Here is a 72,089-nt window from a genome sequence, read left to right as displayed (position 1 = left end):
GGTTGAAAAATGTAATCAATATCAAAATCTTGAGGGATACAGTATATTGAACTATGTATCGTGGTGCCAGTGTCATTAAGCCATTTGTATGGTTGGAAAGAAAACTATTCAGTGACCAGGTGTGCCTAAACATTTGTTTTGTTCACAATTTTTTATTACAATCCAACAATGTTATAAACAAACAAATATAAATTGTTGTAAAAAGATTCGACGTACCTCTTTATCCTTTTTTAACCCCAATTGCTCTGAATCTTCAATTGAACGGTCACGATCTCTAAACAATTTGCGGAAAAAAAATTCTGCGGCTGGACTATTTTCAAATAAGCCACCATTATTATTTTCATTGGCTGAATCACCTTTACCATCCTCAGGGTGCACACGACCATCTTCAGTTCTATCATTGATATCTTTCTTGTCCTCAAATTTATCCTTAAATAATTTCCGGAAAAACCCTTCTTTTTCATCCTCTTCAGCAGGCTTTGCGCATTTCTCCTCAGAATTACCAATATCTCCATCATTTCCATCCTTCTTATCTTCAAATTTATCACGGAAAAGCTTTCGGAGAAAACCCTCCTTTTCTTCGTCTTCCATTGTTCGAGTGTGTGTGTTATCCTCGGATTCATTCTTGCTATCCCGAAACAATCTCTTAAAAAATCCCTCTGAACTTGAGGCCAGATCCTCATCCTCTCCACCTTTACTGTCCCTCAAGAGCCTTTTAAAGAAACTGTTCTTTTCAGAGTCTTCATCATCCCCTCTACTGTCCCGTAAGAGCCTTTTAAGAAAATTATTCTTTTCAGAATCTTCATCACATTTCTCAGATGACTTGCGAACAAGAAAAGCATCTCGAATTTTCGTGCCTAACTCATCATCACCTTTACTATCTCTTAAAAGCCGCTTGAAAAAACCATCTTTTTCAGAGTCACCATCATCCTTCTCAACTGACTTCCTAAAAAGCAAAGCATCTCTAACTTTCAGACCTGGCATAAATTTCCTAAACAGCTTGTTTTCTTCAAGAGACTCCAAACTACTATCCTCTTGCAAATTGTTTCCTGAAGAAGGCGAGAACGACAAAGATCTTTGTGTAGGCGATGAAGAAGTTAGTGATAACAATCGTTGTTTCGATGACAATATTTTACTCAAGACTTGGTTCTTGTCTATAGGGCTTGAAGGTGCACTTTGAGGCCGTATCAAGGGCGGCCACTCCCCCATAAAGGTAGCTGCAGTTTGACACTTCTCCTGAATGATACTAATCCCATCATTCTCATCAGATTCCTCAATCTCAGCCAACAAGAACCAATGCACCTTCAAAGCAATCTTAAGCGACTTGGAGCACACATCAATGACAAACTTATCCAAAGAGGGACTGGGTTTGTGTATCATCATGTAACACACTTGAAACAAATAACCCTCGACTCCCTGCAAGGGAAGTGTGTACATTCTATTACAGAGATAATCACGCACACCAGCATGATCATGCTTGTACAAGTAGCTAACAGCAATCCACTCACAGAAGAATGGAGAGTCAAAGAATCTGATAAGCCAGCCATTTTCACTGGACTCGCCCGTCAGATTAGACCTGGAAACGATTTCTCGAGGTTCATCACCCACCCCGCGAGTCAATCCTAAGAACCTCACCATATTGAATCTACCATCATCGACAAAACCGAGACCAATAAAACCACCTCGATTTCAATCAGATCCCTAGCTATATGCATTCTTAAACCCTACAAATCCCTAAAAACCTTCGCCAAAAACCCTATTCCTCCCCAAAATCAAAATCACCATCCTCGTTAGTATTCAAATTCGTGTGTCTGCTGCAAATTCTGATGACAGTGAGTCGAGAAGGAAAACTTCCTTGTATCAATCGTAGAAATGATACATCAAAATAATCCACGCTTCGGAATGAGAAAAACTAGGGCTCCGAAAAATGTAGCTGCAGCGGAAAGAATTGGAGGAATCGCAATGCGGGTTCAATGCAATTGGAGGAAATTGCCGGAAGGTGAAATGTGAATGGTGCTGCAACGGCTGAGCGAGGAATGTGGAATTGGATCGAACGCCGCAATGGATCTTGGCCGCGGCGTTTCGATGCGGTGATCGTGGTCGTGGCGGTTTCGTTGTTAAGATTAATTAAGAGTAAATTAAAGAGGGGTTAACTGCAACATGCCGGGGGACACGTTGCTAATCTTTTTTAGCTTTACAAATTAAAAAGACACGCTGTTTTTTAAAAATTCGGTACGTCTCTGTCTTGGTTCCGACACGCTGCTGTTTATTTCCCTCCATTTTCCAACTCAATATGAGATGTTTTTCTATTAAAAATATTGGACAAATATTATTACATAAAAAAAAAAATTATATATATATATAGAGGAGGGATCAAATTACACCCGAAGAGTTACACCAAGAGTTACACTCGTTCAATAACTACATCTCGAAATAATATTTTTTAAATTCAACCGTTGGATTGAAACATAATATCATATAGATCATACCTATAAAGTTTGAGCTTAATCTATAATGATTTACTATATCATCAAGATATCCAAAGATTAACGTCAAAATGAGCTTTCATATAACGTTAATTTTGATGTTATTCAATGACATAGTAAATCATTATAGATTAAGCTCAAACTTTATAGGAATGATCTATATGATATTATGTTTCAATCCAACGGTTGAATTTAAAAAATATTATTTTGAGATGTAGTTATTGAACGAGTGTAACTCGTGGTGTAACTCTTCGGGTGTAATTTGATCCCTCCTCATATATATATATATATATATATATATATATATATATATATATATATATATATATATATATATATATATATATATATATATATATATATATATATATATAAAATTCATATTTACAAAATTTAAAATGCAATATTGTTAAAAATAAATAACACAATCAAAACTATATTATATTAAAGATTCTTTATTTTGACATTTTTGTAAAATATATTTTCATAGCATTACAAATATTTGGTAAGAAAAAATAAAATATGCGAATTAAATTTTTGTGATGACTATATGAATTAAAATTAAAATGAGATTGAAATTAAAATTTAAAATAAATAGTTTAAACTGATACTCATTAAAATTTGATTTAAATATTTTTAATCTTTTTTCTATGCCTTTTTTTTAAATTTTAAAAAATATTAAATTTCAAACTATAGTGAATAGATTTTCATAAAATCATTATCGATAAATATTTTTTTTATAAAGATTATGTAATTTTATTTTACTAAAATATTTTATAATTAATTTTTAAAAAATATAAATATAAATATTTTATAGAAAGAAATATTTAATTTTATTCAAAAGAGATTCTTTAACTAATTTTGAGATTTGAGAAGGATCATAGTGTATAACATTTAGTCGCATATTTATTTATTTTATTTTATTGATAATGACGAGGGCCTAAGCCCAAAGAGAAAAACAACTACAACAAAGCAACAATGGGAGAAACAATCCCTAAAGTATCAGTTTCCAAGAGCGGCCACAAGAAATCTGGCGCTTTATCATAAATAAAGAAATTCCTCTCCATGCACCCGCAGTTAGCCAAGGTATCCGCACAAGCATTACCATTCATGAAAATATGCGAGATTATTACTACTTCCATCAACGAGATAATATCTATTATTCGACCAAGAATAGAAACACACTCAACATTTCCAACTTCTCCATCCTCTATAGCCTTAACAACCACCAAGGAATCAATATTAACCAGGGCCGGTGATTAGCCCGTGCAACCAGTGCTTTTGAACAGGGCCTCCAATAGTGGGGGCCTCAAAATTTTGTTTAATAGCCCAGTCCAATTAACCATTATTATATAATAGGTTAGATAGGTTAATACTATTAAGTTTATTTATCTTCCGTCTTTGGCAAATCACAATACAATACTATAATTAATTTTCAAAATCAATTTTCTCAAAGGTACAATTTAGTTCGTCCACGTTACCGCATTGAGTAGAAATTTATGTTGGTTTCAAGTGAAATTTATGTTGGTTTCAAGTTATTTTGTCAAAAAAAAAAATTCTTTGCAATTTTGGAAAGACATGAAGATGATTATTGATCTTTGACTGTATCTTTATTATACATTTAAATACAAGCTATTTTAATATAAAATAATGTGGTGAATTTGTCATTAGTTTAAAATAAAATTTAGTTAAAATAATTTGTCACTAGTTTTTAGTTGTTATTTTTTTAATTGTTTTTTATTTATTTGTTAGTTTATGATTTTATTTATAAATGTCTAATTATTAACATAAATTGCAACTTTGAAGACTTGTTGTAATTATTTTGAAGAGACATTAAAATATAATGATCAATATGATATTGATGGAAAAGAATTATACGTGGAGTTAAGATTACTAAGAGACAAATTGCCTATATAAAAAAGGACCTATTGATATATTGCAATTTTTGAAAGGCATGAATTGTTTCCCCAGTACGATTATTTCTTATAGGATTTTACTTACTATTCCTGTGACAGTTTCTTCTGCCGAAAGAAGTTTCTCAAAATTGAAGTTGTTGAAGTCTTACTTGCAGTCTTACCATGTTACAAGAAAGACTTAATGACTTATCACTAATAACAATTGAGAATGATTTGTTAGAGACAATTCAATATGAAGACTTGGATGATGAATTTGCTTCAAAAAGTATAAGAAGGATGACTCTTTTTAAATAGGTAGAATGATGATAATATATTAACTTTGAATTGTGTGCTAATGTTATTGATTATAGTTTTTTTTATGTTACTTACAAGCATAACTATTTTTGATATTATTGATTTTATGTATAATTTAAATAGAGAAATTTATTTTGAAATTTGTACTTTTTTTAGGGGCCCATTTTTATTATTATAACAGGGCCTCCAAATTATTTGAGACGGCCCTGATATTAACCTCCACCTTACTATAGCATAATGATTGAGTTATCTTTAAGCCTTCCAAAACTCCCCAAGACTCCGCCAAAAGCGCACTACACTTTTTCACATAATTAGAAAACCCTCCTTTCCACTCCTCCTTATGATCTCAAAGAATACCTCCACAACCAGCAACTTTGTCACTTTTACTAGCACCATCCGTATTCAACTTAATCATATTTATTGTTGGAGGTTTCCAACCTTTATACATGTTCTCATTTCCATCTTCTTTCAAGATCTTATACAATTGAATAAAATTCTTGTAGTCATGAATTCTATTAAGAATATGGTTGATGGGATCCATGGGTCTTGCATAATTTTCATTATATCCCTCCATATTCCTCCATGTTCAAAACGCATGACACGCAATCATCCAAGTGTTACTCCATCCATTAGAAGTACTACCTTTATAATTAAGGTTGATGTGAATCCAATTGCTAACATCCACCGTACAGAATTTCCTTAGCAAATGACTTAGCACCAAACTCTTGCAAACTTTTTGAGCAATCAAGCACGACATGGATGCTATTTTCACACACATATCTGTACATCTTGCAGCTGACATTTCTAAGCCCTATCATACTCTTGCAATCGTTTGTGAGCAGCCTGTCGTGCTTTAAAAGCCACAAAAACATTTTGCATCGCTCCGGAACGTCAGCTTTCCAAATGTTCTACCAATCTCTATCAGTCGTTTCAAATTTATTACCTTCGAGCTCATTAAACATATCCTTGACCGAGAATTTATCATAACCCATACCTGCAAAATAAAAAGTATCAGAACCTTGCCCCGCACTTGCAGGCAAGCGTGTTTTCAGCTTATCAATCCATTGCTCAGGAAGCCAATTCTCAATAATACTCACATTCCACTCACCACACTCATTTATCAAGTCACATGTTTATTTTAAATAAAATGTAATTTATACCACAAATTTCATTTAATAGAATCTAAGGGTTATAACTTATTGTTTTCATTATAACCAAGTGTTCTCACTTGAGTCGTCGTGTGTGTGTATGTGTGTGTGTGTATATATATATATATATATATATATATATATATATATATATATATATATATATATATATATATATATATATATATATATATATATATATATATATATATATATATATATATATATATATATATATAATCAATTCTCTTAAAAACTATATTCATTGTCATAGGAAACACAACATTATTATGCATGATCTTTTCAATTCTATGTAAAAAAACCAACTACTTATGATGCTATAAAATTAAAAGTGTCATAGACAAATAGTATGGAAGCATGTTTATTATCAGAGCACGTCTTCTCATATTTGACTATTTTACTTGAAAGAGTTGTATCTCCCATAGTCAAATCTTCAACCTTCAATCTCACTAGTATATTAATGAGAAAAAAGGTAAAATATCATTAATGATTAATTGGTATGATGAAAGCTTGTTTTGTGGAATAAAAAATAGAATATAATAAATGTATTATATTATGTTTCAATCTAGTATTTGATGAAACAAACACAAAAGTATAATTTTTATGATACAACACAATACGATTAATTTATCTCCATTATTTGTTTCTTTAGAGTAAATTATTATGAATATGAGGTGAGTTATAAATCACCATTATAAGATAAGAAAATAAATTATTCATTTATCTCTAAAATATAAAAAACAATTTTTTAATAAAAATATTTTATTGAATAAAAAAGAAAAATAAAAAGGATGAGGGAAGGTAAAATCTAACCCATCAAAAAAATGAGCAAAAAAAAATAGTTAACATGTCCAATTTATCTCTCAAAAAAAATTTCAAAACAACAAATAAGAAGTAAATTCCGCCAAATATCATAGTCAACAAAAAACTGCATTGGCTAATATATCTATCCATACATTTCCCTATCTAAAAATGTGAGATATTGAGTGAGTTTCAAGTTAAAGATTTCTCCAATTCTTTTTGTTAATATATTTGATATTAAGGTGCAAACTCCATTCTTAGCTAAAAAAATTATCAATATTGTTCCTAAATTATCCCTAAATATGCCATCACAATTTTTTATTCTAGGATTTTCTCTTGAAGTTTTATTTATGTTGCACTTAATCCAATTTTGACTTGAAAACGCCAATTAACTTGATGTCAAAGCATTTAATAGTTGCAAACTCGTGAATTCAAGAGTACGTGTGCCCCTTGAAAAAATTAGATGTCATATAAAATAATTATATGACATGAAGAATATCTCTATCAGAGTAGTATTGGTCAAAAAGTACAAGTGTGTGTGTTCCCCCTAGAAGGACAGGGAAACTCATAGACTCTACTAGGTTTATAACATATTTTGGTGGTGAGGGTTTGCCCGCGGCGGCAATAAGCCTTGTGCGGTGGTGTTTTGAGGTGATTTAGAAGACATTCTCACGTGAGATGAGAGGCTCTACTAATGGTCGATAATGCTTAGTAGCAAGCGTACAATCGTTGGCGGTAGTGTGTTAATATTGTAGTGAGCATTGTGCTATTTAGCGTATAAAGTATGTGTATTATTTGAGATTTGTCCATATCCCCTTGAGGGAAGATGTGTTTATAAAGGTCTCTAGAACCTAGGGTTTGAATATCCCTTCGTGACGTCTACCGATATCCTCTTCTTCGGAGAAGTTATTGACCGCCTATATTTCAAGAGTTAGTGGAGGCTCATTATTTCTTAACTCACGCGTCAGAGTTTCCTCTGGGCGGATCTTTGGGTCATCGCTTGGGAGACGCGCCTCCTGGGCGAGGGTGCCCTGGTTTAGGGCATATGCAAATATAACACTATATAGTTCCTCAAGCACGAGGGCTTTTTTAATGGTGAAGTATTTTAAACTCTTTGAGCGCTCCCCTCGCCATGTCATTAATTTCTCTAGGCGAGGATAACCATGTTTTATTGGGTGGGTCCTTCAATTTGGGGTGAGACCTCAATTAGGGGCGAGTCCATCAGCTAGGATCGAACCCCTCAGTTAAAAGTTTCTATTTATCATGTATCTCAATTGATGAGTCGACTTCTAGATGTCCCCTGTTAGCTTAGAGATGCCAGTCAGGGATGTCAATCAATCCCCTTGTGTGTGCGCTTACTCTTATTTAATGTAATAATTGATGGCCTATTTTTGTATACCTCAAACGTTAGTGGCTCATGTCAGGGACGTTTTGAAGTTTTCTAAAACCTTGTGGGAATTCAAAGAGTATTTTATGCCTTTCATTATAAAACCCTTCTCTCTTAGCATTTACTCCATTTTACCTTTTCTTTGCAAGTTTGTCCCAATTATCTTTCCACGTCTTCCCTTTGCTCTCAACTTTCTCTCAGGTATGGGTTCCTTCTTTTCTTTATTTTCTTGCAATTTATTTTGAAAAAGTGTGCTAGAGATAGGATTTTCACCCATAGGACTTTAGGTAAATAGTCACTTTCTTACGAGTACGGCGGTGGTGGTGAATTTTTTTTGTTCTACAATTTTCTCAGGAACAAAATGTCTTTACTAGAGGATGTTTCTTTACTATAATATGAGAATCGGGTCGTCTTGGAGACTTATTCGGTGTCGGAGAGGGTTACCATTATAACCTTCTTCATTGTATCTCTTCTTTTACCTCCCCTTCATCAAATACATGGGAGTTTTTTTCCCTTTTCTGTGTAGATCTTGAGGATTCTTAACATTGCTCTCTCCTAATTGTTTCCTAATAGTTAGAGTTATATTAGGGCCTTTGAGATGGTGTGTGAGAAGTTGGATATTATTCTGACCACGGAGAATGTTTTTCTCCTTTTTTACAATCAACCCATCGAAATGCAACTGGGTGTCCCTAGGTAGTTGGCCTCTGAGAAGCCTCCTCACTTCTCATTCCGACCATTATAAGTATTGAAAGGAAAATTTTGTCTATATGAGGGGCGAGACGATTCTATCAGGATGCAAGAATATGATTGCGCCCCATTCTTTCCTCTAACTTAGACGGATGAATAAGTGATAATCAAGGGATATGACTCAACGTTCCTTTCTTTTAGGGAGAAAGGAAGTTCGCTTCTTACTACGGTTAAAAATTATGGATTGTGGAGAAGTAATTCATCTATGGCGGGGATGTGACTGTCACCTTGTCGCCTATATAGGTAAATGGGAGGCCAGAGGACCAAATGACTAATACTCAATTAATCTCAAATCGACTCCACTTGATCCAATATATAAAATCAGTTCACACGCAAAGGGCAAAGTACATTTTTTGTTCTTCAATTTTCACTATACTCATATTGAATCTTAAACTGATTTGGTCATTGAAATGCAAATCATACAGGCCAAACCCTCACCACCGTAAAGGAGATCATCACCACCTTTTCAAGATCATTCATTATTCAACTGCATGCATTTCTGATTTCTATATGGAACAAAATTCTTTAATAGTATTTTATTAACAATAATTCTAATTATTCAATATCGTAATTCATTTTAATGTTTTTTTAAAAAGATATTTCATATGAAGCTTGATACTAGTTTTAAAATCTTTAAATTAAGTACAACATATGATGCATATTTTTTTTATTACTTAAAATGAAATAATTTTTTACTATAAAAAATATATATTCTTCATCTTTATTAAAAAGAATTATTTTTTATAATTGTATTAATTGTTTTAGGAGTGATAACCTTTTTATTTCTTAATGCACCTCATCATCTTTTAGTACACCACGCAAAAATACTATAATGCTCACAGATTTTGAAGATGTATCTCTGGACGCACCAAATATCTATTGAAACATCAATTATTCTGGAGACATATTTGCATAAAACATTCGGAGGTATATTTCCAAAATGTTACAAAGTATAAACAGAAAAACATAATCGAACAACAATAACTTGACAAAATGAAAATACCATTGATATCATAAAATCAACAATACATTAGAGATTTTAATATAGATAAAACATTACACTTCAATATTCAGCTCGACGTTATAACATCTTGATAATATAATCGACTTATCTCGAAACTGTCGCATCCATCTTGATCAAAACTTTTTATTCTAAACGGAAAAATGTTCTCCACATAACCTTTAAACCAGCGACAATCTTCATCTCATAGTTGCTGAACTCAAACTTCCCTTCTTTGTCAATAGATGGCGAGCGATACTCGATCTTCACAATTCTGCGATTGTCGCCATATCGTTGAAGCTCGTGCAATGTGTATTACAAATCTTTAAAAGAGGCGTACTTAGTGATCTTAAATTCTCTTGATGGTGTATCGTCGATAAAGTGAACATTTCCAACATGCCAAATGATGTTCATTTTGGTGTGTTGTGTTTTGGTATGAAACAAAATGACAAGTGATTTATATTTATAGTGGTGGGAGACTAATATGGACCTCAAAAACTCTATCTTGTGTCAGGGCACGTTCCAGAATTATATTTTTGGAACCACCCTTTATTCCATAAATGTATTTTCGGAACTTTCCCTGGCATAACAAAACAGAAACATAACAGGATAGAAACATGTAATAAATACAAATTTGTTTTGGCAAACTTCAAAATGTATATATTAGACATCATAACACAATAATACAATGTCACTTTCAAAAAGTTGATAAATAACTACTAAAATGAACTGAAACACTTGTCGCCGGCCAAATCTACAGTTATTAGTGGCACCCCCTTTGACTTTTGTTTATTTATTTCTCTTTCAATCTTTCTCAATTTGGTGAACTCTTGCATCCTTTCAACAAATTGGTACGGCCAAGTCTCGACTTTGGTTGTATAATGAGTTGTCCACTCCGGTAATGTAAGTGGTATAGGGCGTGTCGGTTTCAAATAAACTTGAACAAAATGCCGCGGATTAGAAACCCATCAAACACAAATAATACGAGCTTTTGGGTTTGGAGGTGAAGGAGTTTGCAGTAGAAAAAAGTTTCTGAGAAATCGTATCTTGTAAGATCAATACACTCTTGTAAGATCAATAAACTCATCAATTTATCCTCTGGTGCATGTCCACTAATGCAAGGAACAAGAGAGTGATCAATTGCTTCATCTTCTTCTTTATCCCCCAATAGCCATGTGTATAATTCTTTATTGCTCTTTAACTCTTTGATAAGAGTATGGTGGACAAGTGTGGATCCTCTTCTCCTTTACCGAGTTAAGCAAAAACAACTAAAAAAACCGCAGTTACTGTCACCCTTTACATTGGCGATTCGTTCAATGTAATTATGCATAAAAATTAGCATCTCTTCGATGAATGGAATTTTTGGTGGAGGCGGTGAATAAGGTGGTTTACTAATGTGAGCTTATTTGAAAACACTTTTTTATAGTTTTTAGAGTTGGTGAATTGGAAAAAACTTTGTCAAGATATTCAAAATATGATGGACTCTGCATCGTTGAATTTTCACTCGATGTAGGTTTGACCATCTTAGGTGCTCCTTTTATTTTTATCGACTTTCAAAAATCTTTCTTAAATTGCTTCCCATTTAACTAAGATAGAAATATTCGATTTACCATATTTCATGACACCATCATCGTCAGAATTAAGCCTTTTTCAATGATTACAGACTGCGTCAATTCGTATCAGGCTATCTGGTTTCACCTTCTTAGATATAACACAAGCACGAAGGTGTGAGAAACACAAGAAATGTGTGCTTGAATTGGGTTTCAAGTTTTAAAATAAATTCTTCCCAAGTCAAAAATAAATAACACAAGAACAAAAAAATGACACGATTATTTTTATCCTAGTTCACTGTTAACGAAGTTAATCCAATCCACCCGCCAAGGTGATTTTGCATTCTCAATAAGGACCTGATCCACAATAACTAGACTAATTACAAAACCACAACAAAGACCAACAGTCAGTGTTGCAAACCACAAAGACTACCCGTCAATGTCTTGTTGAGAAATTCTGACAATACCATAGTCTCTCGAGGAACTATCAACTTATAAGTTGAAATACAAAGGTTGTGTTTACAAAGTTGCTTCTTAAAATAGATTACACAAGTTTGAATACAATAAAAAATACAAAAGTGTTTAGTAAGTATATGAACAAAAGCTCACTTGCTGCAAGTTAACGAACAAAAGTCCACTTGCTTTTACAAAACTTTACAAAGAATATATCAAAGTGAATTGATCAGCGTTTCAGTGTAAGTTTTGTAGAGCGTTGTTAGCATGAATTCTTTTCATCTTCTATCTTTTAGGTCTTCCTTTTATAGCCAAAAAGAAGTTCGTTGAAGGGTAGAATTTGAATACTTAATTCCAGTTGTTTTGTACACAACGGTCAGTGAGGGAGTGGTCGATAACATAGTACTGTAGTACAGTATTTGTGCCACCCTATCCGATAGTGGAAACATACATACCTCATACTAATTCCTCATGTAAACAAAATTTAATCTTATCTTATAATCTTAAGATGCTTCTTTATAGTTGATGATGAAACATGTTTTAGAAGGACCAAACTTGAATCTTCAGAACCTACGTCTTCTTAGTCTTCCGAACTTGTTCATTCAGAACCTTATCTTCAGAGTCTTCGGCACTTGGTCTTCAGAATATTTGTTTTCAAAATCTTCAAAATTTGGACAATGGAATCATGGAGCTAAAGGAATCTCCAAAAGCTCTTCCACAAGAGTCACGATCTGAAGCTCTATCACTAACATTCATCAGAACCGTTGTTATAGAAGCATTAGAGAATATTGACTAAGTCTTTGTAAACACCATTGGTTTCTTCCAGAGTCAGAGTTTGTTTTGTCCAGAACCTGATGATGTCACACACCTTATCTTCAGAGTCATAACCTATTAGCAAAAGCTACACACTAGACATAATCCGTTAGAGTACTAAATTATTCTCTAAGATATCATGTTATCATCAAAACACAAGGCCAGACGCATAACCAAATTTTGTTCTTACAAAGCACATGGGAGACCATATGTTTTCACAACTGTGCAACCACACTTTGAGCTATCAGAATCTACATTATTAGCTCGTTTGGCTTCGTGAAAAATCTAATTCAAAGTTGATCGAGATATTTTGTCGACCAACTGAGAATATAGAGTCTTACCTTTGAACTTGTGTTCCAACACTATGATACCGTGACCAAGTGATGTTTGTATATATTGAAATATGCTTTTTCATTTTATATCAATTGTAACACAATACACATGAGGTATTTATAAAATATAAATTACAGTAGGAAATAGGGATAATTATTCTCCTTTTAATGTTAATTCTAAATAAGGCCAGAATAGAATAATACCGTTATTTACTACTAATTACAATTTATATCCAGTCATAATGAGTTGTACAACAAGATTTGTTTAAATGAGTGTTAATATTCAACACTCCTCCTCAAGCCGACATGAATATATTGTTCATAGCAAGATTGCACACCATGTTATCAAATAGTCTCTTTGGAAGACTCTTTGTGAGAACATATTCTACTTGACTTTTTGTGGGTGTGTAGGACATACAAATCTCACCATTGTCAATTTTTTCTTTGATAAAATGCTTGTCCACTTCAACATGCTTCGTTATGTCATGTAGGACATGATTATGGGCAATAAAAATAGCAGTTTTATTATCGTAGTAAACTTTAATTGGAGTTGGGCCAAAAAACTTCAATTCTTCCATGAATTTTTTTATCCATAATACTTCACAAAATCCATGGGCCACTGATCAGAATTCAGCTTTTGCACTGCTCCTGGCTACAACATTTTGTTTTTTTCTCCTTCATGTAACTAGGTTTCCACCTACCAAAGTACAATATCCTGATGTAGACCTTCTATCATTTATATTTCCTGCCCAATCAGCATCTATATAGGCTTCAATCAGTATATGCCCTCTATTTTTTAATATCGACCCCTTTCCTGGAGTACCTTTCAAATATCTAAATATTCGGAAAATAACTTCAAAGTGGGCTGCCCCTAGTGCATGCATAAATTGGCTTATTACACTCACTGCAAAGGCTATCTCTAACCTTGTATGTGACAAGTAAATTAGTCTTCCAACTAATCGTGAATAGCATTCTCTATATACTATTTCATCTCCAACAACCGACTTTAGTTTCACATTGGGATCCATTGATGTTTCTACTGCTTTACACCATGTCATCCCTGTTTCTGCGAGTAAATCAAGTATATACTTGCGTTGGTTGAGAAAAATTCCTTCTTTGGATCTTGCAAACTCCATCCCAATAAAGTATTTTAACTTTCCAAGATCCTTAATATCGAACTCAGCCTCAAGTCTTCTCTTTAAATCACTAATTGCTTTAACGTCATCTCCTGTGATAATAATGTCATTAACAAACACTATTAAGATATAAATCTGACTTTCACATGAGTGTTTAAAGAACATAGTGAGATATGCTTGACTTTGGGTGAAGCCGTGTCTCTTAACAACACTTTCAAATCTCTCAAATTAACCAGGCCCTTGGCGACTATTTCATTCCATATGTAGACTTTCTCAATCTGCAGACTTTGTTTTATCCAAGATTTTCTTTTAAAACGAAGAGGTAAACTCATATATACTTCTTCATGTAATTCACCATTTAAGAAGGCATTTTTAACATCATATTGATATAGTGTCCAATTGAAATTTATTGCAAATTCAATGTTATGTCAAAAACACATTCAATGTTATAAGTATGTTATTGGGTTGCACCAAATTCATTGTCATGTCAGAAACACATTCATTCTCTTCCAGCAAGAGACGACATGCAATTGGATGACCAACTAACTTTTCACACAGATTATTATTATGTGAACCACATATCACATTAAATCTCCATTTATTATTTGTCAACCGATAACCAAATAACTTAAATAGACACTCACATTTTTTTGAACCGACATCTTCTCGTTTGAAATTCCGAAGAAGAGGTCTATATTTCCCACTTCCTTCGCATGTCAATGCCACAAATGCACTTCTCCTATCCGAACCATTATCGGAACTTCCGATTACAACACCAAACTCTAATTTGGATGCCTATGTATGAATCCATTGCAGCATGTGATAACGAAATTCAAACTCTTGTTCGTTTTTAAATGATTTCCAATGTCTACCTCCTTCACTATTACAAGTGAAGGTTCCTGAGACACAATAGGTTTGGGGATAACATCATGATGCACCATACCTAATAAAAACAACAACATAAAATAGTAAGAAATCAGTACAAACAGTTTCCGGATGATTTCATATAGAATTCGGAGATACACATTCGGTTACAACGTAATTTTTTCAGCTTCAAAACAAGATTAATGTGAGCAATGAAGGTTGAAAAATGAACTTTACCTTAAAATTCATCTCCTTTTACTCATTTTGATTTGATAAAACACAATAATGAAAATTTTGAGTGAGAAACTTATTGAGAATGGATGAGTTTTTGGCCAGGGTTTATAAAAAAAATGAAACACATTTTATATTTTCCGGAAATGCATCTTCAGAATAATCTAACATGCAAAGATGACACATTTCTAAATTCCTACTTCAATTGTTTGGAGGTACATCTCTCGAGAACTTTTTGTAATAGTTAATTGACAATTTAATTTATCAAAATTCCAAAAATGTATTTATGAGAAAAATTATAATTTAACAGTAAAGTAAAACTATTTTGCATGTTTGTGTGATTGCAAAGGATGCATCTGAAAATATATTTTCGAAATCAAAACATTTAATGTTTTGTATAAGATTCTTTTGGAGCATATAAGGTGCAATATAGGTTTTATTTTGTTGGTATTAGTGACGTGTCTGGGAAAGAGTGATTTGATTTGAATCGCGTGAAAAAACATAGCCGCGTCGCTAGTATTCCACCGGAAGAGAGAGAACAACCCAAACAAACCCCTTGAACAAGAAACAATTATCCTTTTTTTAAATTTAAAATAAATTAAATTAACAGTACTATATATACGACCCTTTCGTGCTTCACACTCTCAAGTTCCACACAACAATCGAAAAAATCTTCTTGTTCGCGCTTCATCCTCCTTCTCTGGTAAGCTTCTTCTTCTTCTCAACTCTCATCGCCATGCATGAACCAGCTCATTCATAATCACAATTACGATAACTGCGAATCAATTCAATTTCCAATGTTAGGGTTCCACTGTGCCGATGACTTTTCTTATCACAACGGGATCATCATCGTCGTCGTTCATTGTTGGTTCCCACTCCCAGTGCCAGCATTTTCTCTTCATGAACCGTCGCAGGCTTTGGAATATCTTCTTCCGCCATTGGACTTGATCATCATCAAGTTTCTTCTTCATTATTAGGGTTATAATCAATCATCTCTATTATTAAGTTATTTTCTTATTTTGTCTTTTTTATTTAAGGTTAGTTTTAGTTATTTTTATTGTTGTTGCGCTTTTGGACTAGAGTTTTGGTTGTTTGTTTTGTTGGATTGGGGGTTTAGTTTAAGGTTGTTAGTTTCTGAAACACTTTCTGTTTGGGTTTTTGTTTTTTCTTTTTGATTTTTCGATGGCCGAAACAAAATTGATTCCAGGGTTTCGGTTTCATCCCACTGATGTTGAGCTCGTTATGTATTTTCTCAAGAGGAAGATTATCGGTAGGAAGTTCCCTTTTGATGTCATTGCTGAACTTGACATTTACAAGTATGCTCCATGGGATCTCCCAGGTGTGAATTGGACACTGAATAGTTTCTTCGATTTGTTCCGTTGGTAGAGTGTTGTAATACATTTGTGTTTCTCATGTGAGGTTTTGTTTGTTGTTTGTTGTTTGTCTTTTTCAGATAAATCTTTGCTCAAAAGTGGGGATTTGAAATGGTACTTCTTTAGCCCTGTAGGAAAGAAATATTGCACGGGAGGGAGGATGAATCGAGCGACTGAAATTGGGTACTGGAAGACTACAGGGAAGGATAGAGCAGTTGAACATAAGAATCAAGTGGTGGGGATGATTAGAACCCTGGTTTTTCACATTGGCAAAGCTCCTAAAGGAGACCGAACTGATTGGGTAATGCATGAATTCAGACTTGAAGACAAACATTTAGCTGACAAAGGCATTGCACAGGTAAACATCTTTGACTGAAGAATCATGTCTATCAGTTGGTTGTGAGCTGTTTTGTTGAAGTTAAGTCAGGTGATTCATGGTCTGTGCCTAGGAGATCATTTTTGCATGTCATGCCTAGTTCTCTTTGTAGTATTATTGCCCTTAGTTACACTAGGAAAGATACTTGACATATTTCAGTACATAAAGTTGCAGCTTTTGTTGGATATATGACATTAAAGTAGAACCGTGTCTTTTCATGTTTAACTAGCTCTGTAAATGATTCATGGCAGTAGATACTTTGTATGCGCTTCTATTGCATAGTGCCAGCATTTATCTGCCATCTTATTACTATCCCTTTTTACAAGCTGCTTTTGTCATTTTCACATATATATTACAAAGAATAAGTAGTGTATTTATTGTATCCATGTTGTGTATGAATGTTGCTAAAATACACTTGAGTATGGACGTGTCTATCTCTGACATTTTATCTCCTTAGACAAATTAGTTGAATTAATAAGGGGTATATTTAGAAAGAAAAAAAAGTATCTTGTCATTTAAATCAGACTTATATTTAGGAACAATTTTTTCCCTTCTAAATGAGACTTGTAATTAGCAATAGAGAAAAAGGGAGAGAAAAGTGGGGAGAGAGAAAGGGCTCTGTTAGAGTTTTGCTTTAAAGTTTGCTTTCTGCTTTCTATAACTGATGCTACATGTTAATGGCTGTTTTGACGCTGGAGAAATCTTCGTCTATAGAAAGCGAAATTTGTGACAAGCTGCAATAATAATAACATGGAGTTGTTCTGCGATGAATTGTTATGGGCGGCAGCGTAATGCGTTGGCATTGTTAAATCTGCAAACAGGGTGATGAATTGGCATTTATCTATTATAATTCTTTGGCAATGAACTGTTCTGCGATCTGCTGGAGTTATGCTGCATGTGTTCTTGAGCCAATTAAAACGGTTATGCAGATTGCTGGAATGAATTGTTATGTGGCATGAGCATACTGTTTGTGATGGAGTTATTGAGCCAATTCCGGCTGGTGGCAAGTCTGCCTTGAAGAATTTTACGGCTGCCTGAATACGACGCGTCGGCTCCTCTTTACCTGCTCTAGGGTTGAAACTCACAACACTCTTTAATTTAGCTTCTCCATTTTTTATTTCTTTTACTTTTCTTGGGGTTAGATTTATGCCCCTTCAGGTTTTGTTATTTTTCCTTTATTTTAATCTATTTTTAACTTATTGGTAAAATATACAGGGATAGAGATAGTACTATGCATTTAACTATGTTATCACGACTCTATATCCTTAGCCTGGGTTGCCGACTTTCTCTCCATTGCATTTTTTCCCTGGTTGTTCTCTTGAATTCATCTAAACTGTTCTGTTGATTTATTTGTATTTCAGAATTCCTACGTGATTTGTAGGGTATTTCAAAAGGAGGGTCCTGGTCCAAGGAATGGTGCTCAGTATGGTAAACCATTTGATGAGAAAGACTGGGATAGTGAAGAGGAAATTGATTGTTTGCAATCTGTCCCTGCTGCTGCTATGTCTTTACCAGCTCCAATTCTACCTAGCTCAAGCCATATTTCCGAAGAAAATGACATGCATCCCTCAACAAGTGGATGCATTGGACGGAACTCTTTATCATGTCTATCTAGATCAGTGCCCTCTGGCTTGCCACACCCTTCAGCTCCAAGCAATCAAATTGACGACGACATTTTATCCATGCTTGCTATTTTCAAAGATGATGAGGATACATTGGCAGGGAATGAAAACAACGGATCTGGGGTATGTAATCTATTTCTTTGTTGTTAGTAACTTGTGCGAGATGCTCCCCAGTTTTGTAGTCTTTGACTCTATTTTTCAAAAGTTTTTTCCTATACTTTTTATCTTGTATTTGACTTCTCACTGAACTCTCCGTCTTTTTGGTTATCTTTGAAACACGCCACTCTAGCTTCTTTTATCCATCACTTGCTGAATTGCTCTGAACATTAGCTGTGTTAGTGTTATACAAGGGCCATGGAGTTGCCATTCTTGCGGAGCCAACAATGGTGGTGGCAGATTGAGAGCCAGTAGGAAAAAAAAGAGAAATGGATATCATGGGTCACTGCTAGACGCAAAACTCACACGACCTTTAAAATAAAACTCTAAAAGACTTGTACTATTGAGCAGCAGCAGCTGGCTCACATGAGAGTCTTCAGCCTCATCCTGTCCTTTTAAACTCTTCAGCCTTAGTTGAATTAGATTGTTTGAATTGCTAGAGAGTAATACTCTCAGCCTTTTGTTAGAACATGGAAGTCTTCAGCCTCATCCTGTTCTTTTAAACTCTTCAGCCTTAGTTGAATTAGATTGTTTGAAATGCTAGAGAGTAATACTCTCAGCCTTTTGTTAGACCCAAAACCCACATGACCTATAAGTCTCAAGAATTTGGGTTGGGCCTAACTCATCCCTACAAAACCGGCTTGTAGGGTGAGGATTGCCCCCACTTATAAACACAACACAGGCCATATTAGGCCATATCTCTAAGCAATGTGGGACTAAATCCACCCCTTCAAAGCTAACACAATGAAGATGTGAGCCGCAATTAAAGCGACTAGGGGCGGACCACAATTAAGGCGGAAATTCCAACAAGCAGCAGCAGCTGGATCTCATGAAAGTCTTCAGCCTCATCCAGTCCTTTTAAACGATTTAACCTCAGTTGAATTAGATAGTTTGCATTGCTTGAGAGAAATGCTCAGCCTTTTGTTATTTATAACTAAGAGAGTTCATTCAAATCAGTAAACAAATCCCTTGATTATAGGGATGATTAAACTAAATCCTTATCTTAAAAGAGATTTACTCAACAAAATATAACTTATTTTATACATATCTTAACACCACCCCTCAAGCTGGTGCAGTTAAAACATATGCATCAAGTTCGTTACATATATAAGATATCCTCGGGCCTATGAGAGAATTGATAAAGATATCGGCCAACTGATTGAGTTCACAAAAGAAGTAACTCTCTGCCTGAAAAGAATCTTCTCGAGATGAAGTGACAAACAATCTTTGTGTTTTCTATGCTCATGGAAGACTAAATTAGATGCAATATGTAAAACTGTTAGATTATTACAAATGAGATTCATCGACTCTGTAAAACTTTAACTCATCAAGAAGTCGTTTCATCCAAATTTATTCACATGTAGTGAGAGCCCTATCTTGATATTCCGCCTCTGCACAAAGATTTAGCAACAACACTTTGCTTTTTTGATTTTCCAAGAAATAAGATTCCCTTCATTTGCTGCATCTGCATATGCAACAACATTAATGTGACCTCTGTTCTCATAAACTATAAACCATTCCTCTTCTTGGAGTTCCCTCTATATCTCAAGATTCAAACCTTTGCATCCCAATGACTATCATATGGATGATTTACAACACTAAAAACAAAGGCTACGTCGGGTCTATTCACAGTAACGTAGTTCAACTTTCCAACTAACCTTCTATATCCACACATGGGTTTGATAATGACACCCCCCGATCTGTGGCATGAGCTTGGTACTTGGATCCATATGTGTGTCAATGTGTTTGTAATCTAACATCTCGGTTTCATCTAAAATGTCAAGAACATACTTCCTTTGGGAGCAGGCAATATCTGATTTTGATTGTGCCACTTCAATTCCAAGGAAATATTTTAGTTGACCCAAGTCCTTGTATTGATAACGCTTGAGCAAATGTTGTTTGAGATTTTGAATACCACTTTGATTAGTAGATGTGTGTTTATAAAACACTGAAGGATCGACTTCATTTCGAATCCCAACAGAAGCTTGCCAGCCAATCCATATAATTTTTACCCCGAGTCTCTCTGACGTGATAGTTGGACTACCGGAAAACACAGGATAACAGAGACTTTTTTGTCATTTGTTTTTACTGCCATCTTTCATTCTTGTGCTCATGGTTCTGTTATTTTTCCCTCCACTAGTCCATTTATCAATTCTTTTTTTTTGGGTTCATGTATCTGTATTCTGTTTTATTATTACAGTGGTCACTTCTGTTTTAGTTTGCCATGCCATCGGCCTTTAGAACACGAGACATGTTTGTTATACTTTTTTATTAGTTTAAATTTTTTAGGAGAAAGAGATGGTGTCTCAGTCGAAGGCAGGGAAAGCCTCCAGATTCGTTGTTCTTGCATGGCCTAGGCTATGTTGTACATAATTTGAGCTTAGAAATATACTTTCGATGATTTAATGTAATGTTATCTGCTTTGTTGTCCTTGGTCAAATGAAAATTTGCGAATTAGTGGTTAGTACTTAGTTTTCCAAAAGAAATAAATTATGAAGCCGAGATATCATTTTCCAATCTTCCTATCTCTATTGTTTAGGGAGTGAAGGTTTATTTTTGAATAGATTTTTGTTTAGTTTTCTCTTTAATTATGTTAATTCTCGTAGACATTTGAACCTTTTAAAACTAGAAAACCAATTGCTTACAAATTTGAACCTTCTAATATGTTTTCTTTAACCTCCATCTCTTGCTCATATTTGCTAATATTTTATGTTTGACAGAAGGTTGATAATCCTGGTCAGGCAAGCAATGCGGAAGGCGAACCTTATTTAGACCCAAATGAGATTTTCGGAGACTTGGGAGATCTTGAAAGCTTGGTTGGATTGGATGATGCAGATGGCTTTTCCCATGGCCAAAAAGATGGATATACTAAAAATGTAATGCCTTCTACTGGTGGCGATGTCTCTTTGTTTTGTGACCCCCATAATGATTACTTGGAGTTGATTGACCTAGATGCGCCATTGTTGTAGCAGACTAAACACAACAAAAGTTGGGGCCAGGCTTAGAAAATTGAGGAAGTGCAGGGAGAATTTGTTAGAACTAAAGCTGCAACTACCTAATATGGATTAGAAAAAAGTTGTAGTTTCTCTTTGTATTTCCCGCTGAAAAACATTCCTTGAACATTCCTTGTGGTATGAATTTGTCAATTTGAACATTGATTTCTAGAATAAGCTAACATTATGTAAACTTATGAAGTAGTTGAAAGATAGATTGCATTAATTTGGTGGATTATCTGTTGAGTAAATTTTGCTATGCTGAAAGTTGTTCCAACTTATACATTTACTGCATTTCTTATGGTGGAGATTAGTGAAGTCAAATTAGATTCAGATTTCGCTTCTAAAATAAAATGGCAGGAACAAAGAAGGAAGGAAGTTTGGTTTCTAATCTTGAATATAGAATATGAAATTAAGCCTTAATTTTTAAATGCAATGAAAATAACATTTACTGGTTTTTATTCACTTTGTAAAAATGTTTGAATTTGGTTTCATATATTAGTATCGCTGTGAATGGTTGATCCTTAGAATTAAGTCTTGACTTAATGGGTAAATATATGTGAAATATATGTGACGTGGTTGTTCCTCTCCTTGCCTCCTTCCTTCTCCTTCATATAATTGTGGTTGTTCCTCTCCTTGCCTCCTTCCTTCTCCTTCATATAAAACAATTGTGATATGAAAGAGAGAATGAATAAAAAATTATAAATCTATCATATAATATAGCTGCATCACTTGTCAAAATCCTACCCATTATAATATAGCTGCTGCTATAGGATTAATAATAATATCGTAAGTCAAATCTCTATCCCATCATTTTTTAAAATACTTTAAATTAAAAGTGTATATATATATATATATATATATATATATATATATATATATATATATATATATATATATATATATATATATATATATATATATATATATATATATATATATATATATATATAAACTGCAAATGTGTAATAAAAAAACTAATTTTTAATGAAGGTCACATTTTTTTTATTTAGCCAAAAATAATATTTAGATACGGGAAAAAGTGACCATTGATCCAACTATTTTTTATTTATGGATAAATTATATTTATAATTCAAATATAAATAAAAATATATCTCTCTTTTAAAAATAATAAACTCTTTTGACTATGCAATTTTGTTTTTATTTATTTTCCTTCTTATTATATTGAGAAATAAATGCGCGTAACACACCAGTACTTGTGTGAATGCACATGAACATGAAGTTATTGATCAAAATATTGATTATTAACGGGACACGAAGTTACTGATCAAAATCAAAATATTTTTTAAGGAACACGGGGACATGAAGTTATTGATCAAATTAATATTTATACACGAAAACATGAAGTTATTGATCAGAATATTGATTATTAACGGGACATGAAGTTACAATCAAAATATTTTTTTTATTCATTATACATTCAATTATTATTTTTACACGGGTAACCAAATATTTTTCTATTAAAAAATATATATCTAAAATAAATGCGGGTCTCGTACGAGAACCCATGCAAACGCACAGGTTTGTTACTAGTTTTCATATAAAACAAGTGTGATATGAAACAATTGTGATATGAAAGAGAAAATGAATAAAAAATTATAAATTTTCATATAAAACAAGTGTGGTATGAAAGAGAAAATGAATAAAAAATTATAAATTAAAGAAGAGAGATGAAATATTAAGAGAGCGATAGAGAGAAATTAGTGAAAGAGAGAGTTAGAGACAAAAATATAGAAGGAGAAGATCCAAACCCGATTATTAACACTTTGATGATATATTTGATCTTTTATGTTTATTTTGGATTCTATTCTGTAAAAAAATACTCTTTCCGGATAAAGATTCGAGCGAGGATATATTCCATTCAATTCGATATATCCATGTCAGTTGAACTAAAAACTTAGAAAAAATTGTCAGATACACAATGAATGGGCATGTATTTGAATTAACTAATCTTTTCTTATTTTGTGTGTGTGTGTACGGTGCCATGAGTCAAATGGGGATATATAGAGTGCACATGGTGACCAGCATAAGTTGTGCTATCAGTACACCAATTAGCAGATACTCCCTGCAATCGAACACACCAATTTTCATCAACAAACATACCTGCCAAGTCCAGAAAGAATAAAAAGGAAAAGAAATGAAAAATATATTGAACCTGACGTGAATCGAACACGCAACCTTCTGATCTGGAGTCAGACGCGCTACCATTGCGCCACAGATCCAATTGTGATAATCACTTCAACTGTTTTACTATTATCCTTACATAACTAATCGTTGAAGGCTAGGTCGCAGTAATTTGTTGGATTATCTGTTGTTTCACTAAAAGTTTGCACATTCATTGCATTTCTTAAGTTGAAGATTATATGAAAGAATTTGGGAAAATTTAGATTCAGTTTTTTATTTCTAGAATAAAATGGTAGGGACAAGAATAGGAAAATAATTTTAATCGCCTGTAACTTTCTTTTAATTGAATTAAGAAACAAAGGCTTAATTTTATATTTGGCCCCTTGTGTTTATTTTTTATCTTATAAGTTTTAATTTTCTTCCTTACATTAGTAAAATTTACGATTAGTTGGCCCTTAAATTAATGTTGTGTTAAACATGTGATGTATTTAGCGAGAATTCAACATGACTATTAACATAAATTTTATTTTAGATTTACCTTGATCCTCTAAGTTTTAAAATTTTCAAATTAGTCTTTTACATTAGCAAATATTTGATCCTTTGAATTACCTATTGACTTAACACCGGGTAAAACATATAAAAAATGATTTAGAGAATAATTATCTTTATTTAATTTTTTTGATAACAATTACTATTTTAATATGTTTTGTTTTCATGGGTAGCATTTTGTAATTATCTTCAAAAAATAAAGACATGACCTTCTGCAAAAAAATCATCATTTACACCTAAAAGAAAAGAAATGATTATTTATATCTAAACAAAGAATGATCATCGGTCCTTAAAAAAGAGAGAATGATCATCTATAATAGAAGACAAAAATTGATCATTTGCACCATAATCAATAAAATTGACTAAGATGATCATTCACACTAAGTAAGAATAATTAATGATCATATGTCCCCAATAGAATGATCAACTCTGTTCAAGTCAACAAGATTGACCATATATTCAAGGATAATGCGACTTATTTATACCTCAAAGCAAGAATGATGATCTATACCTAGATAAAACTAGTCACCTATACACTATGCAAGTAATCATCTATGCCTTAAAGAAGAATTGATCACGTGCATTTTATTTAGAAAGATATGTTGTGATGTATCACTTTTCAAAAATATTCTCAATAGTCATATCAGGACACCTGTATAAGTACAAGAAAGAAAAGGATAAGGATCAATATAATGAATGAATGAATAAGAATTTCATATAGATAGTACGATTTCATTAACTCATTTTCTAGCGGCCAAATAATTGGAAAGAACGATACACACAACAATGCAAAATCTTCAGTCCTATATAAAGGACAACCTTAAAGCAGAAATACACACAGACACTCACACATATATTGGTATTGAATTGTATTATTGTTGTGTCACTTTGAATTTGTAAGTTTTGAAAAACACGATCATTTTAACAAAGAAAAAACACTTAGGAATAAATGCTATTTATCCATTACTATTTCTTAGAAAAGTTAAGCACTTGTAATCGAGCAATATTTAATTTACCACTGTGTGAGAGTCATTGTAAGCAAATTACTTTGTAATTTCTTCCAAAGTCCTCTACTGTGAAGCAAACAATTCTTCAAGGTTCGAGAAAATAAAATCTTCTAGTGTCGGGTGAAGAAATCTAAGACTAGTTTGTCTTAGGGATTGTCTATAATCAAGTAAAATATTTCTCAAGACCCATATTCACTATGGATTTGGCACTGTAAATAATTGGAGGAACATGAATTTAACAAAACCCTAAAGGTGAAATTATATACAAGAAACATAACTTCCAGAGCAAATATCTATTTATTATAGAGACTCAACACTCACTTGAAACCCTAAGTAACCGCCCCAACCAACGACTTAATCCGAGGACTGAATTCTAGACAAAAACATTAACACCCATTGCGGTGCTACAACAAATATTTCTAATGCCCTGGCCTCACTACCATAACCATCAATAATCATTCGTAATGGTGCCAACATTGCACAATAATAATACCAAAAATGACACCCACAATAGTACATATGACGTTGTTTATAAGCAACTTATAACTGTAGTGAGGGAATCAAAGAAGCATAACATGAAGTACCATATGACGCATGAGAAATAAGAACAAATACGACTACTAACATAAGCAAGAGAATAAGAGATACAAATTAATAGTCCCCTTGGTATCAGTTGTTTAGAGATACTCAATATATTAGGGGACTCACACCCTAATTTTATTAAAAAATACCTCTTAATGTAGAAATAAGGAGAGTTAAGAACCCCAATGGGAGAATTAAAAAATGTTTCATCTCCCTTACAATGTCGTATGGACACACGCTCGGCATCTACATATTGATGATATTATTTATCACCAATATTTTTCGAAAGGCGATTTGACCTGCCTAACCTCATTGTTCACTTTATCCTCATCATCATCCTAAAAATTCTCCTAGACTAGATTAGATGGCTCTCCCGACTGAGACTATTTCCAAGAAAGTTGAATTCTAAGTGGTCAAGTCCATCTAGTGTCAACGAAGTCTCACCAATTAGAGAAATTGATATATAATAGCCAAGTTCACATAAAAATTTCAAAGTTAATGGTCAAAAGTGAATATATATTTAGGAGGACATGTGGGCCATATATAGAGTGGCTATCATATTAACGAACTCTTGAAAAACTTTGGTGTCAAGCGAGTGACATTAAAAAAAGTTGAATGAGAGGTAACTCGTATGTCATAAAGTGGAAAAAAAATTAAATTCCAATCTTATTAGAAAAAGAAGAAGAGGAAATCAATGGATTTGCCACCACCTCATATGTGAGGTTAGTCACAATATGTGTGATGTGCTTGTTTAAACTCAAACAGTTTGGATATCATAAAATGAACAAAGAGGAATATAGCAAAATGAAGTGTAGAAGAATGAAGATTCTATTCCATCGTTAGAAAATTTTAGGACGAATAAAATAAATTCTTAATTCCGCCCAAATCGGAGTAGAAGAAATATGGTGGTAAGCAATGGAATTAAATGGAACCTATACTACTCAATTCCACCATGCTCTATCAATTTCAAATGATCCAAACATTGAAAACCACTCCATTCCATCCCATACCACTATGCTCCATATGATTCCAACAATCTAAACAAAGTCTTGGACAACATTCACTAGGAAAATAAGGCAACTTGCGAGCACATGTGCATAAATTTCAAAAAACCTATGACTATTAGTTCAAACGCGAGGAAATTTCATAGACATATAAATAGAAGTTCATTTTATTACAATTTTTCGTATTGTTCATGTCAAAAATCTCAGTGCTCTTTCTCTCCTGAAAAATTGTAGCATCCCTTATAATTTCCACTCAATTATCTTAAATCAACTAATTACCGGAGGTAACAAACAAGCAAGATCCACAAATGGTAACCATGACTCCACTACCATCACCAGCCATATACAATTATGAAAAGTTCTAAAGTGAGGCTTACCAACAGCGACACTTTCTAATTACTCACATTAACTTCAAAAATACATTGTGATACAAAATGGTTGCGATTGGGAAAGAGAGATTGTTGCCTCATTTGTGAGAGGGAGTTAAAATCTGGGTGATGGGGGAAGTGACAATAGAAACGGAATAAGGGTTTTGTGTGATACCTGAAGAACTAGCTGTTGAGTGAACAATAGCAGGGCACCGTGGTTCCTTTTGAGCGAGCAGTTTTTGAAGAGTTTTCATGATAGATTTGTGCCTAGAATCAACAATTTGTTTCTCATTATCAAATTTGGTGTGAATTTCTCCAAGTTGTTGCGTAAGATCAGCAACCGCTACATCAAATCTTTCATCCTTTTGCAATTGGATTTCTTGCATAGCGTTATTCAAATGTAGCTGAGATAAATGGACAACTTCTTCTACAAGTTTTTTAGAATAAGGGTTGGTAGGTTTTGGAGGGGTCATGAGAATAAGAAATTAAAACACCAATGATAGAGTTAAGTTCTGCAACTACTACCTTACTTGGGTTTTCACCATTAGATAAAAAGAAAAATATAAAGTAAGAAAAGTAAAAATAGATCTGAATTTTCATATCATATTTCAGTTGCCATTTACAATATAAATACTGGGTTAAACAACTACTATTGGGCCTAAACCACTTAGAGGAAAAATAAAGCTAATGGGCCTAAGCCACTTAAAGGCAACAATTCAGAAATTATACTAATATTAAAAACTATTTAGAGATATGATCTTTCATCCAAAAAGGCTTCTTCAATTTTCGTTTGGGCCTTCTATCAGCATCCATAATACACAATCATAATATACATTATTAAGTTAAAAATGAAGTTATATTTGAAAACAACCAACATTAATATAATCAATGTTTTTCAAACTTCCTACAATTCCCCATTCATCTCACGCTTTTTAACAATTGGAATCTTATGTGAATACATCTTGTATCAAGTATAGTTTTGATGAAGAGAAAGGTTATCAAAGAAAAAAAGGATCAAATAGTGTCATGCACATCATAAATGAGAATGATTAAGATTGAATGAATATAGGAATACAAGTGAAGTTTGAGACAAGAAAGCATAACTAAGGTACATATTGCAATTCATGCCATAATACTTTTAATTGCTCAAAAAACTCATCTCTCATTTCATCTAAACCCTTTTTGAATCATCACTCACAATCATTATTAAAGCCATGCATTCACAAGCCATTTAAAAAAGGAAAGTGGTAGTTGACAATCAAGAAGTGGGATTTGACTACCAGGTCAAAGAATTTCATGTTTTCAATTATGGAAATGGTTGTAGTCGATTATCATATATTGATATTTAACTACTAGTGTTTAAAATTTGAAAAATTAAATATTAGAATAAGTGGTAGTTGACTACCACATATTGGTGTTCAATTACCATATTGAAGCAATGCATATTTTCATGATCATATAATGTTTGTCACTCATTGCAATGCTACATGTTTTTATTTTAAACCTATGCATCATTTCAGAGGGATGTTTTAGAATGCATATAAGTGTATGTGCATCAGAAACACATTTTACCTCTTTCCAACAAATTTTAATTTTTTAAAGTGTTGAAACTTTTTGTATCAATTTCAAATCATTGAAGATTGTAACAAGTACCATAATTTGGATTCTAATATTGTGAAAGATCAAATTGTTAACATGGAATCAAACCAAAGCCAACATTATTCAAAATTATTCAAAGTGGTTTCTTGTAACTTATAAGATGTTGTTAAAGTAAGTTGGGTTCTTTCTTTTTACTAGTGCATTAGAAGATTATAAGAAGATCTTGTTGAAGACTTATACAAAGATCTAAACCATATTGAAAAAATTTATAAGGAATAGAGTGACTAGATCTACCCTTGATTGATAAGAGGAACTAATATAAATCTTGTGTCTTTTTTATGCTTTTAATTTTTTCTTATTTACATTCAACTTCAGGATAAACATAACCACTTATTTCCGAAAAAATTAAAAGATAAGAAACTTTTTATTAAAACAAAAAATCCATAAAATCTAATTCACTCCCTCTTAGATTGTTTCTCGTACTTACACCTTCTTCATCCTTATGACTTAACACAATAGCATCATTGAAGGCCACCTAAACAGAATTCATGAATATAATGTCTCGTATTATGTCTTGAAAATTTGTCGTAGCTAACAAGTATACATAAACCTCTGGTGAAAAATATATTTTGTATTGTAATATCTCATATAATGCTTATGAATTTTCATGATGTATGGTAAAGCAATACATTTATTGATCATGTAAATGCAACCTTCAATGATGTTATCATGTTAAGTAAGAGCGACGAATGTGACTAAGTTATTAAAGTAACTTCAACTAGAAGAAAACGAGTTGCAGGTTCTTAAGTCACTCATGCATGAAGAAAATGAGAAGAGAATCCTAAAACAACTTCAACAGAAAGAAAAAATATGGAGAGTCTTGATATTTCTATTTGAATTTGTTTGAATATTTTAATGTAGTCGAAAAAGAACTTAACAAATCAAGAAATAAACTTTTAATCAAAACAAGAGTTATACTTTGAGTAAAAGATTAATAACAAAACAAGAGTTATAATGAGAAAATTTAAAATTTTATAAACATAAAGAGTTATAAGAAACTAATAAAATAAAGTAAACAATACTCCCTCTGTCCCAAAATAAGTGTCTTTTTAGCCATAAAAAGTTGTCCCAAAATAATAGTCTCTTTACTTTCCCAATACAATATTAATTAACTTTTATCAACTTTACCCCTTATCTACACTCTTTTCAAGACATGATAATAAATAACACTCAATAGTAGTTAAGGGTAATTTTGTAAAAATGTTATCTTTATTGACTCAATCATTACTTTTCTTAATCTGTGTGTAACAACCTTAAACGACATTTATTTTGGGACGGAGGGAGTAAGTTTTTCCAACCTCTAATTCCGTACTAAAAGCTTTGATTTACTCAAAGTCATAACAAACTAATTAAACAAAGATCGACCTAAATTCCCCCACCATTTTCAATGCCTAAAGTTTCGATTTACTCAAAGTCATAAGGAGTTAAATAACTTGGTGCTAATAGCTTTGATTTAGTTTAATCTTAGACTATGTTTGAGAGTTTGGAAGGGAGGGGAGGGGAGGAGAAGGCTTCCGAAAACGAATCTACAATATAAGAAAAATAAATGTTCTAGAAAGTACCAAAATGCCCTGCTGCTCTATTACTCTTCCACGTGGATGCTTTTTGCATCCAACTTCCATTTTGTAACCAAACTCTTCTTGCTGCACATGCTATAAATACTTATAACCAAGATCTAATACTTTAATATAATAATACTATTTGTTAATATTTTTATAATATTTGCTTTCACCATTCTTATTTTTTGTGTATGAATTGCTTTCACCATTCTACTCATATAATTAACACACTTCTGACATATATCATTTTTTACTATTTATAAATTTATCTTCTTTCAAATCAACCCATGCCTATTATATGTATTGCTATTGCTTCATCCATTTCACGTGAGGTGTAATACTATATTTTTATTAGATTTTATTTAATTAGGATTATTTGATAATTGGTATTGTTTGTGTGTTTTATTTAATTATTGTTGAGTGATAAATATTTAATTGTGTGGTAATATGTTATTTAGCTAATTAATAAATGGTAGAATTATATTAGAATTAGCTATTGGGCTTAGTGGAAATAGAAATGAGAATAGTGGATGGGTTAAGCCCAATGAGATAATGAGAGTTAGAAGAGAATTTTATGAGTTAACCTAAATTAGATAGAAAGATAGAAGGAAGAGAAGAGAAGAGAAAAGAGGCATAGAGAAAAGGAGAGGAGAAAGTAAAAGAGGAAGTAGATTCTTGAAGAGGGTGGATTAAGAGCTAGAGGTAAGGGTTAAAATCCAAGTTCTTATAGTTTATATGATTGGGTAATATATGTGTTTGTGTGATTCTCTTCAATCTTTGAAATCCCATGAAAATGTATGAACCCTAACATTTTATGTGAAATCAATTGAGTTTTGGTGATTTGTTCATGTTCAATGTGTTGTATGAATGACCCATGGTTAGAAACATGTTTAGGAACCGTATATGTGTGCTAAATTTGCTTTCAATTGATGTATGGATTGTATGAGGGTTAATGGGTGTTGTACGAGGGGAATGGGAAAGAAAAATGGTGATTTTCTGAGTTTTACGCAGTGTAGGTTGACCTACCCAGAAGCATGAGTCGACCTGAGCACCCCAAAACAGCAGAAAATCCATTTTCCTTCAGTATGCGTCGACCTATGAATGATGTGAGTCGACCTATAGAATTATTTGCATCGACTCATGTGTCGACCTGAGCTAACCCGAGAGGGGTGGAAAACATCCATGCGTCTACCTATAAATCCCTCGCGTCGACCTGAAGATTTCCATTTTTAGCAGATTTTGTAAAGACCATAACTTTTGATCCGTAACTCTGTTTTATGCGTCATTCAAAGCGTTAGGAAGCTAATGAGATTGTCTATATGATAGAGTGGGGTTGGTTGGCATTTGTTTAATTTAATTATGATGGTAATTGAGAATAACATGTAATTATGTGTATATGTTATGGATGAATCTTGTATGATCAATGTTCATGGATGCATTATGTGATATTAATGTCATGAATTATGTTATTGATTGCTAAATGCTAATTGATGTTTGAGATTGGATTGAATGTCATGTTGTGTAATGTGCAAAGTTGTAAAGATGTGATTGTGTAGTTTAAGAGATAGAGAGATCGTCTTAAATGTATGAGTTTTGTTTTGTTGCACACGTACACAAGCATGAGTCTTTGAAAGTGGCAATGTTGGGTAATCTCGCGTAGGTTATTTACTTGTCCCAAATCTAACGCCGAATGAGATTTGAAAGCTTAACGCGGAATGAAGCTTTTGAGGTGGTTATCTAGTCTATAGAGGAAAGAAAATCGGCATGATCGGAAAGGATAACGGATGGGATCCACATGCATATTGCACAGAATCACACTTGAGTCGCACGTGTCGGTGTGAATTGTGTTTTGTGTGATTTTTGAATATGATTGGTATGGATTAATTATGTGATAAGTGGTGCATAATGTGGAATTTTGTGTGATAATTGTACACTTGATGACATTTCATCAGTGGATTATAATTGTTGATTTGGTAATTATATATAATTACTTGAATGATGGAACTTGGTTGTTTAATGATAAAACATGTTAACTTTGATGTATGGTTATAAAAGCATGTTTTTATGAAGAGTGATGAATTCTGAAATGTATGCTTGTTTATGTTGCATTTCCCATTATTATGTTTTCTATAATAATTTGAATTCTCATCCTTTTGTTTGAATGTTGCCCTTTGTTGGTAACGTGCAGGTTCAGACGAGTAGTAGCTAGTCCGAGGATTTAGCTGAGGAGCTTCTGAGTTTGTTATTGGATTAGGTAGCGAGTCATATGCTCTGATCATGTAACACTTGGGGGATTTTCTTTAGACTTATGCTTATGTTTTGATATTGCTATTTCCTATGTTTTGTTGGATATTCTGATGTATTTGTTTAAGATTTTGGATATGTTGTTTAAGGCTATGTGGCCAATATTGTGGATTTCAAATTAGCATGTTTGGATATAAATGTTAATTTGAATTTGATAGATGAATATAATATGAGATATATTCATTTAAACATTTAATAGCAATTCAATTGTTTTCCGCAAGCGTTTATGCATAATGTATGAAAGCATGAGATTTACATTTGTGTTACAATATGATCTTTGCATATTAAGAATGTTGGATGTTTGTTTTAGGTTTTCATTGCGATGAAAATAACATGTAACGCCCTTTTACTTATGCATGATTACTTTGTAAGATTATACATATGTATATATTTGGGGTTAGAAAGAGGGTGTTACATAAGGCTATGAATCTTTTAATGGAAATATACAAACATTATCTAACAACTCATCTAACATCCTTAATAACATATTTAATAACAAAATTATTTTTTGTATCAAAAAATCTTATTGGTCTAAATGTTTTTACGGTACCAGACATTTTTCTATATATTCAATTATTAATTTTTTTACGTGTAACGGATATTTTTCTATACATTCAATTATTATTTTTTCCACGGGTACCAGACATTTTTCTATACATTCAATTATTATTTTTTTACAAGTACCAGACATTTTTCTATACATTCAATTATTATTTTTTTCACGCGTACCAAACATTTTTTTATACATTCAATTATTATTTTTTTCATGGGTACCAGACATTTTTCTATACATTCAGTTATTATTTTTTCATGGATACCAGACATTTTTCTATTAAAAAATATACATCTAAAACAAATGCGCGTCCCGTACCAGAACCCGCGTGTACGCACAGGTTTCTTACTAGTTTTTAAAAAAAATATAGAAAAATATTTCATTTTTTGAAAAAATGATTTTGTTTAGAATGATAAAAGAGTCATTATTATCACAAAAATTTTAATTTTCAAAATAGTATAACAACCTAAAAGATATTTGAAAAATTTATATGAGTCCTCCAAAACCCTCATACAATAAGTTCTCCAATTTTATTGGGTTTTTGGTGTTAGGAATAAAATCAAACACTCCAAAACCTTCCTACCCAATTTTTTTAAATTCTTTTCACCCAATTCTTCATATTTTTCAAAGTCTTTTTCTCCCCTCCAAACTCAAAACATAATCTTAAGGAACTATAAATAAGGAACTATAACTATAAATAAGGAACTATAAATGAATATATATTCTTTAGTTCAAATTTATATATATGTTCGGTGGCTGATTTTAATAGGAGCATGAGGGAGCCATGGCACCTTCATCTTACATTTTTTTCCTTAGAAGATTCGCCATATATAATATATATATATATATATATATATATATATATATATATATATATATATATATATATATATATATATATATATATATATATATATATATATATATATATATATATATATATTTTCCATATTAAAGAGTCAATGCTTTTATGTTTTGAGAACGTAGGAATTAAAGTGAACAAATCATAATATAACATTATTTTATAGAAAAAAATTATAATTTGAACTCAAAATTAGATTGTTTTTAGAAATTCAAGATCATCAAAATCCTACTTAAATTTGCATTACAAAAACTTGTTGTCTCATCATAAAAATCATCTTAAAATACACATCGATTACTACATCCTTGAATTGACTTCGACTACAACATACACATCTCAATCGAATTATGAAACTTACCATTGTCAAGATTAGAGTTCAATCCAAATACTATAATTTTAATTTTAAGAGATTATCAATGATCATCTATGCATGAGTTCAAAGTTATAATATCTCCAGTGACAAATCTCATTATGAGCAGAGGAAGCCATGACATCCTCATGTTACATTTTTTTTCAAGATCCACCACATATAATATGTTTGTTATTTTTTTCATATTAAAGAGTCAATTACTTGTAAACGAAATAAATGAACAAATCAAAAAAATCTATACCATAACATTATTTAATAGAAAAAAAACTATATTTTGAACTCATGATTATATTGTTTTAAGAAATTTAAGCTGATGAAAATCCTACTTAGATTTGCATAACAAAACTTGCATGTCATTTTATAAAAATAAATTTAAAAATAAAATATAAATTTAAATGTATCTATATCTAATTTTAACAAATCCTAATCATATTATTTATAATATTTGTAATTTTTAAAATAGATTTACAATGCTTTTTATATAAAACAATGTAAATCCCTTAAAATATTTTTTAAATATTTATTTCTATTTAAATATCAACAACATTTTTTTTAAATGATGTTATATTTTTTTTTTGTCTTTTAATATTGCTTTCAAGTGTTGTCAAAGAGACATTGTAAAAACCCAAGCTATGTAGGCTGTGGTAATGGTAACTTTAAGAGAAAAAAATGGTTGTGAAAACTCTAATTCATACCATGTATTTAGTGTGTCTTTAATCTTTTATTAGGATATTTTTCAATTTATAGAGATTTTTAGCTGAGTTTACTTGGAATTAAAGAAAAGTTCAAAAGATTAAAAGAGTATTGTACTGTCTATTTATTTTATTGCTAGCTTTACATGTTATTTAATCTAGACACACATTATTATAGAAGTTATGGAAAGGGCAAACTCAAGCAGCAATGAACTTTTATGCAAACATTTATGCAACTGATACCTATATCTATCTAATAAGCTATTTTTACGTTTAAAGATATTCATTATTAGTTAAATTAACCATGGAAGAAAATAAAAGGAATGAACAGCAAAAACTATGTGAAAGTCTTAATTTAGAAATTTAATAAAGAAATCCAAACTTAGTACTTTACATTGGGATATCACGGATCAAGAAACAGATCAATTAAGATTTAAATTTACATCAATATATTATTTGGATAAGGGAATATAAGGTTTCTTTTCTGAGGATTAAATGTTTGGCATTTCTAATTTTAGCAAATCAGCTTAATTATTTTGTGTGGTTTATAAGTAAACGTATACGAGACACCCTTTTACCTTGTTTCCTTTTGTGTTATTACTATTTTGGGAGGTTCATTTTGAAGGCATTGAGGCCATGAAAGAATGAAAGAATTCCTCACATGAACAAGTTTTATGTTTTGGTTTTAATTTCTGGCATGACTATAACATCCTCGTGATGCATCTCTGGTTTTATGATCAAAATTTCCGGTACTAATCAAGTCGGGTTTCGGGTATGTCAAGAGTCCGCAACGTTTTGCGTGGCTTCGGTGTGAAAAACTACGTGTTCATGTTCGCCATTCTTCCGATGTTCATCTTTGGAATCTATATGCATGGACAGAAAATCACTTACTTTCTTAGACCGTTATGGGAAAAACCGCCCAAGCCTTTCAATCTCATTCGGCATTACTATAATGACAATGTTACAATGGAGAGTCTTTGTCGACTTCATGGTTGGGGAGTTCGTGACAATCCAAGACGTGTTTATGATGCGGTGTTGTTCAGTAATGAGTTAGAAATACTTACCTTGCGTTGGAAGGAATTGTACCCCTATGTAGCTGAATTTGTGATTCTTGAATCAAACTCTACATTTACTGGAATTCCCAAGCCTCTGGTTTTCAAAAGATTTAGGGAGAAATTCAATTTTATCGAGCCGAGATTAACATACGGGACGATTGGTGGAAGATTTAAGAAAAGGGAAAACCCGTTTGTTGAGGAAGCGTTTCAACGCGTGGCATTGGATCATCTTCTTAAGATTGCTGGTATAACAGATGATGATTTGTTGATTATGTCTGATGTTGATGAGATACCAAGTGCTCATACGATTAATCTCTTGAGATGGTGCGATGAAATACCGGCGATCCTGCATCTGCAACTGAAGAATTATCTCTATTCTTTCGAGTTTCACTTGGATGATAAAAGTTGGAGGGCTTCGGTTCATAGGTATGAGTCTGGTAAGACACGATATGCACATTATCGACAGTCTGATAACATGTTAGCAGATGCTGGTTGGCATTGTAGTTTTTGTTTTCGTCGAATAAGTGATTTTATTTTTAAGATGAAAGCTTATAGTCATTATGATAGAGTTAGATTCTCTCATTATTTAAATCCTGAGAGAATACAGAAAGTAATATGTGAAGGGGCTGATTTATTTGACATGTTGCCTGAAGAGTATACTTTCAGGGACATTATTGGTAAAATGGGTCCTATACGTCATTCATATTCTGCAGTTCATCTTCCTGCTTTCCTTCTGGAAAATGCAGAGAAGTATAAATTTCTCTTACCAGGAAATTGCATGAGAGAGAGATGACATGGGAAAATTATTTAAAGGATGTACATACAAATAACATTGCTTATCTTATAAGAAACATTTATGTCATTTTCTGTTTGTAAATACAAGTGTATTATTTATTAAAATCCAGTTTATACCCTTATTTTGTGAATTCTATTTTTACCAAGAAATCACCTTCCTCATGCAAGTGAATTTCATTTAATGAGTGGTAAACTGTCTTTTGACCTAACTTTCATCTTGGAATGGTATATCTAGAAGGGAGTTTGACAAGAAAATAAATGAAGACGAAAAAAATCTCCTAAAAAATTCAATACCAATTCAGGCATTAACCTGCGAATACAACATTCTATGGAGTTTTATCTATGTTATTTCAGTGTACATAGTTAAGAACCCCTTACCTAATTGCAAATCTTTACATGGTACACACAGTTAAAGTGATAAACAAATAGTAATACTCTTTTTTATCTTGATTCAATGGCATGAGTTTCAGACCCTCTTAAAAACGATCTACGCCACCAAATTTGGAATGCTTTGCTTAGATTAGGACATTCAGTGCCATGCCTTGAGAAGTGATGAAACCATTCCATGAACAAAGTGTGTTGTTGCTTTAGAGGCAAAGTAAGAAGTGTCTGACCCATAGCTTCTTGTAAAACCTTTATATCAAGCCCTTTTCTGCATCTCTGCAACCAACCAAAGTCTAACAACATAGGCGCAAACCATGCTTGGAGAAGCCCCGATCTAGCTTCCATCCAACATTGTAATTTTCTTGTGGCCATGGCAACAAACAGAGTTGCCGAAACTCTACTGAGTTCATATCTAACCATAGGGGATGCATTATCATGCATTTTGAGAAGTTCTTTCTGATTAGACCATATATCCACAAAATCCTCTGCTATTTGTCCATCAAGCATGATTTCCAACAACCAGTTGATGTTATCAACCTGTGTTGAGATGCGTTCAATCATTGGTTTATTCTTGTCTTTCTTTGTTAATCTTTCATTAGGAACGGTACTTGATGCCTCCTCAAAGAGGCTGATCAACGAGTCAATGCACGAGTGGCAAACTGAATAGAGATCGTCTTTGCTTAAGTCAAGATGATTCTTCTCGTACACCGAGCTTTTACAAAGAAGACCCTTAACTAGTGATTTCAATTCATTTCTTGCATTGGCATTGACACAAGTGGTGATTGACCAAACGAGTTGTCGGGCTACGTTCGGCTTTGATTCTTCTGAATCATGCAAGTAAAGCCTTCCTAAGATGTCCCTTGTAGTTTCATCATCGAACTTAAATCTTGTAAACAGGTTTCTTAATTTCTCTTCTTCCTCTTCTGTCCAAGGAACAGCTTCCAGGTATTGTAAACAGGACAAAACACCCTTGGTGAACATGATGCCCGCAGAAACCTAGAGACACAAAAACAGACATTCATGTAAGAAACTATAAAAAATCAATCCAACAAAAACAGTATCATCATGAAGTTCAATTGCAATTTTTGTTTTGTTTTGTTTTGTAGCTGTCTTCTTCCATGCCTCATTGTCTCCCCATACTTCCTCCAATCTAATAAAATACTTCCTTTTAATTTCATGTCAATCTTATAACTGATCCAAACAAAATACATTCATTTCCTAAAACAAAAAACAAGCAAGTCTTATCCCCTATGAAGCACAAACACCCGAACACGACCCCGATACCAGTAATAATTTGAAAAAAAATAATAAATTAAATGTAATTACTAGTGTCAGTGCATATGGCCGACACGGACACGCCTATTTTCAGAGGTGTTGTGGCTGCATAGCTTATCCCACTAAATGGGGTCGGCTACGTGGATCAATTTTCGCCATAATGTTCTATCCAGAACCATGCTTCTATAAAAAAAAACGAAAAAACACGGCAAGAAAATATTAAATTAATGCAAAGATCAAACAAGGTAAAAACAAGAGAAAACCAAATTAAAAACAGTTTTTCCCTACTATTGCATACATGGGTATAATTATAAAGCAACTATATTGGTTATATGTTCCATAATGATCTTCACTAATCATATGCATTCAATTACATTACATAAAATGGATGCATTAATATCTAGGTTAGAGGCAAAAGACACCTACATTATCATCATTCATTATAATCTATTACCATGAAAATGATTTATATAAAAAGGAAAGAAAATAGTAACCTCTAAAACATCAATGGATCGATAAACACCAATATTGAGAAGCCTTCTAGGAACATCATCTTCAAACATAAGCTCAATAGTTTCTCTAAAAACTCCCAAATTATCAACTTCAGGAACTTCAATTCTACACATTTTGTTACTCCCACTCGAAGAACTACCCTTTCTATAATCCCCAATCAACCCAGCAAAAACCTCCGAATTAGCACAAAGAATCACCGAATTCAGCTCCAGAACAACACAACCACCATTCTTCCCTCTCAAACTCATCCTCACGTCGAATCCGTCGCTGACACCGACACTAACGTCAGCGACAGAATTCATCGGAGGCGGCGGAATGGGGTTCGCGATAGGAGCACGGAAGCTTCGAGATCGTGGAGCCGAATCGAGAGCTGGAGAGGGATCGGGAAGAGCGTCTTCGATGGGGGAGACTCTTCCGGGAGATAAGATCCGGCGAGGGTCGATTCGAGCGACAATGCGGGAGCTGGATTTGGAGCTCTGAGGGGAGTTCGGTACGGAGGAGGAGAAAGCGGGCTTGGATTGGGCTTCGGGTTTGGGCCTGCGCGGTTTGAACGGCGGGTTGTCTGGGCTTGACGGCGGGACCGCGAAAGAGCAGCACCATGTTCGGTGTCGGCGGCGGTGATAGGAAGACTCCATAGAGATGGATTAGCTGCCGTTATGAATTTCTCTCTCTAGTTTCTCTCTCTAGATTGGGAATGGTGATGACGTTAGTGTGAGAGAGTTGCACATGACATGAGGGTGTAAGGAGGAGAATCGATTGTGAAAAAAGTGATTATTGGAATTTGGGGCGATTTAGTTTATGGGGAAGAGTGAGGTTTTGGTTTTGGGTGAAGAAAACGAGGAAAAGCTAAGTGGTGCTTTTTTGATTAAGCTGTTTTTTGCTTTAGCTTTATCAGTTTGTGAGAGTTTGTTGTTTGTGCTTTGCCGTTTGCATTTGAGACTGGATTTTGATGCTTTTTTTGTTGCTAATGATTTAGTTATGAGCGTCTGAAGCTCTTTAAAGAATGAGCTGTCAAGATATACTATGGTGATGCTAAGTATGTTTAAGATATTAATTTCTTTGTAATACTAGTGGTTAGTGATCTAATGATGTGAGATATAAAGGAATTAAATACACAAGGTTTGTATTGAAGACAATTTTTATATTTGTTTTTTTTAATCAATACTCCAACTGGATTCATTATTATTTTTTATTAAAAATATTCTCTTTGTTTTTGATTTCTTGTGACAAGAAATATTAAAAGAACATCTTAAATAGTCTAACTTGAAACAAACTTAGAATGAAAAAATCTAAAAAGTGTTTAGACATGATTTTTAGAAATTTGTATGCTTCTGAATAATTAAGAAATTAAATGAGCTAATATTTTATTTTTAGATATTTTAAAGGAGCACAAAAAGTACTAAAAGAATACAAAAACGAGATAAAGAATCAATCCACTTAAATCACAATTTGATTTATTTGTGCATGCACGATTTAAAATCATATTCTTTGGGTTGTCCTCTATATCTCTTGACTGTCAAGATGAAAGATATTCCTTTCCCAAATTCATTCTAAGTGCCTATCTCATTTTCCCTAAATTTCTCTAATTGTTCACTCTAAGTATGATCTTTTTTCCTATCAAAATGATCAATATTAATTTCTAAATCATTTTACAGATGATTTTTCATGTCATTCACAGAAGTTTTGTCTTGGTCATCGTTATTTTCAGTCTAATTATCAAAGGTATCCTAATCACTTCTTCAGTATCATATTCTTGATGTAAAAATTTATAATCTTAAGCATCTTCATCTGGAGGTTTGTCCTTCCCAATATTGTGTTGTAGCTCATCACTTTGCTTATATGGGACTTATTATTTGTTAGGTTTTATAGGGATAGTTTCAACAATATTCTTCTAGCTTTTTTATTTTTCTCGTACTCTCCAACATTTGTCAATATAATGATCAATGCAATTACAATGATTACAAAAGGTGGGTAGGTTTTCATAATCAAGATCCACAAAAAACGTATAACCTTCCCTCTCAACATGAATCGGGTCATGTAATTCTTCAGTAAGATTGATACTATAGCACATGCAAAATGTCCCATAATACAATTTTTTGCCTCATCTAGAGATAATTGTGTGCCTACATTTGATGCAACGGAAAACAAGGTAGTAGGCATTCAATACTCATGTGATAAATCACACATTTACATCCAATCTAAACATTGATGTCTTCTTAGGTAATCTCGTTTGAAGTCATCTGTCCATCAAAAATACAAAACAAACATTGCTTGAGATTCTATATCCATATACCCCAAACATTATTGAGGTCCCCACGACTTTGAAAGTGAAACTCTTAGAATCTTTTTCCTAGAGATGTCATCTCATATTTGTCCATATAAGCCCACACCCTGATAAGCTTCTCACGGAGTTCTAAAGTATATAAAGAGGTTTTTTCTTTCGATCATACAAACATAAATTTTTTTCTTGAATTGATCTGTATGAGTCCTCAGTATCTTGATAAATAACCTTTTCCATTTTAGGAAATGTTTTGAAAAGTTTCTTAAAGTAACATATTGTTAACCTAGAAATGTTAGTTTAGCTTTTCGACATGGAAAGTGTGATATAAAGGTATGGAAATACTAAGTGTAAAATGACAAAGTTATAATTTTGACACATTGATTACTTTGACTGAGGTGGATAGTTCGACTCGCCAGGTGTTTTGGAACTTAATATATTGCTGATTTAAAGGTATGGTTGACCTAGAGACATTTCGAAACTATACTACAAAGTTCGACAAAATAAACTCTTCGACAGGAGAAATTAGAGGATTTGAAGGAAGTTTCCAATATAATGGCGGTTTGAGGCAGTTCAAGAAAACCAAAGACATGCGGAGGTGCATTAGAAAATAGAAGCCCACGTCGTAAGATATGTGTTGAGTCCTAGAGAAGTATCTGTTATCAACGATTATTGATGTATTTAGTATATAATTTGATTTCATTCATGTAATAAAGTTTCACATTTTTCACTATTGTTCTCTACAGAATTCAAACGTCCAAGTTATAAAGAGAAGAAAATTTGTGAGAAATATATGAATATCCATATCACTTTTAATCCAAACATTTTATCTGATTGTTTTTATTGTTTTCTTTGTTTATTTTATCCTTTTAAACAAGTTTGTATGTACTTCTTGGAAGTTTTATCAAGTTTGTTCTACATTCAAAAACTAAATCTCCAAGCATAAATACACCTTCTCAGCTATTTCGGCAGCCACCCAATGGTATCTACTAGCATTGAATGACTCTAATAATTGAAGACCCTTACGGGCCAACATACAACTTTACGATGGTCAACGGAACTGATCCAGGATACGGCGTCATAGTGCCCCTAGCACTCAATTTGACGAGCAATTTCAACGTTACTAGAGTCATAACCAGTCGACTCCAATAGGTTTTGACGAAGCAACCGACATGTTCCCTCCTTTGACATGCAACCTCTATTTTCGCCTCAGTCAAGTTAAGAGGGGCATAGGCCTCTTGACAAGGTTTCCACTCTGTCGGACTCCGCAGGAAACAAAGATTCTGGAGTATTCATAGAGATAGCTTAATTTGAAAGAAATTCTCCATACGACTCTTCCATTTTTTAATCATCACTCAAAATAATGATTTCTTATTCAAAAAGACCATTGAAAAGGGGGAAGGAATGCGATTCAGACATCATTCCATGTCTCTAAGACGAAGAAACACCACCCTTTGAGTCACTCTCAACGACACTAGGGTTACCACTAATCGTAATAAAATTCGATAAATACTAAGTAAAAGCTGAGGATAAGAGAAGGTACCTTGAAATATGAGGGGGGGGGGGGAAAGCGCTGAAAAAAGGAAGAGAGTTGAATAATCGAAGCTTTAATACTTTGAAAGTATGAACGTGCAATGAAAGTTACTTTAGAAGACAAATGCTCTCAGATAAGAAGAGAAGACTTGAAGAGACAAGGGAAACCCAGTCTACCAGATGACTAGAAACTTTCTCCATGATCTCTCTCCATCTTTATATAGAAAAAGGTAATCGAACAAATAAGATCGAAAATAGGAAATAAGGGAAAATCAGTGGTCGAAATTCATCTGGGGAAGATAACCCTACTCAAGTGTACTCGAGTACACGAAAAGTTGCATCACATCACCCCATACCTTTTTAGGTCACACATCAAGGAAAAATGGTGAAACGTCTTAAAGATGGGATTGCATTTAATGCTCACACCCTAATCACGCTTTAACAAAACCAAAGCGGTGCATGATAGTTGACGCCTGGACGAACATCTTCAGAGGCCGGCCACGACTACTATAAGACTCCCCGGTATCAAATATGCCTGACGAGTCTTGGGGGAAACTATTCTGTGCCGGCCAAAGACTTGGGACCCACTATTTCGCATCGGCCAAAGGCTCAGGACTTACCGCTATGCGCCAACAAAAGGCCCAATAACATTAGGCTCATTATCCAATTCGCCCCATGAAGCCCAATGTATAAATACCTTCGTTAAGGATTTTAGGTACACAATCTCTAATCTCAACTTTCATTACCACCATCTTGAATCCTGACTGACTTGGGTGTTAGAGTGCTAATTATACAAGTACCAGACATAGGTCCACCGTATCAGAGATAGAAAACACCGATTAACAGCATCACATGAAGACCGATACCTTTAGTTCATAAAGCACCGCGATCTCAATATTCGATCCACTGTGTTGCATCATCGTAATACTCCGAAAACTTCGATTCATTGTAGTTTCACGTCAGTCAATAAATAATCGAGGTATAAATTTAGGGCGGGCACACACACACACACAAACTATTTTACCATAGTTGAAAATCACAACTAAGATGAAATGTTTAGCATTTCACGTGGTGAAAGTGACTTATTTTTTATTTAAAAATAAAATATAAAGAAAGGCGCCATTGTAAAATAAAATAAATCATTAAAATAAATATGAACTGCAATTGCTAGAAATCAAAATATGTCTTTGAGTTAGTTTTCCCCTCTGTTTCTGTAACAACATAGCAAATACGTGATATTTTTTATAAAAAATTATGTGGTGTGCCCAATATTTATATATTTATTAGCTGAAATGAAACCTTTGTCATAAAATATATTACGGAAAATACTAACAAGTGTCTCCATAATACACTTTAAGAACCTTAAATAGTAAGTTTTTATAAAAAATTGTGCAATCATGCATTAAAAATTGAAATGTTTGACTTTTTTAAAAAATAATTGTTTAATATGGAATTCTTAAAAGGATAATTTGAAATGTTTGATTTTCTTAAAAAAAATTATATTCATTAAATAATTAATGTATCTAGTCTATATTAAATATATTAATTATTTAATAAATAAAAAATAAAAATTTTCTTATAATTTATTACAAAAACAATATTATTTATAATAGTAGTTACATTCTACCTGAACTTTGGCGACCACCACAGAACAAGTTAGTTTGTGTTTGACAAAGTTTCATTTTTACATTCAATCATTGCAAATTCTTTTTTTAAAATTAAAATAAGACACATACTAGTATCTCTTAATTATAACATTGAGCATCAAATTCAATTTGATTTTGACGTTGCTTGTTGGGCAGGGAAGGCATTGACTCACAATTTAGTCATGTTTGCTTCAACTTTGAATTTGTTCTTTTCTTCCCCACCCCTTGCTTCAGCCTTAATTTAAACACCATTCGGGGATGACTTTTTTTGCAAGTGTTACTGTAACTGTCAAGGCACTGAACATAGCGTTAAATAAAAGATAAATTAATGAAGCACTAACTAAGCATGATATGGTGAGTGAATTAAAGGTAAGCATGACATATGGACAGTATTACTATAGTTGATACCATGAGTGACATAGTGGCTGCCACAATTTTTATTTTATTACTTATTCATATTTAATTTTTATTATATTATATCAAATTATATATAAAGGTATTTGTTGTGAGGGAAGAGAGTAGGGTAATTGATGGAAAAGAGAAGAAACTAATAAAATTTCAAAATACTATGTCATTTTGTTCTAAAACTTCATTTAAACAAAAAAAATAGCAAATTATTTCGATTTTTAAAGACAATTATACTTTTTTACAAAAATATTTAAATAATCAATTCTCTCAAATATTTTTTAAAAATACTCATGGTTCAAATAATTTTTTTTTCATGTGTAGCGTTTAAAATAATTGAATTGGCGTCACTATTTAGTTTTTTAGACAAATCAGATGAATGACACTTTCAATAGGACTAGTTAATTCAATTGGCGCCTACTCTTTGTTCTTTAAAAGGGGCGGCAAGTCATCTGACAATTCATCACACGACAATGACATATGAGTAAGGCATACGAAAGACTTAAAACTTTCTGTAGTCGCACTAACCTCCATGTAGTTTGATCCGGTAGTATCTCATTGGTCTCTCTTCATTGTGGTCTATTGTCTCCTAAACATTGAAAATGTGGTTATGACGGTCAATTTTTGTAACCAAATATGTGTTAGCTTTGCTAATTTCCTCCTTCATAACTTTCATGCAACTTTCACTGAACTATTGTCCTGATTCTAACACCGAACTCCATTTTTTGCCTCTGCTTACGAACGGTGGCCCTAACCTAAAATAGGTTGCTCTCACCAACGCGGTTATGGATAGGTTTCCAATGCCTTTAAAGACAAAGTTTATTAATTCCATACGGTTTGTGTCATGTGGCACAAGTTTTTTACTTATCATTGAAGCGCCAGTTGACTTGGCGTGGTTATGATGCGTGCTTGCAAAATATATAATAGCCTATAAAAGCTTTTTTGCTTCATGTATGCGTCAACCCAACTGACGTAAGCTCTAAATATTGCACATGAGTGCCAACTGACATGGCGTGTCACTTTAGCATGCATGCAAAAGCTGATTTCTGCATTAATCAAGCACAAAACACCCAACAACATGCATTCAGTGTAATTTATTTTCTCACCAACATTTTATAAATTTACCTTCCTCACTTTATTATAAATAACACCCTTGCTCACTACATTTTCATCACAAACCAATACACTATAACTTTACTCAAGTGCTCACATTCTCTCATATTTTCTCACTAGCAAAATGACTCTATTGAACATGGAAGAGAAACACATAGAGAAACCATCAACAACATTAATTTTTATGTAAGTTTTTATTTTGCTATAGTTGAATTTAAATTTTTCTAACCCATTATATTTATGAAAAACTTATTTAAGCAATTTTTTAGAATCCATCGAAATTTTGTACTCGTGTCCATGAATATATCGTACACGGAGAGTATATTCAACCTTATTTAGAACACGCCGGATTTGGTCATGTTATCAAAACATGCCCTATTCTATTTATGCTAGGTTTGTCCTCACTTTAAAAGAAATATGGAGACCCAAAACATACATTTTTCAACTTCTAACCTGTGAATGTATTGTAACACTAAAGGACGTGTACATGTCATTGGATCTACCTATTGAGGGTAAGGCGGTTAATGGAAATACCAACTTAGCCAATTCAATATGCAAGGAACTTTTGAGTTCCGACTTGTTAGATGATACTCAAAAGGGCCAAGGTATGTATTTTACTTACGCGCCTTAAAACTAATTACAAAGGTATAATATTAACCAAAAATTCTACCGAAGAACAACAAATAATTAAAACTAGATACTATATTATACTACTAATTAGTTCATTTTTATTTCACGATAGTACTGGTTATTGTGTACATATTTTGTATTTATCTTTTTAAAGAAATATAGATAAAATAGGAACATACAGGTAGGGTTCCGCTTGTTTGTTTTATCTCTATAGCTCTTTGTGTAAAAATGCAAACAAAAGTACATCTATATTTTATGGGTGCACTATTTTTCTCTAACCATATGGTTCATCGAGATTGTCGTCCCTAGCTTCTGTCAACCCCAACAACTTTACATTCCTCTCCACAACAAAGTAAATTTATAACATTAATTCCATTTACTTGCTTTAAACTATTAACTCTAACTAATTTATTTTAACTTTTAGGTATATTTGGTTCACCGGTGGGATGAGTTATTACCGATGTCCTAGACATTGCATCATGGTCTATCGAAATCTCTTGGATCACTTACGACCAGATGATGTATTACCACTAAACTATTCATTTCATAATAATTATTTTTAATGATAACCATTTTTAATAATAACCATTTACTGATCTAATTAATTTTTCCTCTATACTTTTATATGGAGGCCATATTTGGGTCTGAAACATCAACATGAAAGGAACAGAGAAGATGCAACTATTTGGACTGCAACAACACTGGTCATTAAATTCACTACTATGGAGATGTACCATAGTGACAGTGTGAAACTTGAGTTCGATATGCATCAAGAAATTCCAGATTCTCTAAGGTGCCTCGGGTAATGGCGTCAGCGAAAAGTCTAGAAACAATGGAACTTTGATGATTTGAGAGACTTTGCTAAAGATGAGTGTCGTAAATGGAAGTGTCATCATCAACAGGTCTTAACCGACACTGTCATGCCAACTGAATCTAAACCAACTCATAATTATATGTATTGGTATAGATCAGTTACGATTGGGTTTTTCAATCAAAGATAAGTATTTATGCGACCCACACCAACCTGAGTCGTCTTAAGTTTTTGGAGGTGTATAGGTTAAATCAATTCAACATTGGAAAAATAGATAGGGTCCCCCTTTTTCCTATGGTTTAACAATGACAAGTATTTTTGAGACCCTATTTTAGCATAATTTAACCGTGATAAGTTTGAGGCCCTGTGCGGTATCCTGCCTTGCACACCCTCAAAGACGACCTAGACACCAACAAACTTCAACATGTAACCTCCAACAAAATTACCAAACCACTTACACACAACGCCATACCCAACAAAAGTACCAATCCACAAACATCCAAACCCATAACTAATACATGCCACACACTCATCCGTAAAACCAATAGCATACCCCATGCCACCAAAAACCACATGATTATTATCAAAACAACCAACAAACATATACCGCCAACGAATCCTCTTACCATAGCCAAAACACCCAAGAAACATATGAAACCAACACTTCCTATCATAGTCAAAACACTCAAACATCACAGCACGAAAACACCCAACAAACATATGACTACCAAACACCACAACAATAATTTCTTCCTTTCTCCAATGAAGCTTTCACACCAATGTCGTCATTCAATCGATTAGGCAGTCCACCAATGACCCATCAACCTAAACAATACAACCATAACAACATGAATAATAAACTCAATTACAACAGCGTGATAATACAGACACAAGACTACGTAGAATCACAAAAACTTATGAGGAAGGATGGTGATGTTGATGCTCCATAGACCTCATATCAAACACCTTAGATGAATCAGAGATCTGTACGAGAAATAGTACCTTGGGGTGTGGAACCAGTGACTTGTATGATAAAGCAAATCATTATAATTAGTCTAAAAAATATTCCCGCATGTAATTCGATTTAAATTAAATAATATTAGTATTTCATAAACCTTTTTTAATTAATTAATCATTAAAATTAAAATTAAAAATTAAAAAAGTACATAAAGGGGATGCGCCATCGCCAAAAAGAAGGTGTGGAACCAGTGACTTGTATGATCAAACGGGTCGTTATAAATACAGAAAGGTCGTTATTTAAATTAAATAATATTAGTATTTAATCAACCCTTTTTAATTAAAATTAAAAATTAAAAAAATACAGAAAGGGGAGGCGCCAATTTGTTTGGTTTGCCTTTCAAAAAATTAACGCCCCCTTTGAAGATCAAACTATAGGCGCCAATTGAAATGTCTTGCCCTGTTGGAGGCGCCAATTGAAATGTCTTGCCCTGTTGGAGGCGCCAATTTGCTTGGTTTGCCTTCCAAAAAATTAAATGATGGTGTCAGAGCCGTCTTTGAGGGCGTGCAAGACGGACTACCGCACAAGACCTTAAAATTTTTAAGGTTAAACTATAGATAAATAGGGTCTCATAAATTATTTTTCAGATTAAATCATGATTAAATAGGACCTCTATTTATTTTGCTATAGATAAACTATATCTAACTTATACAAAACCTCCAAAAACTTAAGAAGACTCGGGATGACGCGCTTTGCACATGAAATTTTTATATTTAAAACATCATTATTTTGAAATTTTTGAAGAAAGTTGGTTATTTAGGTGTTTTTTTTTTTTTAGAAAAAATGATATGCATTGACAGTGTAAAATATTTTTTCATTGTCAATCAATCACAACCATGTATCCAATTAGAATATAATTTTAATTTAAAAAAATTAATATGACATGGCAAGTGTAAGAATTTTGATTGATTGTATGTGTAAACTCTTTTTTTATATTAAAAAAAAAACAATTATTTCATATTCTAAAATGAGTTTTCAATGTCAACCGTATTATACATTAATAACGCCACAATTAACGAAAGCTAATTATATTTATATATATATTTTAACAAAATTGAGATTTTTCATTGAAAAACCTTGTCTTCAATAATATTTTTTGTGTGCTCTGATGGAGATGATACTTCTAGAATGAAAAATCAAATGATAACGTGATTATTGATGATTTGAATTTTCTTGTTTACGCGTGCCATTGATTGTCTCTCAATATTTTTTATTTCATTTACATTAATATTAATATTTAGTACTTAGTAGTTAAAAATTTTTTAATAGGCAATTTAAGCATATTAGGATTTGAATCGGAAATCTTGAGGAAAATACATCCAGACTTAAGCTTTCACCACTAGACCACATACAAAAAAGAATAACTTTTGTTAATTGTGATGATATACAATACCGGTTTTAAATTATAGTTTATTTTGTAAAATTTTCTTTTTTAATTTTAAGATATTTTACAATTCTAATAAATCATTATTCTTTCAAACTCTTTACTTTTTATTACTATTTTTTCTATTTCTTAAATTTCTTTTGTCAAGGTCATTAATAAACGTAATTTTATAAATTATCACATACTGGTAGTATTTAATTTTAACTAAGACTGGTTATAATATTTAAAATGCATTAACCACATAAAATTTGTTGGAATAGTTGTCTAAATTGGCAGTACAAAAATATTTTTTTATTAGTCATTACAATGTGATATAAATTATTTAATTGAATTGCTTCAATCAATTATGCATAGATCTCAACATTTAATTATTCATTTGCCTTCACTCTCTCGGCCATCAAGAGGGAGATAAAGTCTCACTAAAAATACTTGCAATCAAGAGATGAACTCAGTAATTTTTCCCAAACAGTAGCAGAATAGCTTAATCTTATTAACCTCTTTAGCCTGCTAAATCTTTGATTTTATTGAAGATTTTACTTCACTAAATTTAGTTGTCTGAATGTGGAGAAGGGATAGAGAAAGTGCGCCGAGTTTCCAACATCACGCAGTGGTAACAAATGAACAAAATTTGATATTCAATTCTATATCTTTCATATGGACAAAGGAGAATCAGAGTGATGGGTGCGATTAGATACAATTTAAAACGCTTATGATATAGTTTTCTCATCACTATTTCAGATTTTACATGCACTGGTTGCAAGAATTGTTCTATTGACAAGCACAAACCAGGCTGAATGCTGCAGAAAAGGTTTGACTCAGTTTTGCTTATGTTTCTTGCCACCGGCCAGAATGCGCTGGATTTGAAGTCCTCTGCTGAATGCTTGGTTGAACAGAAGCCTAGTTTGGAATTCTGAAACAAATGGGAACCATGCCAATATGGCCACTGGTGTAAATATAACCACAGCCATTAGGTACTCGTAGCCCCTAGCTAAAGCTTTAACAGACCCCCACATTCCAATGCCTTTCACCAATGGCTTGCATGCTTGTGCTATCTGCATAGTAAAACACCGCGCCGGTCAGAAACAAGTGATTTTACATTCACATTTGCATTACGGGAATGAATAAAGAGACTTAATTTACTTGACTTTTGAGATCTTATATCAAGAGAAATGATTAGTTAGCAATTGCTATGATTAACAAACAAGTACCTGTATAATTGCCCATGCCGTTGGCAAAAAGGCCAAAAGGCTGGCAAAGATGTCTCCGACAGTGAGGCTAAGCAGAGTAAACATCAGGGCCAGGCAGACAACGCCTCCAATAAACAGAAACAATTTGAGAAGACGGAACATCAACTGGAAATCTGCGCTGAACCTCTTTCTACCCATGGACACAATCTGCAGTTTCAGACGTCACCAGTTAATAGATTCATAATCAAGCATATGCAGAAAAAAAAAGCTTTTATTCAGAATGAACATTTTGATTCCGGTATACCTACCTTCAAGATAACCATAACAGCTAGTATTACTATCCAGGACAGAGCATAAACCTGAAGAGAAAATGTATGTCAGGAAACTGTGGGGGAGGGAGGATTTGATAATGACAATACTAAATAAATTTAAGCTAGCATGCATAATTACCATGATACCCTTGTCACCTCTGGCTACATTGAGATGATACACAATCCCATACTGATAGATAAAGAAACGCAGGGAAAGAAGAATCTCACAAATCCGCCCTATAAAGCCAGTGTGCTGCATATGCTCCTGTTCCTCATCCCACCATGACTCCCAACTCTTGTTTGAAGGAACACCAATACCACCTCGGTTACTAATCCATTTATTCCAATCATCCCAGTCCTCAACTATCTTCTGCCACTCAAATCCTGATGGATTGAAAAGGAAAGGAGCAAACAACCAAGAGCTAACCAAAAACCACATTGACCATGACAGAAGGGCGTATGCTGATGAGTTAGGCGTTGCTGATCCATAAATCATATAACAGATCAGCAATATTGTGAGCTCAATCCCTTTGACAAAGTGACTCCTAGAGTACATCCTGTAGTTGTCTGCAAACTTTTCATGACGAACGACAAATCCACGCCCAGTTGCTCTGTATTTTGCCCCTCCATGCAGGAGAGTGCGCCCAAAATAGTGCATTTTCGTTCCAAGCGAGAAAGTAAAGAAAACAGGTGCCAGCTGCAACTGCATTATTATGAAGTCACCTAGAGCAGTTCTGAACCCTCTCTCTAGACCAATTTCCATGACCATGGGCAAAGTTGTTAGAAGTCCAATTTGAACAATTGATTGTGAAGCTATTGCTGCCATTAATGTATCCTCTCCCTTTCTCCTAGCAAACTTCACTATTGCAGCCTCAAATCCACTTAAGGACAGGTACAGTTTGCCATATAGGAAAGCATAAGTCGTAAGGACCACAACCTGTGAATCAGAAAACAAATGCTTATTGCCATATGCAGAACTAAAATATCATAAGAGAAATTTTATAGTTCACCACAAGAAATTTTCAGCTCTCAATGTAACAACACTCAGTCACGTAATTTTAAAGTAGTAAGAGATTTATTTCCAGATCCACTACTCATATTGGGATTGGTTTTTTTTAAAAGGATCTGTTAATCTCATTTTAATAACCAAGTCGTGAGCAATAATGATAATAATACTATTTGTATCTAAAACAACAGTAAGAATTGTATTATTTTGATTTATCCTAAATGCATTAACCATTACCAATGAGCTCGTATAAAATCCGATGGTCGTAAAATAAAATGATAGCATGCGGAAAAAGTCATAACGATGCCCCAGCCTGTAGACATCTCTGCTTAGTATTTGCTCTCCGTTACCGCAAGCCACCTTTGCTTCAAAAAGAGAGATCTGATTGAGTCCAACATCTCTACCCTTTCCAACTTGAATGTATTCATGATGAGTAATATTCCCACGTCGTAGTGTTGAGTTGAATCCTGCATAGGATAAAGCATGAGAAAAGGAGGAAATATAAAATATCCATGATAAAAAAGATGTTTCAATAATGTTACCGGCAAAAATATCCTCGCTCAAGTGGATGCCACGAGAAGCCTTACTCATTCCTCCCCGGGTAATGTGAAAAATTCTATCAAAAACATCTGGATGACCATAGTGAAATCGTACCCTAGAATTCCACAAATCCATCATTAACCAGAAAATGTAAAGCCTGTACTACATCCATTCTAATGATTTATTTCTTGCAACAGTGACAGAGGATATGGGAGGAAAAATCAATAGTTCATTACTATTGTATCTAAAATTTCATGTAGTATGGGATGCCAATACAACAAGAAAAACAAACAAGAGGGAAGAAGAAATCATAAAATTTATCAGCAAGCAAATCTTGGATAAGTGACATTTGAATAATAAGTTGACCTTTGATTTTAAAAATCACAGTGTTAAGTTAAGACAACAATGTCTTATGTTAAACAAGTACTTGTATATAAAAGTCAACCATGTAATGAAATCGCTAAACTTACTTCAGAGGTCTTGCAAGAACTCTTTGACCAATTGTGACAAAGCTTGTTTCTTGATTTGACATAAACCAAGCCAAGGAAGAAACACTGTAGAAGTGATAGAATTAAGTAATATGGAAACTTAAAATTAGAAATTTTCTGTATGTAGAATAGAAGTCATCAGACCTGCCAGTGAAGATATGCTCACGAACACCTAATATTGTAGGCCGGCGAACCCCATGATCCTCGTTAAATTCCTCCAAAAGGTTACGCATTTTTAAAGCTTCTTCCAAGTAATTATCCTAGAAGAAATTTTCATTACACCTTTTTAATGGCACTGACATCTAGTTTCACCTAGTAATAGTTTTTTAAGTTTAAAATCATTTTCTAACAAAACAAATTTATGTTTACCTGGTTCATGTCGATAGCCTGAAGAGCTTCTCCTCTAGTAAAAATGATTGCATGGTTTTGATTTTCAGGTTTCCCTTCTCCTAACTTCGCTGGACCTGGCAGTTTAATTCGATATATTTCCTTCACAAAAAATAATAAAACCATAAGTTCAAAGATATTCTAGGGTAAATGAATTTGTTTCCTAACATCAATATGCAATTACCTGGTCATGATTGTCCACAGCTTTGACCAATACAGAGTAATAAACTTTCTGTACTTTTCCTCCTTCTCTTTCTTCAACCTCATCAATAAATGCCACACGAAGTGAAGGATTGCTACAAATGAAGAACCATAAATTATATTCTTAAAACAAGTGACTGGAAGTGAAACAAGTATTGTACTTGAGCTGAGGCAATTTATCAATTGGAGAACATACTTAACCATCAAATTCAGAATGTCTGTTGCACGACGGTCTCCACTACGCTTCTGATTTCCATAGTTCTGGCAGGTAGCAATGTATGTGAATTTCATGTCAGCAACAGCCTCTAAACTGGCATATAGTGATCTGTGACTCTTTTTATCTTCCTCGGATGGAACAGTAACAGCTTTATATCCATCAAGTATCTCTGCCCACAAAATAAGAGAAAACGATGCAATAATGTATTATTGACAGATAGAACTACTCTTTTGTTTACCACAGTGAGGAATAGAATACGTAGTGACTTGCACATAAGTGACATTTATGTATTGATAAATATGGAAGAAGGAACAGGATTTTAAAAAATCTATATATCACATAATTGCCATTGCCACGTACCTACTAGATTTAGCTAAATAGATCGGAACAAAAAGAAATTCTTCTTACCCTTTTCATTAGCCATATCAAGAAAAGCCTGGAGCTTAAGAGCACGCCGGTAGTACATCATTCCCCTAACTGCATTAATTTACAAGTGCGGAAGGAATATTATTAGTTGACCAAACCCTTCTACAGGGATGAAGAGGAAAGGAAAATTATTAATTAGCCACATCCTTCTACAGGAATGAAGAGGCAGAAGCTGTCATACCTGTCCTGCAAAGTGTTTGCCCTCGTAGTGAGGCCCAATGGCGTAGCTGCAATATATTATCATCTCTTTCCCATACCTCACTATCTTTCTTACACTCAATTCGTTCCATGAAGTTATTCCACTCATCTGATAACATTACAATAGTTTAGCTCGGTCATTTTTGTAAAAACAAAATACAGTCAAATTATATATTGTTCATCGTACAAACCAGGGTATATCTTTTGCAGGTAATATATGATTGACACACCATCCTCATTTTCAACCTCAAGGTCATTCTTCGAGTAGACAGTCTCTTCACTGTAGTATGGAGTCATGACACTGCAACAAGCGAAAAACTATCAATAAGCACATGGAACGTTAGGAAATAATATAGACAGTTAGGGCAGTTAGTCGATTAGTTTTCTAAAAGAGAGTTACTTAGATGAATAGGGAGAACTATGATGGAGATAATCATTTTGTGAACTTGATAGTGTGTGAAAGGACAAATCCATCGTGAAGGGGAAACCTTGGAAGAAAGGTCCCTCTCCAGAAAGGGGAGCCTTGGCCCAACAATTGGAGGTGTTGCTATGTGAGTAGGAGGTCATAGGTTTGAGTCATGGAATCAACCTCTTATAAGTGAAAGGTAAGGTTATAATAGAACCAAATTTATAGAACCAAATTTCCCTTTATAGGACCAAATTTCCCTTTTATATAACACATGAGATCAGATGTATAACTAAAAATAGTATTCTATCACATCTTTAAAAAAATAAGATATGACCCTCAAGTTTATAGCTTCTATTAGTTTTGGGAGAATGTAAACAATTAATATAGTTAGTTCAACATCCAAAACAGACAGGTGAAATTCCAGCAGATATTGGCATATATCTTCATGGTCATGAGTTCTGTACGACAAACAAGCACCAGACCTGAACGAGAGCATTTTACGAACTCTAGGAGCACGAGGCATATCCATGAACAGTGAATTCGTAAAGAATGCAATCCTTCTGCGTGCTTCAAGGTTTGTTGGAATCTCAATGGCAGATTCCTTCACCGTCAACAGTAAGTGAATACGTCTAATCTGAAACACCCATAATTATTTGCAAGTTATAGGAGCTTTTATATAGTTTTTTTTTCTTATTGGACGATAAATTCTTGGTTTAGATATGATTTTAGTCTCTGCAATTATAACATTTGTTATATGTTTTAGTCTCCGTAAGTTTTTCTGTTGTTGTTTAAATTCAATCCCTGCAAATTCAGAAAGTGTTGTTTGTAGTCCTTGACGTCATGTGGCCCAATAAAATCACATCAAGTGGACCAATAAGTTGACGGGGGCTAGAAGCAACAAACTTTGAATATGCAGGGACTGAGTCCAAACAAAAAACTTACAGGGACTAAAACAAAAAACGTTATAATTACAGGGACAAAAATGATATTAAGCCTAAATTTTATCACGGAAGATAAGAAGCACCTGGAAAGCTAATACTAATATAAACTATAAAAGTGTTAATGGTGTAATTTATTTATATTAATATGACTAGCTACCTGTTCCTCCCATTGTGATGTAATAACTGGAGGGAAGAGTACCGCCGGTTTTACATCAGTACCAGCAAAAAGTTGCCTTCCGGTATCCTTGCTACTTAGATTAAGTTCTGCTAATTCGCTGATGAGCATAATGTGAAAAGCAAATGTTATTAAAGTTCATGAAGGAATTTTATATTTCAAATGTTGGTTATTATGTAAAATTTATGTTAACCAACCTGATTTCATTCACCATCATATCACGAGTAAACACTTCTAACATATCTTGCAACAATACCACCAGTGTGTCGCGCTTGGATAGATTTGCATCTTTCTGTGACCAAAAAGTAATACGTAAGCTTCCAAATAGGTTAGTTATAGACAGACCATTTAAGACTACAAAGGGATGATACAATTAGTTTTCTTTCAAATGACTCACCAAAATTTCAACAAGCTCAACAAATTTCTTGCAAAGGGAAGGCAAAAATCCCATTCGGAAATTTGTAAGAAGTGTATTTTTAGAGATGCTGTTTTCAACTTCCTTTAGGATGACAGAGATTGTCCTGATCCATCACAATGTACTCATAATTACAAATGATTACATAACTTTTGTAGGTTATTCTATCCGCTGATAAAAAAAGCACAAGCAGCCAATATGAAATTTGGAATGACCTCTATAATGCAATGTGTAATTTTAATATGGTTTAAACTAAAAAATGATTACGCAAGTTAACCATTTATTATGTTATTTGTTTTGGGTTGTTAAGTGGTCCAGAAAGAGATTTTAAATATACATAGAAAGTACAAGCATATCAGACTATAATTGATGTTCATGAAATTCGATGGAAACAGCAAGAGCCACGTTTGTAGTATTTATAGAAAAAGAGAAGATGGGAAACCGAAGCATGCTGAAATGCTAATAGAACTGGATAGTAATGACACAACCAAAGAAAACATGCCTTTAGTGCGAAGTCTAGACTAAAAGACACAAACATCAACAGAAAATACACTAAAAGCCACCTTTTTTCAGCTTCTCCGACCACTAACGCGCTCAAAATATGTTTGAAAGTTTCATAGCTTTCAATGACCGCACATTTCATATATTCGTCTACGCATATGCGTTTCCAAAGATCACAGTCCCTTCCTCGAAATTGAGCTGCCATATCCAGTGCAATAGGAATCTGTAAAGGTTGAGAGGGAGTCAATTATTGGAACTTGTAACAAACACATGAGTTTTAAAAATTGAATTGCACAGGGAATCAATAGGAACCTTGCTTGCAAGCATAAATGGCGGCCATTGAATTATTTTTAAACTAGGATCTGATGAGTAAGGAACCAACAAAAGGTCCATCTCCCTGGAGTGATGCAAACATAGTTTAGTCCTTGATAGGTGATAAATGACAAATCAAAATATGGATGAGGAATAATTGAAGCTAGGATTGAGAACAAAGAAAAGAAACTAAAGAATTTGACTTTGAGGCCTTTCCTATCACTTATAATATCTTCCTCGCGGAAACTGCAAATAATTTCGTTCCATAATTGGGCAAACTTAGCAGCTTCACTCCTTCTGTTTGCGGAAATCTATACAAACATTGCAACATGAGTGAAGATAAATAATTACATTTAGCTTACACAATTTAGCAATGAGAAGAAAATATGATAGAAACCTCGGCAAATCCCTTTGAGAGAGAGAATCCCTTTTTCTTTCTCTTGTCAGTAGGAACCAAGTAAGTGTTGAATGCACCAGGTAATGACTGAAACCGTGATCTGAGCATGCTCAGAGTGCGTATCTGTATAGGCAGATAGACAATGACGTTAACCGGCTGTTTAAAGGATCATGTCTTAAAGTATTTTATCTTTCTGGTTCTACAAGAGTAATCCAATTGACCAATTTTAATTTATTTGAAATAATGCAAAGAGAAAATTACCTCTCCCAGACGATCGAAGGCTCCAAGAACACCACCACACACAGTTGAGAAGATGGAATACCAAATTTGGGTGTCCATGAAATAAACCTGCATTCAAAATGTAAAGAGATGTTATGATGAAAAAGTTATCCCATACAAAAGAGAAGATTAATGTATTTGAACATGGCCAAGAAATATAGAACACACACCATAAGTACAGGAGCCCAGAGTGCAGCAACTGCACCGTAATTATTTTGAGCTGCATAACAAGGAAATTTTAGATCAATAGAATTAACAGGAAGTCAGAATTGAATAATTAGAAATGAGAAGAAACTACCATGTGGGAAAAACTCATGCCAGCCAAAATCAACACGTCGAATGCTCATTATGTCTTTAGTTGGCTTAACAAGAGGCTTGATCTGAACAGAGACAATTTTCAAAAGAGACTAAACAAGTTCACAAAACATTTTAGGAAAACAACTACACGTGTAAAAATTACCTGGACAAAAAAGCTGAATGAAAATTTGGCAGCCAAAAGAAGCACCCAGAAAAGAGTGTACCTGAAAATTTAAATAGAATTTTGATGATGAAACAAATTTTAAACAAAAAACAAGAGCCCTTAAATGATATTATTTACATATTGTTCTATAAAACTCACTTAAAGAGAGCAAATTGACTCTCATGCATTCCTCGTCCGACATAGATTCTTGGCTGCAAAGCGACAAATAATAATTCAGAAAATGAACAGATGATTGTAATAAATAATTAGTACGCTTATCAGGGATGCCCAAGAGATTGGAAGAAAACCTTGATCAGACAAGTTAACCTTTGGGTCTTCAGTTTGTTTTTAGAGAATCAACATTTTTCTAATTAATAGATGTCTCCAAAAATTTATAATGCTTGTGTAAGTTATTTTGCAAAAGAATAAAACTTTACAAAAGTTGTTTTCAAATTATGATTCTTGAAATTTACAATATATTTATTCTCAGGAATAAAAAAGCTTTGGTTGTTATATTTATATTCATTCTCAGGAAAATATAATACAATATGTAGATATAGAGTCAAAAGAATTAAGTATAAAGAGCTTTTTTATCAGTTCATTTCTGTTACGAAATTTGCATCTACATATGTAGATCCATGTGCAATGTTTTTATGCATTAAAAATTAATTATACACCCTTTAGTATATAGCTATATGCTCTTCACAGGACATGCATCATACAGACAATAATTTTAAACCATGATTTTGAATAGAAAATGTAGGAGTGAGTTTAGCAAGGTTGCTCAAAGTACCTGAGACCACCATAAGAGGAGTCTAAATATGTGCCAGTCTGAGTTTTCAATCCAACGCCTAAGCATTGGGAAAAGAAAGAGAAAGGCTGCTAGTACATTTGGGATCAAATATACTCCAACTGCTAAGACATAATATGGTGGAATCCCTTTCACTTGATGAACAAAGGAAAGCAACTTCCTGATAAACTCTGGAGAACCGTTGAAGGAATGCAGGTATAATAATGGAAGAACAATAACCCAAAAAAGACTAACAATGATTTTGAGAACATTTCTTAGCACATCAGTGAATCTCCAGCGATGAAAGCCGGGAAAATTCAGAGTCATGTCCAAAACACCTAAATCAAAATAAAAATGAATGAACGAGATGTCACTTCCTTGGGTAATAGGTTAAAAAAAGATCAATATTAAAAAAAACTGGTAACTAGTTCTTCTGATAGTAGCATGATAAATTTACGAAAAAGAAAGTCATATATTTGAGTATATCATACTTTGAAGGAAACGAAGAACGGCTGCTGTGATGAATATGCTAGAGAGTTTATATAAGACATCTTTCTGAAATATTTCCAACACTGGAATATCTATCCATGCAACTATGAACAATGCCTGTAACAAGAATGTTTTGGTCTTGTCAAAAATATCATCAAGGGAACCATTGACATGACCATTTCGGTATGTTGAAAAAGAAAATACCTGCAAACCCAGTAAATAAAAGGTCCAGAGACGATCAAAAGTACGGAAGAGGTTCCAGAACGACCGGGTCTCAACAAAATTTGATTTGCCAGTTCTTGCAGATTTTGCCGGAGCACCCTTTCTTCCCTGATAAGAAATTTTGTAAGTGTTGAACTGAATATGCATTTTACATTTAGGCAAGTAAATTCTGAAGATAAAATGTTGAACTGAGTAGATACCTGTGTGAAATTAAATGTAGATTTAAAAAATTCACCATCATCACGCATGGGCCATCCAAGAGAAAAGCAATCAGGTGACCTACAACAAAATGCATTGACCACTAAATCAATAAACTGCCAATTAATGAAAGAGGAAACAAGCCAGCAAAATCAGATTCAATAAGAAATGAAACCAAAAGCCAAACTAACCAGAAATACTCATTTAAATCATCATAATTGCACCAGGCTGAGTGAGGAGCCGTCCCATTTTTACTCTTCTCAGCTTCCTGTATTAATTAATTGAGTATAACTCATCGCTGAGTAGAAAGGTACATGAAGCAAGCTAACAACATCCATAACAGAAAGAGAAAAAAATATACCGTTTGAATGACTTTGTATATCGGAGTTATAACCTTGCGCAAGAATGACTCATCATCACCACCATAAGAAGGTTTGATGTTTTCACCAGTAACAATGCTGACATTTCCAGCCAATAAACCATGAAGTTCATATGCCATCTGAAGTACTATTTTTGTTAGTAAAGTAAAAGTTGCACTTTATATGCAAAGATAAATAATCTCTAGCCCAAGATATTGTGAAACATATAAAAACACTGCTCACATTGTGAAATATGTAGCATAGGCACTCCGGCATGAAGCGAAGATTGGAGGCTTCACCCCATATGAGAAGATACAAGCTCATATAAAGCAACTTCCTCTGCTGTATCTCTTGCTGACCTTGAGGAAGTCTGTTTGAATAAACAAAATAAGCATATTCAGCATAAATTTACTCTTTATAACTTGATGAGGAAAAATTAGACAAATATTTGCTAAGCAAAATACTGTCATGTCTCACCGTAAACTATGTTTTCGTCCCAAAAATTTGCACCACGTCTTGTAATTCTTAAAGAGATCATTCATCACTGAATTAACTGCGCGATCATCAAGCTGCAATAGTGGAAAAGAACCATGGATTATAACTAAAAGCCAAAATAAAGCAAGCTACCCTGATAACTGATATAACTTTCATTTTTATTTTTCATTACTGTTTTGCCAAATGCAGGACGATGTAAGAGAAAGCTAAGTACCTTGTTGAGAGGCTCGGGTTTAGGTTGCAGCCTTATATGATTGTTAGCAAGAAGAAGAATTAGATGCTCTCTCTGGTTCCTGACATTGTCTTTCTGCGAGGGGAAAATAACATGATAGTCATAATATAACGCATACACGAAAAAAAAAAAATAGTTTGCCATAATCTTTTCCCTATTCAAGTTTTATTTGGGAGCAAAAAGCGTGCCTGGAACCCAAACATGGCTCTGAGCCAATCAAGCAGATCCAAATCTCCAGTTCTCTGGCGAGTTTGCTCGAATGAACTAGGCCAGTTCAAGCCACGGGTATTCCATAGCGCAGAAACAGCGGCCTTAATCTACAAACATATAAACAAAGCCAAGGAAGTCAGTGTAGTTCCAAACACAAAACAAACTCCACGTGAATCATGGCAGAAACAATACCTCTTCAAGCTGCATAATCGGCTGAGAAGCCCCGGCAGAATCCAACGGAAGAATGTTAAAAGGTGCATAAATTTCCGTCTTTTCCTGGACATCTCTAGCCGCTGCAATAATCTGAACACGCCACAAAATTCATTGCTCAAATCTCCAAAATATAAATACCGAGAGAACATCAATGCAGGAGATACCAAGTTTCAAAACAAAATAAAATACGAAACGTATGCATTTGAGATAATGACTAACCTCAGGAGCAACTTCTTCAACTTTCTCAGTCTTGTTGACAGCACAAAGCACTTCAAAAAGCACACCGGCAGTCTGGTAAGCTTTACCGAGCTGTGCTCTGCAAAAGAATATCAAAGCGGTTAATCATAATAAATTCTACTCAAGAGAAACCAAATATGTTGAAATCAATTTTACACCTATAGAATCATTTCAAAGAATTCCAAAAGTGAAATCAAACTAGTGTGATAAATGTACCTGTCAGCCTGCTCTCCCTGATCAAGTGCTTTGACATAATTCTCATAGTACTGTTGATAATAAGCTTGGATTTCCCTGGCATCTGTCTTCTTCGTCCGGGATTCAAGACTGGTGGCATTGTCCTACATTTTCCCAAACTTATTAGGAATAAAAAAAAAACTACTCTACACTGTAACAAGGAAAGGAAATTGTTCAGTTCGATCAAGTTTGTTTTTTAGGTTACACAAAATCAGTTATGGAGAACGAACCAAATGATTTCCTACTCATCTCGTGTCCCCATTTCGTATTTCAAGATGAATTTTCCCTGAAATTCATTCCCAATTTGGCACTGCAAAGTGGTGCGCAGTTGAAATCAAGTCTTTCGTTTTTCTTTTGCGATTTCGTCATTTTTAGCGTGGTTTTGTTTTGGTGCAGTATTGTTTTAGTTGCTCATTTCTCATTTTATTTTGATTTGAGTATTTGACATTTGACGGGTTATGTTCAATTTGATGTACTCCTCCTGAGTATATGAAATCAATAACTTAGGCGCCATCAACATTAGAGAATTTAATTTCGTCATATTTATATAGATATTTTATCATTATTTACTATTATCCTTAGTTTGTTCACAATTTATTTTTATTATTTTACTGACTTTAATTTGTATTGTTTTTTTTTTAAGTTTTAATTTGTATTGTTGTTACTCAATTTATTCTATCAATTTTAATTTGTATTGTTCTGATTCAATTTATTCTAACAATTTGCATGAATACAACTTGATTTTTTTAGCAAAGAAGCTTAACTCCCCAAGAGAAAAAAGTTAAAGGCATTAATATTCGTATGATATAAATTTTCAATGCTCAAAAATATTTGGATGAAATTATAAGATATGTGTAATCATTAGTAAAATTTTAAACTTAATAATAATTATCTTTATATTAACATAGAAGATAAATTATAAATTTCATTTTTATATGTCACTTAAATTTTTTTAAATTTAACCGAAACAAAATATTTCACATGTTTTTATCATCTTAATAATACTTTTTATCTAAACACATTAAAATTATCTATTGAACAAATTAAAATTTTTAAACCAATATTTATACAATGGAAGGAGTATCTATTTTACTTCTTTTTTTTAATGAGGAAGAGAGCCTAAGCTCCAGAAGAAGAAAAAACTACACAGCAGCTACTCTAGCTTTAGTGAACCCTAAAGAATCTTCTTATAGAAGAGGATTCTTTTAAATTTAGTGGCTAAAATTAACTCTTAAAAGTGGTATGTCGTGAGTTCGAATTCACGCGTTTATATATGATATTCTTATATAGTTATCAATTGAGTTGGCTTAACGAGACTAATCAACTTTTTTTATTTGTCGTATTTATAAAAAAAAAGCTCATTTTTATTTATTTCTTTTAATATTTAATATAATATTTATTATTTTATAAATACTACCCTTATCATTAGCTATTTATTAGAGAAAAATATGAAATAAAGATGATAAAGGATGCGTATAAACTCTAATATGGTCATGATACAATTGTGGACATGGTCAACTAACCGAGGGTATATTCAGTGCAGGTTGTTGTTGGTTTTTTGGTTACAACATGTTGTTGGTTGCAATACCATTAAATTCATTTTTAATAATTATATATTTTGGATATTCAACTTATTAAGTTTACTTCAAAAAGGACATCTTTAAACTTTAAAAAAAATGTAAGAAAAAGAGAATAACATGCATGCATGCATGCAGAAGTTAGTTACGTACCCTTTCCAATCGTTGCAGCAACAATGTTTTAAACTGTCTCACACCACGCCCGCTAGAACTCTGATCCAACCTATGTGCCTTTTCAAAAGCATAGAATCGACCTTCCAACAAAACAAATATACAAAATTCTTTCACCAATTGAGATAATCAACAATCAACAATCAATAATCAACAATCAACAATAACTTACATAAATAAGCAACCCTTGGGCGATCACTTTCAATCTCATTAGCCACACGGAGAATGGGTGTTATCGAGGCGAGTGACGAAGGAACCACGACATCATTGTCGAAAACCTCCATCGAGAAGGTGGTCATTGCAGCGCTTCTCGACGGACGTCGAATCAGCGTCTGCGACGGGGCTGGCTCGAGGTTCGACATTGCTGCCGACTCTCTCTCCAGACTGCCACCTACCTCGACCTTCGATTAACCCCCTATCTCTATCTCCCTACACACAACAACAATACAGATTCAACTGAAAGTTTGATATATAAATTTTGATTCACATATGTTTGTTGATTGGTGATGTACCTGAGACAAAAAAAATTGAAAACCAAAAAGTGGAAGGTGAAAATAGATAGTTATAAAAGGAGGGAAGAGAGAGAAAGAGGTGTAGTAGCCGAAGATTATGAGAGACAGAGGAAGAAAATGTGACACGTGGAAAAATGACAGTGAGGCTATTAGATGTCATTAGAGAGGAAGAAAAATGGATTGTTGGAAGAACATCTTTTCCGGAGACAGCGCAAGAAATACAAAAGAAATTTCTATGTAATTATGTAATTATGTTGGGGCTGTTGGAAAAATAGGCTAGGTGGTGCATAGTATTAAGTTTTTTTATGAGTAATTCCGACTTGAACTATCTGTATGTATGCCTTTGAAGTTTTTTTTGAGCTTCACTTGTTATATAATAGTTTGCTTATTAAAAAAAAATAAAATAATAGGTATTTACCCCCCTACCATATAGGCGAGATTCGATTTATCCCCCTATTAATATTTTTTTTTGGATTACCCCCTTGAAATATGAAAAGTTCTATGATTTACCCCCCTAGAACCCCCCATGTAAACTTGTTTTTTTTATTTACCCCCTGGTTTTTCACTGTTTTTTACACGTTTAGGGGGTACCCTAAAAATACAAGGGGTAATCCAAAAAAAAATATTAATAGGGGGTAAATCGAATCTCGCTATATGATATGATCGGGGTAAATACCTATTATCCCAAAAAAAAGTTTTTTTTTTTGGACTTCTATTATATACCATTTTATCATTTCAGTTGCATTTTTTTAACTAAAACAAAAAATAAAGTTCAGAAAAAGAACAAACACAGATCTCTTTAAAATTTGAAAAAAAAAATGTTGTTTTCTTAAATTTTCAAGTATTATGTTATGTGAAAATGTTTGAATATGAATCTATTTTAAGTTAATTGTGCAATATTTTGAAAGGAAAGTTATGTATATTCTCACTTGAGTAACTATAACACAATGTTGTTCTATAACTCAATGTAAATCTACTAGTGTCAAATTTAAACAAGATATCTTATGTAGTTTGTACCATCATTCTTTTATACAATGCAATGTGGTGATGGACAAGTATAGTAGTAATTGATAGTTATTATTCCGTAACACTAAAGGCTTATTTGAGGATACTATTGCAGGAACAAACAACGATGAATATGTAGATCTTTGTTAGAGGACTACACACTGAATTCATACCACTTGTTCATCATATTGGATCCAATTCGACGATCTCTTGCATTCTGTTTCAGACCAATCGGGAGCAGTTTTAATGTCCTATCATATATAAGCATGTCCATGTGTCAGGACATATATTTTTTCATTCATTCTTGCAAGTTAAGTTACGTCTTTTTAACTTCATTGCCTTGAGCGTTGAAGTCCTAACCTTGCAGACGCAATCCCACTCAGTCGTACAGGAGACCCACAACACTGTATTGGAAGAGCTGCATACTTATAAGTCAGCAATCTTCTGTTTTGTACCGTTTGTGGGAATCATATTCTATTATATATCATCCGTGATAATGCGAGTAGAGTTGTCGTTTCTATTTAATTTCAACCTATGTTCTGGTCTCCACATCCTATTGTCTTCTCGCCGGTTACCAGAGGATCATCCAGGTTAGAGTAGACAATGAAGAGATATGTGAAAAGAAATGCCTCACGATCATATATGAATGATGAAAAATGAGAGTCAGGAGATGAGAGACCAATCCTAGGGTTCCCAAGTTAAGAAAAAGTGGATGGTGTTTCCATGGGTGATAACTACCAAAAAAGAAATTTGTGTGGTACCAAGGATCTTGATTGGCAGAGGAAGTTTTTGCGACATTGTGTACGTCAGTCTCTTCGAGGAGCTGGGACTAGACAAATGAGGATTATCACCTTACGAGTGCATAAATCTTCAAGCATTCAACGATTATGTGACTTTTCCTTGGGGACATATAGAGGTATCAATCTCTCTGGAAGAAGGAAGCACTATGCCAAATTTGTCTTTTAGCAGCACCCCTACTAAAGCGCTTTTAGAAGAAAGCGCTGGCATAGGTTTCGCTAAAAACAAAATAAAAAAACACGCAAAAAAAACGCTCTTAAGGGGGGGTACGAAAGCGCTTTCTAAAAGCGCTCTTATAGGAGTGGGTACGAAAGCGCTTTCAAAAAGCGCTCTTATAGGGGGGCACGAAAGCGCTTTCAAAAAGCGCTCTTATAGGTGGCTTATGAAAGCGCTTTCAGAAGCGCTCTTAAAGGGGGGTACGAAAGCGCTTTTACCCTAAAAAGCGCTGGTAAAGGCAGGGCTACCAGAGCGCTTTCTAAAAGCGCTTTCATAGCTGTTTCGTTAATTAAAATTTTTAAAATCAAAATAATAGTTGTTTCATAATCCCTAATTCTTCTTTCACTGCCATCGCTGCCCAGAACGAAGAAACGAAGAACCATCGCTGCCATCTACGAAGAACTCCATAAAAACTCCTCAAAACCGTATCTCAGCCTCAAAACCGCCCAGAAAAACAAATACGAAGAGAAGACGAAGCTAGAACGAAGAACAAACCCTGCCCAGAAAACAAATTCGAAGCTAGACGAAGAACAAACCCTGCCCAAAAAACGAATACGAAGAGAAGACGAAGGTACACGATTTATAGTTCTGTTTTTGACATTTGAAAGATTAGTGTTTATAGGTATTTTATTCAGAAAACTAGATTGCTTCTGGCTTCTGTTTTTATAGAAATCTATATTAGGGGTTTAAAAAATAGTGATGAGTAATAGGTATTTTCTGATGATGTGTTCGTTTGATTTTGAATCCAACTCTGAATTCTGGAAAATTTCTCTTCCTCTTTTCTTTTGTTTTTGTTATTTAGTGATGATGTGAGTTCTAGTTTTGTGATGCATTTGTGTAGTTTATGTCAATGGTGATGAAGGTTAAAGGTTATTATAGTAATGGTGAAATTATAGTAAGGCAATTTCATGGGTTTATGGATGGTTATTTGGTTGTGGTACATGAGTGAAGTTAGAATTTTTTGAATTTGGTTATGGGTAATTGCAAGCTGGTTTGATAATTTCTACTTATGTGTATATAGGGAGCGTATCCGGTTTGATAATTTCTACTTAAGTGTTATTTTTGGCTTCTGGCTTCTGTTTGATTCAATATTTTGGTTGTTTAATGAAATCATACATAATTTTATATAATAAGGCTTTTGCCTTGGATTCTAATATAGCTTGGCTTCTGTTTTAACAGTGGCATAAGGGTTGCGTGTGGTGGTTTTCAAATTTTAATTTGTATTTGTACATCTTTTTCCGATTTTTTTTGGTGTTCCATGAAAGTTTTGTTTGATTTTATTATGAATATTCTGTCAAAATCATTGGTTCAGTTACTTTTACAGTTACTTTGAAGTCTCTGATTTCTACTTCTAAAATCATTGTAGTTTGTGCTACAGTTTGCATATAGTTCCTTCACTTTTATGATATTTGTATTTAACTGCATCGTGTGTGTGTGTTTAATTTTACAGTTACTTTGAAGTCTCTGGTTTCTACTTGTACAACGCCGATTCAAACCTACCCATCTCCCACATCAAGTCTAACTCAGGTTACTATCTCTTTCTTCTTGCTTATAGTTTGTTATTTTCTGCTTATAGTTTATTGTTTATGGTTCTATTTAATATCAATTTAGTGTCTCTCAACCAGTTTTTTGGTTTGTGGACTTATATTACCTTGAAATAAGGTAATGTCTTCTTTAAGAAATCGGGTATTCTGATTAGGTATGATGACAATAGACATGCAATTCTAGGTAGTCCCCTGTGAAAACGTCTACTGTTATATCTTAGCAAGACCCTTCTTCGCAACATTAGACACAATCATTCTTGTCCCTTATCCCAAAGAAGGGACCATCAGATGGGCGATCCTTTTTTATCGTCTCTCATAACCTCGTCATCCAGGATGACAGTCTCCGGGAGCGTTGCACCCTTATTATTCTAATTTGGGGCAGAGGAGGAACTCCTTCAAAACCCCTTAGGCTTCATCATCTTAAGGGGATTGGAACTCGTACTAACATCCCCAGGGCCTTTCTTGACATCCTTGATCATGATGTCGCCTGGGTAGTTTTTAGGGATATCAGTCCATTAATACCCACCTCGTGCTGCCTTCTACTTTACCATACGTGCTTTTTCAATCAACGATATTCAAAAGGGTCATTCTCTCTGAAAAATAAAAGAAACAATAATCATTAAATAATGAGAATTCTTATTATGGTGCATACAAAAATTAAAAATTATGCAAGTATTCTTCAATTTTAAGATCCTCGTCATGGTCGAGCTACACAATCTCTATAGAAATCATGACATTAAACTCATCCTGGACATTGACCAGTTCTCTCTCTTTTTTAGTTAAGAACTCAAAATTATAGCCATTTATTGTCAAGGGACTCTTTGTCCAGTATAGGGGAAATCAATATGCATCATCTTCCCCGATTGTGACCATATACGCCCTATCTCGCCCCCTCACTCTCACAAATCTATCTTTTTTGGTTCTTGTAATGGTTATAGCGGGGTGAATAAGATTCTTCTCGATAGTGCGCCTATTGTTACCCAACTATTTTTTGGTCCTGCCTTAGTACCATAAAAATAAAAAGAATATCTAAATTGTGGGGTTAGCCTCTAAGAGCCACAAAATTATCTCAAATTCCCTTTTGAAAGCCTAACCATTAGGCATTATTTATGAAGGAGCAACGTTGATCATCATAAGGACCTCCGATTCAAAATAGTGAAGGGTATGAGTACCCCAAGATTGTGAACAACTGGAATGTACATGTAAAAGAAGGCTATTTAGAAGTTCTTTGAAGGAGGTTATTCTCTAATCACATGTGTAATACGCCTCAAAGTCCTTCACTCTTTAGCGCTCTAATGAACTGGTTGCCATCAGTAAATTTGGGTTTCCTGAGAAAGAACAGGAAGAAAGAGAGTCTCGATCAGAACCTGAGGTGCTTTCTTAGTCTTAAACATCTGTATTTTGAAAATCCTATCATAGATTGATTCATCAGCCCACTGGGCAATTTTTTATGCAGTATGTGTATAACTCCATGAGCTCTTTACTATTGGAAGGAACAATCACATTACCCTCTCGTCTAACTCCCTAATGATCGTCATTTTTAAATGAAATTTCGGCACTTAAAACAGATGTCAAGACTGATGTCCCAACACCAAAACACAATGTCAAGACAGATGTTAAGACATCATTTGTAGATAATTTTTTTTACCAAAACAATAAATTATACAGAAGTGGATAGTAGAAGGTAAAAGACACAATCAGTTTTTAACTCAGTTCGGTGCAACTCACCTTCTTTAAGGGCTACCAAGCCAGGAAGGAAATTACCTATGATAGTATTAGTTCAAAGCTAAACAACCTTAGTTTACAAAGTATCACCTAATCACTACCTTGTGCAACTTCTACCTAGGACACCCCTAGATATGATATCCTCCTCTCACTTCCCTCAATCACACCCCTTTGATTGTTAACAACAAAAACAATTGATAGAAGACATACTTTCGATTATACATAATGTACTTTTTGCTTAAAAGCTCATGAGTGATTGACAATGAACAATGAACAACTAGTTAAACTCTATGAATCAAAAGACACATGAGTGACACACAAAAACAATGCTCTGAAAAAAACCCCCAAAACCCTAAGACTCTTGCAACAATAACTCTTCATGTGTTCTTCTTAGGTTTAATCTTCTCCTTTTATAAGCCAGTACAACCATTAGACTTGGATATTCAATCTGGCTATAACTTTCTGCAAATCAAATCAGATCTTCAAATGCAAGGCAAAAGGTTTTAACATCCAATCAAGAAAATCAAATATTTTGTTATCTCTTTAGATTTTCAACAAATCTTTAGAGAATCCAATCTTCAAAGCGATGCTTGATTCACAAATAAAAAAATAAATCTTCTGGAACAATAGTAACAGATCTTCCAAAAATAGAAAGAATCACAGACTGCAATGTCGTAGCAACATGTTTACGACATCCTGTCCAACATCTTCCTGAACTTATTGTTTTACCAAAATGGAGCCAACAAACCAAAACCTAACACTAAAAAATAATAAGGTTGAATAAAGGGAGAGAATGGTTATACCTTTTTGCAAAGGAGGAAGATGAATCTAAGACTGGTAAAGTTTTAAATGCAACTTGACCCGCTAGAGAGAAAACTTTGGCATAAAAGAGATAATAGATGGTTGAGGACCTTATTTTATAAGGGTGGAAAACCTAGGTTATATAAAATATGATTTCCTTATGCTGGGTACACTCCAACACTTTCAGAATTAATTGCCGCACGTCTCACGTCTTGACATGTGTTGGAGACCAAGGGTCCTTTGCAAATTTGGCTTCTCGGGGGTGAATCCATCATTAGAAGCATTTAATGTTGCACAAGATATGCCCTAAGTGATGCTTGAGGGACTCGCCCCATGCTTGGTTTAAGGGACTCGCCCCATGCTTTACTTGAGCGACCCGCCTCATGCATTGATGGAGGAATTCATAGAACTTTGGAATTGGCGATATACTAGAAATAAATCACTTCATCCTTTCCAATGTATCGTGATTGAGGAACTGTTGACTGGGAAAACTCATTTGGGCCTGAATAAGGTATGACTCATGACAAAATAGCCTGGCGTAGAACCAACACTACCAAAAAAAATTGTCTATTGTGACATGATATTCATGTCACAACGTGAAAAATCACATCACTAGACGTAATTAGCGACGTGAATTTTCACGCGGCAGGAGCTCGTGTGACAACTCTGTTGTGACATGATATTCATGACACAGCCTGTCAGGTAAAGCGGAAAATGACATAGAATTGTGACGTGAATATCACGTGGCAAACTTGCGACGTGAAATTCACGTCACTAATTTGAATAGTTTTTAGAAATTTACCATGTGATTTTAGCTTAGCAGAATATTAATTAATAAAAATATCATGTTTTAATAAATTTGTATATATTATTTTAATAATATATTATCAAAAAAATTCAGATTAAACAATATATTTATTATTTTAATAACATAAATATAAAAAAAAACTTCATAAAACCTAATATATTATATGATTGAAATATACTTTCGTATAAATAATTTTTTAAATAATATATT

At 33.5% G+C, this 72,089-nt stretch overlaps 5 protein-coding genes and 2 non-coding genes across 12 annotated transcripts in view; 2 read left to right on the top strand and 5 right to left on the bottom strand.

Moving 5' to 3' along the window:
• LOC131661122 (phosphatidylinositol 4-kinase beta 1-like) overlaps positions 1-2,162 on the bottom strand; it is a 13,346-nt gene extending 11,184 nt beyond the window's left edge. For all 3 annotated transcript variants that reach the window (XM_058930546.1, XM_058930547.1, XM_058930548.1), the window contains exon 1: positions 217-2,162. In XM_058930546.1, the coding sequence (XP_058786529.1) occupies positions 217-1,638 (1,422 nt within the window). In that variant the 5' untranslated portion in view covers positions 1,639-2,162. The remainder of the gene's footprint in view (positions 1-216) is intronic.
• A 13,549-nt stretch (positions 2,163-15,711) lies between these two features.
• Positions 15,712-21,892, top strand: LOC131661121 (NAC domain-containing protein 82-like). Of its 3 annotated transcripts, XM_058930545.1 has the most exons (6): positions 15,715-15,882; positions 15,984-16,157; positions 16,387-16,518; positions 16,633-16,910; positions 18,290-18,673; positions 21,427-21,892. In XM_058930545.1, the coding sequence occupies exons 3-6, from the start codon at positions 16,422-16,424 to the stop codon at positions 21,673-21,675; spliced, it is 1,008 nt and encodes a 335-aa protein (XP_058786528.1). In that variant the 5' UTR covers positions 15,715-15,882; positions 15,984-16,157; positions 16,387-16,421; the 3' UTR covers positions 21,676-21,892. The 3 variants fall into 3 exon arrangements, with proteins under 3 accessions (XP_058786527.1, XP_058786528.1, XP_058786526.1); XM_058930544.1 differs by having other exon boundaries at positions 15,712-15,882; positions 15,984-16,518; positions 21,430-21,892; XM_058930543.1 differs by having other exon boundaries at positions 15,716-15,882; positions 15,984-16,518.
• Positions 21,893-23,870: 1,978 nt separating this feature from the next.
• TRNAW-CCA (transfer RNA tryptophan (anticodon CCA)) lies at positions 23,871-23,942 on the bottom strand. Its single transcript has one exon. It is a non-coding gene; the product is annotated as a tRNA-Trp (tRNA).
• Positions 23,943-35,995: 12,053 nt separating this feature from the next.
• On the top strand, positions 35,996-37,307 carry LOC131661120 (uncharacterized). The gene has a single exon (XM_058930542.1). The coding sequence runs from the start codon at positions 36,128-36,130 to the stop codon at positions 37,199-37,201; it is 1,074 nt and encodes a 357-aa protein (XP_058786525.1). The 5' UTR covers positions 35,996-36,127; the 3' UTR covers positions 37,202-37,307.
• A 147-nt stretch (positions 37,308-37,454) lies between these two features.
• Positions 37,455-40,406, bottom strand: LOC131661119 (BTB/POZ domain-containing protein At2g13690-like). Its single transcript, XM_058930540.1, has 2 exons — positions 39,357-40,406; positions 37,455-38,583 (listed from the first exon to the last, which is right to left on the bottom strand). Exons 1-2 carry the CDS (start codon positions 40,008-40,010, stop codon positions 37,645-37,647), a joined length of 1,593 nt encoding a protein of 530 aa, XP_058786523.1. The 5' UTR covers positions 40,011-40,406; the 3' UTR covers positions 37,455-37,644.
• A 10,395-nt stretch (positions 40,407-50,801) lies between these two features.
• Positions 50,802-64,955, bottom strand: LOC131661118 (callose synthase 5-like). Of its 2 annotated transcripts, XM_058930539.1 has the most exons (42): positions 64,643-64,953; positions 64,453-64,553; positions 62,705-62,826; positions 62,471-62,567; positions 62,231-62,341; positions 62,017-62,145; positions 61,811-61,903; positions 61,579-61,670; positions 61,345-61,471; positions 61,104-61,241; positions 60,934-61,010; positions 60,745-60,823; positions 60,527-60,652; positions 60,325-60,439; positions 59,837-60,171; positions 59,203-59,255; positions 59,044-59,104; positions 58,882-58,963; positions 58,754-58,803; positions 58,566-58,652; positions 58,305-58,427; positions 58,126-58,218; positions 57,908-57,994; positions 57,658-57,818; positions 57,077-57,200; positions 56,877-56,971; positions 56,662-56,779; positions 56,046-56,197; positions 55,346-55,455; positions 55,138-55,263; positions 54,939-55,007; positions 54,510-54,699; positions 54,297-54,408; positions 54,095-54,214; positions 53,870-53,985; positions 53,708-53,791; positions 53,240-53,352; positions 52,935-53,164; positions 51,831-52,628; positions 51,689-51,739; positions 51,402-51,587; positions 50,802-51,245 (listed from the first exon to the last, which is right to left on the bottom strand). In XM_058930539.1, exons 1-42 carry the CDS (start codon positions 64,830-64,832, stop codon positions 51,009-51,011), a joined length of 5,760 nt encoding a protein of 1,919 aa, XP_058786522.1. In that variant the 5' UTR covers positions 64,833-64,953; the 3' UTR covers positions 50,802-51,008. The 2 variants fall into 2 exon arrangements, with proteins under 2 accessions (XP_058786522.1, XP_058786521.1); XM_058930538.1 differs by having other exon boundaries at positions 52,935-53,352; positions 64,643-64,955.
• On the bottom strand, positions 54,931-55,010 carry LOC131593839 (small nucleolar RNA J33). Its single transcript, XR_009281217.1, has one exon. It is a non-coding gene; the product is annotated as a small nucleolar RNA J33 (small nucleolar RNA).
• Positions 64,956-72,089: the final 7,134 nt, after the last annotated feature.

This window comes from Vicia villosa, linkage group LG3 (assembly GCF_029867415.1).
Source record: "Vicia villosa cultivar HV-30 ecotype Madison, WI linkage group LG3, Vvil1.0, whole genome shotgun sequence".
In the NCBI taxonomy this organism is placed as follows: Eukaryota; Viridiplantae; Streptophyta; class Magnoliopsida; order Fabales; family Fabaceae; genus Vicia; species Vicia villosa.
The sequence above is the reverse complement of the archived record's forward strand: the minus strand, read 5'-3'. Positions and strand labels throughout refer to the sequence as shown.

Excerpts from the sequence above, each read along its gene's own strand:
- LOC131661121 (XM_058930543.1), top strand. The coding sequence starts at position 16,362 with ATGGCCGAAACAAAATTGATTCCAGGGTTTCGGTTTCATCCCACTGAT. Across the intron at positions 16,519-16,632 it reads TGCTCCATGGGATCTCCCAG|ATAAATCTTTGCTCAAAAGT; the intron begins GTGTGAATTGGA and ends TGTCTTTTTCAG. Across the intron at positions 18,674-21,426 it reads ATGAAAACAACGGATCTGGG|AAGGTTGATAATCCTGGTCA; the intron begins GTATGTAATCTA and ends TATGTTTGACAG.
- LOC131661120 (XM_058930542.1), top strand. The coding sequence starts at position 36,128 with ATGTCAAGAGTCCGCAACGTTTTGCGTGGCTTCGGTGTGAAAAACTAC.
- LOC131661119 (XM_058930540.1), bottom strand. The coding sequence starts at position 40,010 with ATGGAGTCTTCCTATCACCGCCGCCGACACCGAACATGGTGCTGCTCT. Across the intron at positions 38,584-39,356 it reads GATCCATTGATGTTTTAGAG|GTTTCTGCGGGCATCATGTT; the intron begins GTTACTATTTTC and ends TTGTGTCTCTAG.
- LOC131661118 (XM_058930538.1), bottom strand. The coding sequence starts at position 64,832 with ATGTCGAACCTCGAGCCAGCCCCGTCGCAGACGCTGATTCGACGTCCG. Across the intron at positions 61,671-61,810 it reads AACCCGAGCCTCTCAACAAG|CTTGATGATCGCGCAGTTAA; the intron begins GTACTTAGCTTT and ends CCACTATTGCAG. Across the intron at positions 57,201-57,657 it reads GTCGGAGAAGCTGAAAAAAG|GACAATCTCTGTCATCCTAA; the intron begins GTGGCTTTTAGT and ends GTGATGGATCAG.